This window comes from Eschrichtius robustus, chromosome 14 (genome assembly GCF_028021215.1).
Source record: "Eschrichtius robustus isolate mEscRob2 chromosome 14, mEscRob2.pri, whole genome shotgun sequence".
Classification (NCBI taxonomy): domain Eukaryota; kingdom Metazoa; phylum Chordata; class Mammalia; order Artiodactyla; family Eschrichtiidae; genus Eschrichtius; species Eschrichtius robustus.
Window position 1 is genome coordinate 86,571,053 of NC_090837.1, and position 72,089 is coordinate 86,643,141.

The window sequence follows — 72,089 nt, forward strand, 5'->3', positions numbered from 1 at the left end:
GGCTTCTCCTTGCAGTGGCTTCTCTTGTTGCAGAGCACGGGCTTTAGGTGCACTGGCTTCAGTAGTTGTGGCACCAGGGCTCCGTAGTTGTGGCTCTTGGGCTCTAGAGCACAGGCTCAGGCTCAGTAGTTGTGGCACACGGGCTCAGTTGCTCCACGGCCTGTGGGATCTTTCCGGACCAGGGCTCGAACCCGTGTCTCCTGCATTGGCATGCGGATTCTTAACCACTGCACCACCAGGGAAGTCCCGAGCCTCACTTTTAGCAGCAGAATTTTTTTTTCAAGAGCTGTGTGTAAAATATATTTCTGTAAAGTGAATTGTAGTATTTTGGACACTCAGGGAGTTTTCTATTTAAACCCTCTGATTCTCTGTATCCACTTCCATCATGACTTAGACCACATACCTGGCTTGTATAACGTGGGGTCTTCACACTCTTAACATGTTCCACAGTTCAGTGTTCTCCAGGGAGTGTGCGGGGTGATCTGCTGGGGTGCACAAGAGATCCCCAAAAGCTGCTCCTTTATTTTCTTTGCCTCTTTAATTGATAACATACTATCTTCATAGGTGCCATAGGTAATGTTCTGAAGTATGAAATGTGAAGCTTTGGTTTGTGCAAAAGAAAAACAAGTCTGATGTTTTCTTTGTAAACCTGTAAGCTTGAAATTCTTTCTGCTTGAAATTCTGCTTGAAATTCTGAGTTTTTCTAAAATGAAAATGTCTAGAAGGGCATTTGGTCATAACTCGATTCTGTCCCAGTTGACAGAAATCACTGACAGAGTCTAGGAAACGCTTTATCAGCAGAAGCTTTGAGTAAGCTCGCTCCTTCCCCAGCCCAGCTTCTGTCCCCATCACTGACTGAAGCTCCAGACAGAAAGCCGCTACCATGACTCGGGCCACCTGCCACCATTTCAGTCTCATGAGAAAGCACTTCTTTATGTGAAGTCAAACATGCTTTAAAAAAAAATAAACCTTTTGGATTAAAAACATGTTTCTCTGGGAATTCCCTGGCGGTGCAGTGGTTAGGACTCCACGCTTCCACTGCAGGGGGCACAAGTTCTATTCCCAGTCAGGGAATTAAGATCCCACAAGCCTTGAGGTGCAGCCAAAAAAAACCCCCCAAAAATCATGTTTTTCCAATTGCCCAGCTGAAACACTCTGCCATCAGCTTTTGTCATCAGAGCCATGTTAAAACTAAACAGGGATGGTACGCTCAGGAAAATTGCCAGGACTTCAGAATTTTTCTACGAGTCCCTGGTCTCTTTTCCACCCTCTTTCCTTTTTCTGTCACACTCCTTTCCCTCCAGGCCCCCACCAGGGAACAATCTGATAAAAGTAATTGATGTTCACCGATTCTGCCCAGGTGCCCACAGTAGCATCCCCCCTACCGACCGCCATCCAGGTGCGCGCCCCTGTGCTGAGTGAGTGACACAATTCCCGTCCCACCTCATTCCCCCAGCTACCTGCTAGAAAGGTCCTTCACTTCAGAGTGAGAAAGCAGAGCCTTCATTTTTCCTGAGTATTGCCACTTGCCATTGCTACATCATTTTCCATGAATTATACCATCTCATCCTCACTGCAGTGGGATGGGTGCAATTATTAGCCCCATTTTACAGGTGAAGAGACTGAGGCTTAGAACTGACTTTGTTTCCCCTTGTCCTCAAATTGTAGAAATGTAGACGGTTTTATTACAGAAATGTCAGGCATTCATCTATCCAGGCCAATCTGGAAGCTCAACTCTAAGAGCTGCCCTGGGTGGAAGAATCCTGTCCTGAAGCCTGCCCTGCCCTAACCAACCAGGGGAGCTACCTGGCCAGGCAGCTTCTTCCGTCTTCACCAGCGCACTGGTACCATGCTCCCTTCTCCCTGTGTCCTTCTGGCCCTGGCCTCTGGTCTGGTAAATCCCTACATTCTGGCATGTCAGACTTTACTTAAGTTAGTGTTTCATTTCTCCGTTTTCTCTAGAAACCTGCCTTATCTGATGTGCAAGCTCCAAATGATTCCTCTATGATATCCACTTCCAGTTCTGAACCGAGAAGCATGACAGTGGATGCTTTCTTTGCAGTAACAGACATATAACTGTGCCATGTTCAAGAGTAGTAAGCCGGATAAAATAGAGCAGGGCCACTGGAAGCTTCTGGAGAAATGGAGCTAAGAAAGGGACCAAACTGGGCAGGTCCCCTAGAACATCTCGGTTGAAAGGGTCTGTGTTTGGATTCACTAACTGAAATGCTTTTTCTGTTTTTTTAATTATTTATTTATTTATTTATTTATTTATTTATTTTTGGCTGTGTTGGGTCTTCGTTTCTGTGCTAGGGCTTTCTCCAGTTGCGGCAAGCGGGGGCCACTCTTCATCGCGGTGTGCGGGCCTCTCACTGTCGCGGCTTCTCTTGTTGCGGAGCACAGGCTCCAGACGTGCAGGCTCAGTAGTTGTGGCTCACGGGCTTAGTTGCTGCGCGGCATGTGGGATCCTCCCAGACCAGGGCTCGAACCCGTGTCCCCTCCGTCGGCAGGCAGATTCTCAACCACTGCGCCACCAGGGAAGCCCCTAACTGAAATGTTTTGAGGGGAGAAACTTAGACCTCGTCTCTGGCCTGACTGCTCAGCCAGCTAAAAAAACAGACATTCAAAGAAATGGACAAGGAACAACATTTGTTTTTCGGTTCCTCTGGTCTGTGACTGAGACCTTTTATTTGTTTGTTGTTCATTTATTTCTAAAAACAAGAGGCTTCAGAGAGAAACAATTTCCTGGTGTGAGACCCTCATAGTAAAGCCACTTTCTTGGTGTTCTCGGGAACACAGGTCACTAGTAATTGATTTCTATTCTATTCTGGATTAGAGCACTTTTCATTCGTGACTTTCTTTAAGGATATTTTTTTCAAGGGCAGCAGAACTATTAGGTGTTATTTTCACATTCAGTAGTTTCTCTCTTAAGAAAAACCACATCTTTCAGTTTGACTGTAACATTCAGAAATTTGATACCATCTTTACTTAATTTACAGCCAAATTCTCAAATATAGTCATGGATGATATTTTATAAAATGAAATCTATGGAAAATCCCTCATTTGTTCTTCTGGGTTGGGTTCTTTTCCCCTTGGTTTGACAGAAGGAGCCAAGCTTCTTTCTGTTTTGTTATATGTCATCATGAATTTTTAGTAGAGCAGAAAAGTAATTTTAGTATTCATAATGGCTTTCACTACAATTGGGTTGATTAACAGCACGAAAAATAAATATTTAAGTCCACCTTCCCTCCAGGATTCTGAATACAGATCCTCCAGTCTCTGCAGCTCAGCTCACAGAAATATTTTGTTTCTTCAGCTTGGGGTTTCTCAGGGTTAGACCCAACATGGCATTGCATTGGGAAATAAATCCACGGAGCTTTATAAAGACAATTTTGATTTACAATTTATTATCTCCCTCCGGCCTCCCAAAGCCTTGCACAGACTGTGGACATGCTTATTCCAGAAGAGTTTGTCAGCCGTTAAAATTAAATACCAGCCCGTATGCCCTGAAACAAATATACACATGACACAAAACACACAAGAAAGTGAGGCAACAGCTGGCCAATAAATCAGATGTATTGTCTTGCCATTTTAACTCCTTTATTTAGACGTTCCAAGGAATTTATATGGGGGGAAAGGAAAGGCAGGGGATGTAAAGGATACTTGCTATAAACAGACTCTAGTGTTTCTTTATACATTCAGGGGAAGTCTGTTAGAAAGCAGAAGTTAGTCGATGTAAACTCTGTGGGCCAAACATTACTTCTGTAGTTTATTGACTAAGAACTGTGGTAGGACATGGCTGGTTTTTTATGAGACTTCTAAGAACCATGCATGAATCAAATCGTATTCCCCAAAACACAAGCACTGCAACGGACCTGATTTTGAATGTATGTGACTGTATTCTTTATTCAATAAATAGACATTTTAGAAGTGGTTCTGCTTTATTTGCTTCATGAAACCAACGATGGTTCAGAAGCTCTATTGTTTTAGAGGGAAACAGGTCAATCCTGAAGGCAAACTAGACAAAAACGTAGGTAACTCAAAGTTTGTACGTCTCAACTCGGTCACCAAAGGCCTTCTCTTGCTACATCTTGGGCAAAGAGAGGAGACTGTAGGTGGTTGACAAAATCACCCCATGAACCGAAAATCTGCAGCCTTCTGCTGGATCCCCCCACTCCCTGGGAGGTTGCTTCCAAAACACTGAAGCAGGAACATGTTTTTATCAAATTACTGCCTTACTAGGATTGCTACCAATAATAAGAGCTACCACCTCATAACCATTGGGAGCTTGGTCTTGGGGGCTAGAGTCAGGCCCAAATTCTGAGCTGTTGGGAGGCAAGGGCCAGAGGACCAGGAGGGGCTTGAGCAGCCTGGTGGCTCTCCCAGCTGCTGTTGAGATGGGAGATGTCAGAGCTAGAATCTGTAGGAAAAAGAAGGGGTCATACCGTATGCTAACACATATATATATTGAATCTAAAAAAAAAAAAAGGTTCTGAAGAACCTAGGGGCAGGACAGGAATAAAGATGCAGACGTAGAGAATGAACTTGAGGACACAGGGAGGGGGAAGGGTAAGCTGGGACGAAGTGAGAGAGTGGCATGGACATATATACACTACCAAATGTAAAATAGATAGCTAGTGGGAAGCAGCCGCATAGAACAGGGAGATCACCTCAGCTCGGTGCTTTGTGACCACCTAGAGGGGTGGGATAGGGAGGGTGGGAGGGAGACGCAAGAGGGAGGAGCTATGGGGATATGTGTATATGTATAGCTGATTCACTTTGTTATACAGCAGAAACTAACACACCATTGTAAAGCAATTATACTCCAATAAACATGTTAAAAAAGAAAAAGAAGGGGTCAGACTGGGAGGGGCTGAAGGGCATCCGTTCATTCACATCAAAAAAACGCCAGTCTGGGGATGTACTTGGCAGGCTATCCAGACAGAGGGAGGCTGGTGTCAAGGAGATCCAGCTCAGGCTAACCGGAAACCGAGCCCAAGAAGGTTGGACGCGGAGACTTGGGATCGGGGAGGCAGGCAGGCAGAGCCCATCTGGTCTGTATCATGGAGGGACAAGTGCGCAGGGGATCAGCAAAAGGTGACAGGCCAGGGTGTCCAAGATCTGGATTTCCTAATAGTTACAAATGCGGGGACTGCAGTGCAGAGAGCAAACCACAGGGTTCCTGGACGTGGAGCTCGGGATCAGAGTGAGACCAGCACAGGGCAAGCTTTACATGCTGTGTGAGGTCCGGGGAGCTGCACATCCTCTAATAAGAGGGTCATCCTAGAGCTGCAGCTCTGCCAGTGGGGGAAAAGAAGCAGAGAGGCAGGACAAGAGAAGGAAAAAAACAACAAAGGCACATCTTGCCTTCCGAAGGTGTAGGCCTCCTACAGAGAGTTTTCCAGATTCTTTTTATTTACCCACAAACCACATTTCGTTAACCATAACTATGTATGTATGTTGCCTTTTGAGTTGTATATTTATTGCCATTTTGAAGGTTTGAAGGTATACTGCGAAGTATCTGATGTAACTCAAGAATAAAGTAGGGTTCAGTTTAAGCTATACCTTAAATTAGATAAGTTCCATAATTTTCTGCCTCACCGTAGCCAATTCTCCCAGTAGCAGAATTGCTTATGCAACTTAAAAGATCTGTAATCCTAGAGCTGTGTCAAGCAGACATATCAGTTTTGGAGTGATGAAGGTGTTCCGGAATTAGACAGCAGCGGTGGTTGCACAACTTTGTGAATATACAAAAAAAAAAAACACTGAATCGCACCCTTTGAAAGGGTGAGTTTCATGGTATGTGAATTATATCTCCATTTTTTAAAAAAGAAGACACGTCCAGGTGTAAAGGCACAGTAAGCTTAGGAGACAGATGTGGATTCTAAGGAATAATCTGTGAAAATCTGTTTAAGAGCTAGGACATCTGGTCACCTCTGGAATCAGTAGCTCCCCCATTTTTGCTAGGAGGTTTTACGCTCCTGGGTTAGACGGTGGATGGGTTGAATGAATCACTGCCACTCTCCTAAACGTGTAAACAGATTGTCCACACATTCAGGTCAGTGATGCTCACCAGGTACCAGGATTTGGAGCCCAGGGCACAGCCTGTAGCACCTGACAGAGCTTCTGAGCTGCTGCTTCGGGGGAGTCCTTTTACCAAATTCCCCTAAAAAGAAGCTGTGTGTGTAGTACAGACAAAGTCTGTGCTTATCTTACGGAGACTCTTGCAGCTTTCTTATGGGTCAGAAGCAATCGACCTTTATCTCCAACCACACGTTTCTCTTGTTTGCCTTTGTCATCAGCATCGCAGGAGCGCTCACATATCATCAGGCTCAGACAGATCCTGTTTGTGAGACGAAAGTTGCAGTGACCGAATTCAGCTTCACCGTTTTGCCTCTGTGCATCTTTCTTCTGTGTGCACACATTACCGTGCCAGGCGCAGAGAAACAGATTCCTATAAAAACAAAGAGAAAAAGAGACCCGAAAGGAGAGGTGGGGTGCTTTCTGTTACATCGTTCTTCCTAATGTTCAGTGGGCTCACTGCACTGTCCACCAGACCCCGTCATGTGGTGAATGCTCGGGGAACATCAATCCATGTTATCAGGGGTCCACGGAGAGTGTTAGACAGGTCTCGGAAGCAAGTCCAAATACAACCTTCCTGGCATACCTGGCTCCAGAAGCACATCTGACCTTCTCATCAGCCTCAGAGTAACTGTCCCTGGCCCCAGCCCTCCTGGAAGCCCTTTACCTGGCCTGGGGGAGGTCGGAGAGGTCCATACTGGGGGCCTCCTGCACACCCTACTCAGCTAGCCTGGGCTCTTCTGGGTGTGGTGCTCTCTCTGGAAAACTTCCTTCATAACTGAGGTATTGTGAGGATGCACAGCTTCTTCCAAGCTACACTATTTCTACACCTCCCATCCAAGCTCTTTAATAGGCAGGTGAAGCCCTCTGATTGCTCTGACCGTCCTTGGTGTCGTCTCCCAGGACTCTGCTGATGGTCTCCACTGCCAGCCCCACCCGACATGCCACTTCAGGCCTCAGTATCCCTGTTTGAACATCTCACACTCTGCCAAAGACGGCTTCCTTGCCCTGCCCCCCACTTCCACGGGCCAGTTCCTTTTTCCTCATCTGGCTAAGTTCTTTTTTATCCTGTGAGCCTGTGCTCGCTTGTCACACTCCTTGGGACACCTCCCCTGGCCTTCAGCTGAGGGAGGGACCCGCCTGGCTCCATCATAGCACTCACCCTGGTGTGCGGAAGTCCCTTGAGGGCAAGGTTGTAACTTTGGATCCCTGGGACCCAGCAGGAAGCGGACCCTTGGTATGCATAGTGTGAAGTCTGTGCAGCTGAGCCCAACACTTCCACTTCATCGTTCAGTCTGTAACTCCACTGCCTGCCTGTCAACAGGAATGTGTGGGGTTTTTTTCTGACATTGAGAAAGCTGACAAAGAAAAGAGCTTTTCTGTGGCAAACTGATAAGAATCTGAGTGATTGTAGGGGACTTGGCTTTTTGTTTTGTTCTGCTTAGATGAGCAGACTTGGAAATTAATATTGGTATTAGAATCATACAGAAAGGAGACAAGGTTCCAAGAGCTGAAGCAGCTTGTCCGGGATCCCTCAGCCAGCGGGCGGTCGGTCAGGGCTCCTGGCTGTAAGCCAGAAGGCTTCCTGTAACCCCTTGCTGTCCCACTTTTTCAGATTCTCTGCATGTTTAAAATTTTAAAAGGTAAGCGGTATTAAGCATCTTTTTAAAATCAGAGCTAGCTTGTAAGACCACAGCTGGCCTCCCCTGGTATAAGACACGTATTAAGAGGCCCTACTCTGTCCTACAGTTTTATGACCAAAGTGGACTGAGCAAACTGTCCACCATGTGATGACACAGAAGTGGGACCAATTTTGTACATGGGTTGTGTAAAGCGGCTTTCAACCTTCTGTGTACCATTTGTAAATTTCCCTTTCATCCGGCCTATTACCATGAGCATGACCGAAATTGTTTTAAATGCTTAAATGGATTTTGGTGCCAGAATCATTGGTTTTGTACATTGTTAGGGAGAAATGGGCTAGAATAGGAAAGTGACATCTTTGGGAGGGGGTTGGTATTATGCAGAGCAGTTTCAGACTGTTTATGGTGATTTCTTATACTTTTCAGAAATGTGAGTCAGTAATTCACTTTTTGTTTTCTCTAGAAAGAACTTGTGCCTAATCTCCACCTGATGCGCATTTTCTCTTTAGGTGACTTTTCAGATCACCTCTCCGTGTGCTAGCGAGAGGCATTACGAGCACCTGGGGCGATGCTGTCGCAAATGTGAACCAGGTTTGTGCTTCGAAACCTCCTGTCATTGTCCTCCAGAAGTGGGTGGGGTTCTTTGTTTAATCTAAGGAACCATTTCTATCCTGCCAGACAAAAAAAGAAATTGGGTAGGCGTTTTACGGCAGTGGCAGGTAGTGGTGTTTGTCACTCTGAAGACAAAAACTTTTCTCTCAGTAGATGAAATCACTTAAAAATCAAGAGCAATTTCAGAAACTGGTACTTAGATTAAGTACATGCCGGACCGTGAATTAAGTACCAGCTTTCCAAAACGCTGTTTCTTGAGAAGGCAAGATGGTTGTTTTTGTTTGTTTTTTTTTAAATTATTTATTTATTTATTTATTTATGGCTGTGTTGGGTCTTCGTTTCTGTGCCAGGGCTTTCTCTAGTTGCGGCAAGTGGGGGCCACTCTTCGTCGCGGTGCGCGGGCCTCTCACTGTCGCGGCCTCTCTTGTTGCGGAGCACAGGCTCCAGACGCGCAGCCTCAGTAGTTGTGGCTCACGGACCCAGTTGCTCCGCGGCATGTGGGATCTTCCCAGACCAGGGCTCGAACCCGTGTCCCCTGCATTGGCAGGCAGATTCTCAACCGCTGCGCCACCAGGGAAGCCCCCCAAGATGGTTTTTGAAACTCTGTTTTAGAAGTTTGTGATTCAAACTCTCAAAATATGAGGTACAACTCTTATTTAAAAGTATTATTTTGGGAAATTCCCTGGCGGTCCAGTGGTTAGGACTTGGCACTTTCACTGCCAAGGTCCCAGGCTCGATTCCTGGTGGGGGAACTAAGATACTGCAAGCCATGCGGTGTGGCCAAAAAAAAAAAGTATTATTTTCACAGAAATTAGCAGGGGATGGGGGTGGTAATCTATCCTAGAATCACTGCTAAAAGTTGCCGAAACCCTGTTATAACTCCTCCGCACAATACCTGCTGAGGGGTAGACGGTGGACTGGTCACCACTTCCCCAAAGTTGTTCTGCCAGAAGGTGACCAGGTGTTTCTATGGCCTCAGTGAAGCCCCACGTCCAGAGGGTCCTCACTCACTCACTGTTCTGGGGAGAGGAGGAGAGCTTTGCGGGAAAGGTGCTTACCTTATAACAAGATCCTTTAGATATTTCAGCTACAAGTATTTTTGGGGGTTCTTAGAATGAAGATCCAGTGATTTTCATGCATGCATGTGTGTGTGTGTGTGTGTGTGTGTGTGTGTGTGTATTACTCTCTGATCAAACTAAGTTAACCGTGAGCCCACAGTATACTTGGGACAAAAGAAGTTAACCATCCAGGTTGACAGTAGAGGGGTTTTGAAGATGGGAGGGGAAGGGTGAGAGGAAGTTCCTCTTGCTTAGCCCCCAGGGAACCCCTCAAGTTCTGCAGGCACTAGTTTGAAAACCATAGTTCTTTTCCTTAGTCAGCAGAGGTTTGGGGTGGAAGGGGTGATCCTTTACTTAGAAGATCTAAAAGACTGTCGTGCACACAGGCACAGCAAACCCAGGAGAGGTTATGTGAGCCAGCCGGGAGGCCTGAGGAGCCCTCGCTGTGAGATGTGGTCTTATCTCATGTATCAGTCTACCTTTGGGGGATGTCCTGGGATCATGGTCATGTAAGGGCTCCAGTAGATGGGTGCTTTTTTTTTTTTTTGGCCACACCCCGTGGCTTGCAGGATCTTAGTTCCCTGACCAGGGATTGAGCCTGGGCCCACAGCAGTGAAAGCACGGAGTCCTTACCACTGGACCACCAGGGAATTCCCAGATTGGTGCATTTTTGTTGATTTGTTGGCTTTTTTGGGAGGGAGTATTTTTGATTGGTGCATGTTTCCCCTTCTAATTTAAGGAAAGTACTTGTCTTCCAAATGCACTGCTACCTCTGAAAGCGTCTGTCTGCCCTGTGGCCCAGATGAATACCTGGACACCTGGAATGAAGAAGATAAATGCTTGCTGCATAAAGTTTGTGATACAGGTGAGTCAGTCATGTTGGGGGCTGTGTGGATAAATGATATTTTTAAATACAGCAATACTGTCTCTTTTAGGGGCCATGGGAAGAAGTTCTGACCACAGAACCCCAGAAAGATGTGCTTCGGATCCCAGAAGGATTGTGTTAAAATTCTTCATGTAGAACTTCTGTTCTGGAATAGTTTTGTTTTGTTTTGTTTTTATTGAAGTATAGGTGATTTACAGTGTTGTGTTAGTTTCAGCTATACAGCAAAGTGATTCAGATATATATATATATATATCTGAATATTTATATCTCCAATATTTCCTGTAAAGGGGTTATTAGATCTAGAAGGCTGATCAGAATCTGGGCTTTTCTGCTTGTTTTTGACAAAACTCCTTAAAAGGTGAGCATATGTGGTGATGTCAGTACTCACAAAGTAGCTGCTTCTCTCTCTTTTGGGTGATATTAGCAGCTGTTGATGATCATGGCCTAGATCCATTTTCATTAGGGGCTGCAGAAAGGTGATGTTCTAATTCCATCATCCCTTCTTCCTTTATTGGCTGGAATGCTTTCTTTTTTTTTAAATACATTTATTTATTTATTTATTTATTTTTGGCTGTGTTGGGTCTTAGTTTCTGTGCGAGGGCTTTCTCTAGTTGCGGCGAGCAGGGGCCACTCTTCATCGCGGTGCGCGGGCCTCTCACTGTCGTGGCCCCTCCCGTTGCGGAGCACAGGCTCCAGACGCACAGGCTCAGTAGTTGTGGCTCACAGGCTTAGTTGCTCTGCGGCATGTGGGATCTTCCCAGACCAGGGCTCGAACCCGTGTCCCCTGCATTGGCAGGCAGATTCTTAACCACTGCGCCACCAGGGAAGCCCCTGGAATGCTTTCTAAAGAGAAACTTCCCTCATCAACGGGTTGTTACCCTGAAGTACAGTATATACAGGAAAGGCAGAATGACTGCTTGTAACTTTATTTACCACTTTTCAAAATAATGACTCGATCACCAAGTCGTCTCCAAAGGATTTGTATGAATATTATGAACTCATGCATTTATGTATTTGAGGTGTTTTAATCTGTTGCGGTTACTAGTTTTACTGGTGCTTGGATTATCTCACCTCTCCCAGGTGGCCCCCAAGTCTTTCGATGTGGCCCCCAGTGTCTTTCTGAGCTCTCTTGCTCCCAGCCTCATCTTGGACGTTTCCTGCCCTGAAGCTGGAATCAGCCATTTCTCCAAGGATTTCTCATTGCTTTCAGCAGAACATCTTATTTAGCAACTTCAGTCTGGGTGCTGGGAAGGCTCATTGCTACTGGATTGATCCTTGTATATAGGTTTGTTTTTTTTTTTTTTTTTCAGTAGACAGAACTAGGAAATAAGCATTTTTCTAAACATCGTAATTTTTCTAAAGTGTTAGAGATAGCTGGCAGATTTTGTCCAGAGAAGGTAACGTGGAAACTCCATTGAGCAGAAGCATCTGATCAAGTCTTTTTTCTTTCCCACTGCTTAGTAATGAGCTTGACTCATTGCTGTCTCTTGGAAAGAAAGATTCACTCTGTCTACTGCCAAAATTGATTAAAGCCCCAAACCTAGTGCATTAAGATATTTAAAAATATGTCAAAATTGTTCATAACCACCCAGGCTTATATGCACTTACTTTTATATATATATATATATATATATATATATATAAATTTATTTATTTTATTTACTTATTTTTGGCTGTGTTGGGTCTTCGTTGCTTCACGCAAGCTTTCTCCAGTTGTGGCGAGCAGGGGCTACTCTTCGTTGGGGTTCGCGGGCTTCTCATTGTGGTGGCTTCTCTTGTTGCGGAGCATGGGCTCTAGGTGCACGGGCTTCAGTAGTTGTGGCTCGCGGGCCGTAGAGGACAGGTTCAGTAGTTGTGGCGCATGGACTTAGTTGCTCCCCGGCACGTGGGATCTTCCTGGACCAGGGCTCGAACCCGTGTCCCCTGCATTGGCAGGAGGATTCTTAACCTCTGCACCACCAGGGAAGTCCACATGCACTTACTTTTGAGTGGGATACTGGAATTCGAATTTTCCAAGGAAAATGACACTTGTCCGTATGTTCCAGACAGTATGTCCATGTTTATGCAAGTTGGTCTTGGTGCTTCAGATCTGACCTGGGCCTCGGAGAGTGGACACAGAAGGGAGTGGAGACTTCTCAGGTTCACCCAGCTCTGGTCTGAAAAGAATGGGTACAGGTTACCCGACTCACCCACTGAAGGGGCATCACTCAGAGAATGTACCAAATGAGAAGAGACAAAAATTGAGGAGGGAGCTGGGAGGCCTGAATTTCAGGCAGGGGACACAAACTCAAATACTAGAGGGGTGAGGCAGGGGTGTGACCGTGTGGGATGGGCTGGATAGGGATGTGGTAAACTGACAAGTATGTTTTTTGATCAAAACGGAAAATCGTTATTGAGCTCCAGCCAACTGTCACATTGCAGGAATGTAAGCCAGTGCTTCCAGAACTTTTGTTTTTTCAAGAGCAGATGTAAATTCAATTTCAATTGTGAAATGTCCCCAAATAGGGAGACAAATAGTGGCACCACACTGGGTCATTGTGAGGATTATATGACATTTACTGGGCTATAAGGACAGTGCCTGGCCCACAGTAAGTGCTCACTATGTGACTGTCATAAAAATCCCTTCTACCCTGTCCCAAGGCACAGACAGGTCTGTGCCAACGTCTCAGGAAAAAGAAGTCTGTTCTCTCCATCAAAATGCGGGCTGATGCAAAGCCTAAAGAGTAAACGTGGGCATGCAAAATTCAGACAGTAAAGATGATGATCCAAAACTCTTTCTCAAGAGCGTGCCCATAACTGTGTCCCAGCAACTTAACATGCGATCTTATTTAGTCTTCACAATAATCCAGTGTGGCCCTTATGTTCATGCCCATTTTACAGAGGAGAAAACTGAGGTTCAGAATGGTAAAGACACCTGAGGGTAAATCCTGGCTTCTTGCCTTCAGTGGGGCAGAGGAGCCAGATACAAATCAAGACAAGAGTGGCAACATGGTATCTTGCAAATTGCTTAATTTCCCTGGACCTCAGTATTCTCATCTGTAAATTGAGGATGATGTTATATATATTATTTTTTAAATTATTATTAAAATGTGTTCTCATGTGTTTAGAAAAAAAAAAAAAAAAAGAATGGGTACAGGAAGCATTCCCTCCCTGCTGGTTATAACTTGAGACAGTGAAGGAGGGAACAGGTTTCTGGTTTCTTTGTTTTCTCTTGGAACTCTGTCCTAGGCAGTTCAGGCTGCTATAACAGAATACCACAGACTCAGTGGCTTAAACAACAAATATATATACCGAACAGTTCTGGAGGCTGGAAGTCTGGGATAAGGGTACCAGCATGGCGGGGTTCTTGGTGTGTCCCCTATTCCTTGTTTCAAGACAGCCACTTTCTTGTGTCCTCACATAGTGGCGAACAGAGAGAGAGCGGAAGCAAGCTTTGTGCCATCTCTTATTATAAGGGCACTAATCCCATTCATGGGGGGCTCCACCCTCATGACCTAATCACCTCCCAAAGCCCCCACCTCCTAATATCATCACACTGTGGGGGGGGGCGGTTTTAGGATTTCAACATATGAATTTTGAGGGGACACAAACATCAGTCCATAACAAACTCTGATAAGTATTCAGAAATATAAAGTACAAGGGCTGTTTGGACAATCCAGGTGAGATGGGGATGTATAGGAGGAGTAGGAGGTCTGTTTTAAATAAATGTTATTGTGTTGTTTCATGTATGCATGTGTGTGTGCAGGTGATTCTTGTTATTCACGGTAGTTATGTTCTATAAAGTCACCACAAACACTGAGCTAGCAAATACTGAACCACCACTCCTGGGTGGGTGAACATAACCTCATTTTGTATGTGTTTCTATTTAAAGACACCTTATTTAAGAAAAATTATGATTCATTAACAATGAACTCACAATAAACAGCCTTGAACAAAGTTTATCTAATGTATGAATTTTCTCCAGAAGACACATCATCGCCTTCTTGGACTTAGAAACACTCGACAGCACTTCAGCCCTATGCTTGGGGGCCATTTTAAACAGTGAACTCACCAATAAAAAACACAAAAATGCCCAAAATAGGACACTAAATAGACCACAAAAAGGACTCTGATTACCAGTGTGAGAGCTAAAACTAGAAGGCAGTGTCACCCCGTTTGCCCTTGGCGGGGGACATGCATGTCCAGCCAGTGACTCAAAATTTTCGCTGTTCTGCATGTGTTGGAGAATAACTGCAAAAGCGCCAGGAGTTATTGATTTGGGGGTTACGATTAAATTTTAACCAGTAGGCGAAATTGCCAATATGAACCAGCGAATAATGAGGGTCGACTGTGTGTGAGCATTTACCTCTATTCCACAAAAACTGGAAAGGGCCAGGAGGTTTGAGATAAGGAGAGAGCACTTTGCTATGTGTTGTGAGAAAAGAGACAACGAACGTGTTATCCTTAGTTTGGGGGGAGAGATTAATTTCCAAGTATGTCGCCAGGCCCAACCTCCTTACTTTGCCCGTATCTAATCCCACAGTGACGCCTGTTTTCAGGACTGAATAATCCTGCGGCCCTGCAGGATCCCAAGATGAATCCCCAGTCTCCAGAAACCCAATTCTCTTAGGTCTGATTTAGCACTGGTGTTAAGAATGTTTATCACATTTGAATTTACTAAAACTCAAGAAGCTGTGAAGTCGACTATTTTGCATTCGTCAAAATAGTCAATGATCAGAAACTCCCCAGGCCTTAATCTTCCTACCAACATGAAAACTGACTTTTCAAAAACCACAAGACTCTTAATTATTGAGAGAGAGAGAAAAAAACAACAACAACAAAACCTTTTGGGATGTTTTAGTGCCAGCACAGGAAGTGTGAGGGGGAACTTGGGAGTTCCTGAATCCCGGCGTGCTGAGTGATTCATCCGTGCGCTGCGTCCGGGGGGTCTGGGTGGTTTGGGGCTGGTGGTGCTGGAGAGCGAGTGGCACGAGGTGGAAGGTGTGTATCCGCCCTTGCTCCAGCTGCCTCACCGCCCCGTCTTTCTCTCCCGCAGGCAAGGCCCTGGTGGCCGTGGAGCCCGGCAACCGGACGGCTCCGCGGCGCTGCGCCTGCACCGCCGGGTACCACTGGAGCGAGGACTGCCGCTGCTGCCGCCGCAACGCCGAGTGCGCACCCGGCTTCGGCGCCCGGCTCCCGGGTACGAGCCGGGGTCCCGCGTCTGGCGGCGCTCCCCAAAGCCGTGCAAGTACCCCCAGGCCAAAGCGGCCTCTCAGACGGCTTCCCTGAGTCATCACACTCTGCGGGACCAGGGGGCACTGGAGGGGGCTGAGGGTTCCCTGGGAACGGACCCCCGGTTGTGCGCCTCCAGGGGAATGTGAGAGCTCGGCCCACGCGCTCTGCTCAAGGCTTCTCCTTCTGAACCTTCCCATGCCCACTAAGGGGGGAACCGGATCATGCAGGGGTCCCCAAACTTTTTTTAAAACATGTGCACCCCCTTTGGAGAATTTTGAAAAGCCGTGCACCTCCTGCCAAAATTTTAAATACACAGCTAAACATTTTTATTACAAATTGAAAGAGTCGCTTAAGGACTTAGTTTCCAGGGAATTGGAACAGCAGTAAGTTACACTTTCTAAAATATTCAGCGGAATCAAAACATGGGATAGCAACTGAATAACCATCATCATCCATTTAAAAATGCACCGATCGTCTTTAACTATTGGAAATTTTATGTAGTTCTTTTCTCTCCTTTGATTTGTATCCATTTCACCTTCCCCACAGAGTTTTATCCTAATGTATTTTTAAGCTCGGGGGGTTTATACTAATCACCTTTTCATATTCTTTCACATGAAAAAAAATGCACCTATTTGACATTTTAATTTTTAAAAATTTCTTGTGACTCATGGTTCTAACCTTAAAAACATTTCTTCTGGACTGAGTTGTTACTACAGTTATTATTATACACAGTTGGTCCAAAAGATGAATATATTATATTTTGCTATACTATAATTATAAAAGTAAAACACAGGGTTGGGAGAATTAAAAATATTATTCATTTCATTTTGTATGGAGGAAAATGTCCATCACAGAGTCTGACACAGTCAGTCCTTCAAGTAAACCAGACAGGCTTTCTCGTGGGAAGAAGTCTGACGATTTTTTAATTACTAAAATAAATCTCCCTATGACAGCCTGCTCCCTTCTGAATTCTGGTTCTGAGATATAGGCAAGACCCAGAGCCTTTCCAAAAGTTTGTTAGCTGCATGAAAAAGGTGCTGGTCCCTTTCTTCTTTTTTTTTTTTTTTTTTCTGGTCAGTGTTCTCTCTGCTTTGCTCCTTTGGAAATGGTGCATTCTTCAGCAATAGGTGGAGGGTAGAGGGGGTGACGTGGATGACTGAAAATTTTACCCCTGCCTTGCAGTATATTTGAACTCGGAACAACTGAACCTGATCCCAAATACCCCATATCTGCTGTCACACCCTTGCCCTTAATAGATAGGGAAAGACAGAAGCTGTAATGAGGTGCTCTGAATGCAGGAGCTTTCCATCACCAATATTTTGACTTGTTGCTTTGTTTGGCATCTCAGAAGTTTGGCACTATGGTAGGATTTGGAGAAGGTATGAAGTGTGCCTTCTTTTGTAAAGTGGGAGTGTGATTGTGAAAGGAAAAAAGAGAAAGGAGAATGTGCAGGATGCCCCCAGCAGGTCAGTGTTACAAAGAGCAGACATGAAAGTCGTGTCCCTTCAAGCTCTTCGTGACTTGCAGCCCCTTTAGGAAGTCGCTTTGTTTTTAAGGGTTACTCTTCCAGAGGGTGTTTATCTTTTTAAAAGCTGTTTGAATTAATACGAGTGACTAGATGTTAAATGCACCTTTGTTGATATCATTTCAAGGCAAATCAAATTGCTAGAGTAAGGGGTGGGTACCCTACTTATTGAGGCAATTGCAGAAATGAAGAATGTACTTCCCACTTGACTTTGGACAAAGAAAATGTAATTCCTTATTTTAGGGTTTTATTCATGAAAATAAACCACAGAAGTGCTACTAATTTCAAGAGTAATTTGTGGTTTTGGCACAAGCCAGTTGCTTATTATGATATCACATGGTAGCCAATGTCCTTCTTTACAGGAATTACCAAAGGGTCATCATGTGTCAATTGCAGTAAAGGTAATAGACATAGGAAATCTGAGACATTTCCTATTTTGATAACGTAGTTAGTGCGGAATATGAGGGAGGTGAAGACAGCTTACTAACCAGGATCAATTCCTGCTTTCAGTGCTATGGCTTAAGGCGGGGGTCCAAAATCCATCCCACCACTTGTGTTTGTGTAAATAGGATGTTATTGGAACACAGCCCCATCCATTTTTTTTTACTCATTATCTGTGACTTCTTTCACACTACAAGTAATTTGCAGAGACCAGAAGGCCTGCAAAGCCTAAGATATTTATTGTATGGCTCTTTATAGAAAACTGTTACTACCAGCCCTTGGTTTAAGAGAAAGAGACCTATAGTGTAGGTTGGTTCGTTTTTTTCTTTTTTCTTTTTTTTGAAAACTTTGTCAACACTCTGATACTTAGACTGGTGAGAGTATTGATCAGAAAGGGTCAAGACAAGAAGTTTCCTTTAAAAGCGGTAAATGGGCTGCCATTCTCTGTACCCAAAGCCTGGTGTAAGCCCCAAAGGGGAGACAGGGGAGAACAGACAGGTGCTTGACTAAAACAAAACAGATAGCAGGCTCCCTGGCCAGGAAACAAAGGATCCGTGACCAGGACGGTGGCTCTGACCGGCAGAGGGTCCGGACCAGAGAGCTGGATCTAATTCAGATCTAATTCAGATCTGGCGTTGGCGCCCTGACACTGAGCCAGTTCCCCTCTGGACACAGTGCTGTCACCTGCTGTGGGGTCTCGGGCCCTCTGAAGTCTGTGAGGACTTCAGCCACCAGCCGCAGGTGGTGAGGGTGGGAATGGGGAGGCAGGAGACAGGCGGGGCGCTTTTGATCTCTGGTCCTCTGGACCGTCCTCCTGGCCGATCTCTAAGTGTCCTCGTTTGTCTTCTGTTCTTTTGTCCGTTGGTCTTTTTGACAGTGCAGCTCAACAAGGACACGGTGTGCGAACCCTGCCTCACAGGCTACTTCTCCGACGCCCCTTCCTCCACAGAGAAGTGCAAACCCTGGACCAAGTAAGTGACAACGAAGGAACCCAGAGGGTTTGTTGATTTTAAACCCAACTCAGCCTCTGCTGTCTCATCTGTTTTGAAAACAGACTGATTCAGTTTGATGAGGCTTCCTCTGGAAGCCAGGTTCACAACAGAAAAAGTCTGTCAATTGGGCATGAGGGAAATAAACCAGTGCAGCCAATCTTCACCCTGATGTGTGACAGGAGTTGTGTATTGCTTGTTAGATTCAGTTTGACTGAAGCTTTGACTTATAGTTGCAGCTGCTTTTTCCCTTTTTCTAACCTTATTTAGTTGCAAATTACTTAGGATGCTTATTATCACTCACCAGTCCCACTTTTCCCAGCTTCCCAGCATCACTGGTTTACTTGTACAAAGATGTGTGTGTGTGTGGTGTATGTGCAAATAGAAGCTTCCTGTTTAAATAAATGTTTACACACTTGGGGGTTTTTCTTCCGCATAATATATCCTGAAGGAAGCTCATTCCATATTAGTTCACTTAGATCTTTGTGGCTTTTTACAGCTACGTAGTATGTCATCATAGAGATGTACCATAATTTATTTAATAAGCTCTCTATTGATAGTCATTTAAGTGGTTTGCAGTCTTTTGCAGTAGTAAATAAGCTTGCAATGAATCATCTTTTCTATATACTATCTCACACTTATGTGAGTATATCCAGAGTGAAATTCCTGAGTCCTTTCATGGCATGCTTGTTGTTGAATACTCATAATCAATGTCATGATTCTTTTAGTTCCCAATAAATTAATTCTCGTAAAATATTTATTGTCTGATCCACTTATCCAAGTTTTATTTTGAAAAGATTTTCTGTGTTTTCAACTTCGAAAGGGTATTCATCCAAAGTTTATCACTTAGCTATAGTAATTGAATTCGGAATCTTCTCTACTGAAGACGCCAATCTTTTCTCTTTTGGACCATGCTCTCAGAGTAGTTCTTAGAGAACACTGGCAGTAGTTACACTTGCGTTTGTCCACCTTAATGACGTGTGGATAGACACTGGGGATTCAAACATCCACAAAGACCTGGTTCCTCTCCTGAATGAGCTTGCAATCTAAAGGGATAGAACCTTTTGTAGCTTTTTTTTTTTTTTGTAATAAGAATATAAAAGTAAAGCACTTACCTACCTTTCCCCTCACAGCTGTACCATTCTTGGAGAGACAGAAGCACTTCACGGGACCGATAAATCAGATGTGGTTTGTACTTCTCTTCCACCTACAAAACCACCAAATGGTATGTTGAATAGAGCAGGTTGGTTGGGTAGACGTGCCCCAGTCTAGTCAGCTCTTCTAGATTTCTCCCAAATTACATGCTATATCCAGAGGCGTCCATTTCTCCCTTTTCATCTCGTCCTACCCATGGTCAGCTCAGTATTTTAATTCCAGATATGTTGTTTATTTGATAATTTTCTACTGTGGAATGGATAACTAGTAATTTATTCGTATATGCCAAAAAAAGAAAGAAAACTGAGGTGTAAACATAAATTAAAATGCCCAAATGTGATAGGATGGTGGTGGTCACCGTGGTCACAGTAGGGTACCTATGGGAGATTTTGGTCACCAGCCAGAGTTAGCAACTTGTTAGAAGATAATTATCATTATTTCTGGAACATCCTGTGGATCAAATCAATCTCAAGTACAGTTTCAGTGATTGACAGAAAGTTGACAGTTAATGGCGGAAGCTGCTTACCCAGGTGAGCGAGATGTTGTGAAGGTGGGTCCAGGTATCACAGCACAGGAGGAGGCATAAGTGGCAAGAAAACCTTTCTAATGAGGCAAGAGAACCTAGTCCACAGAGCGATGGGGTTGCTGAACATTGACTAAGAAAATCAAGGCCTTAGCTTTGACATTTTGGCAAACAGGAGAACATCAGAGGGTTCTGGATAAGGAATTGCACAGTCAGAGCAACATTTTAAAAAGACCATTAAGAGAACATTAAAAATAACTGAGGGAATAAAAAATTGTCTTAAAAAAAGACAGAAGGAGAGGACTTCCCTGGTGGCGCAGTGGTTGAGAATCCTCCTGCTAATGCAGGGGACATGGGTTCAAGCCCTGGTCCGGGAAGATCCGACATGCCACGGAGCAACTAAGCCCGTGCACCACAACTACTGAGCCTGCACTCTACAGCCCGTGAGCCACAGCTACTGAACCCGTGTGCCACAACTACTGAAGCCTGTGCACCTAGAGCCCAAGCTCTGCAACAAGAGAAGCCACGGCAATGAGAAACCCACGCACTGCAACGAAAAGTAGCCCCCGCTCGCCGCAACTAGAGAAAGCCCGCGTGCAGCAGCAAAGACCCAATGCAGCCAAAAAAAAAGGCAGAAGGAGAGGAAAAGCAAGAGTCCGGAAACCAGGTCATGTAAACCAAGAGCTTATAATGTAAAGGTACTAGCAAGTACCTTAAGTGATCAAGGGGGGATTGAAAAAAATGGTTGAGTCCACATTGTGTTGTAGATGAAGTACCTGAAACACTTCGCAGGATGGCTGTGGTTCTGTTCTCATGACCAGCAAAACCCTGGTGCCATGTTGTTATTTGGAAAGAGATTTGATAAGGGGCTTCCTTTTGCCTCCAGAGCCCAGCCACCTGGAGAGAGTAAAGTGTTCTGTAGATAAGCAAAGATGATGGATGGTGTGGTCATCCCTATTAGAGTTGTTCTAAAGTAGAAGCATTTAAATATGGTCCTGGCTTCCCTGGTGGCGCAGTGGTTAAGAATCCGCCTGCCAACGCAGGGGACACGGGTTCGAGCCCTGGTCCAGGAAGATCCCACATGCCGCGGAGCAACTAAGCCCATGTGCCACAACTACTGAGCCTGCGCTCTAGAGCCCACGAGCCACAACTACTGAGCCCGCGTGCCACAACTACTGAAACCCGTGTGCCTAGAGCCTGTGCTCCGCAACAAAGAGAAGTCACCACAATGAGAAGCCCACACGCTGCAACAAAGAGTAGCCCCCGCTCACCGCAACTAGAGAAAGCCCGTACACAGCAACGAAGACCCAACGCAGCCAAAAAATAAAATAAAATAAATTTATAAATAAATAAATAAATACATACATACATACATACATACATACGGTCCTGGGCTGGCCCCTCAGAGCTCTGGCAGCCGGCAGGGCTGGGCTGCATTGTCAATGTCACCCTTCGGAGCGGGAGCGCTCCCTGGCAAACCTACAGTCAGGGTCGGGGACCTTCCTATTGCTCGTATTCCACACCAACATCCTTGATTCTGGGGTTTGACTGAAAGGGTTATGTTTTTAAATGGAGAAAGTAAAAGTAAACAATCTTTAATGCCGTTTTTCTCATTTTCTTCCAACGCAGAACCCCAGATTTACTTGCCCAGTTTAATTATTCTGCTTCTCTTCATATCTGTGGCATTAGTTGCTGCTGTCATCTTTGGTGTTTACTATAGGAAAAAAGGGAAAGCACTAACAGGTATTGTGTCTATGGTGGGTTTTGAAAATGAATCTTAAAGCCAATAGATACATTTCTAGGTGTATGCTTTGAAGAGGTGTATATTGCCCTCTGACTGCCTCTGGTGATCTGTTTAAACTAAGGTGACACACGCTTTATACCTAATTCATTGTTCTCTGGCAAAACAAACAAACAAACGAACAAACGAACAAAAATCCATTGTGCCTGTTTATGTATATGCAAACAAAAATATTCTAGGTGCAGGAAACCAATGACTGTTGTATAGATTATATAGTGTCAGATATACAGAGGTTGCATTTATCCTAGAATACAAACATTTTTAATTACTTAAATTTAATTAATTACTTAATTAAAACAGAGACAAAATGTTCAGGTAAATGGCAGATGGAAAGTTTTGACTGGGGTGTTACCCTGATAGGTGAATTTAAAATGCTGAAAATAAGTGGTCTTATATTCAGTAAAATGCAGGTGCTCATTCTTAGAATGAATAATCAAGTGTCATCTTGTTTATTGGGAATAGTTTTTCCACAAAAAAAAATTGTTTGATAGTGTCTTTTAACATCACATTCTGTTTGACTTTTATACTACAAAGCTAAAAAGTATAATTTTTAAGTAAGTGTTCAAGGCTTCACTAGGTTTCCTAAACTTAGTGCACATCGTTGTCTTTTGAAGCACCTGTGGTCTCACCATCCTTTCCCATCTTCAGTTGCTCACTTGTTTTGTCCGCCTTTGCTTTGCTGTGATTCCATCAGTTCTCTCACAGTCACGTCCATAGACTTCATGAAATCCTGCATCTCTTAACTATTTCCATTAACATTCCATCGCCTAATGTAACACTGGGCAACCAAAAGATTAAAGAGGGAAGATGGTGACTGACGATGCCAGTGTTAAGCAGAGAGTATTTGAAGAGGAAAAGTTGGAATTAACTTTTTAAAAAGTCTGTCATTATTGAATATTGTTATTTAATGCAACTTCACCTCCCCAACATTGGAACTGGGGATTTGAATAATGCATGTTCAGAGATGCTGATGGATTGCTCACTCATATAGCCATGTTTTCATGAGATAAACAGACTCCCAGTGTTTTATTCTTTAGTTTTTTTTCTCTGTGATAATCTCTTTTGGCCACATCTTACCAATGCCAAAGGCAATGGGCCTGCCCATCACTGAGTCGGGATGGGGGACTGTCAGCTTTCTCTTCATCCCTTCGTTCAACACGTATTTTTTGGCCACCAGGGACTGGACAGACACTGGGATCTCAATACTGAGCAACACAAACAGAGCCAGTGCCCTCATGGAAGAAGCTTCTCTGTGAGCAAGGCAGGGATTGGTCCATAGAATGAGGCTGAGTGTGGAAAGGGAGGTGCAAGAGCTCCAGGGGCGACAGAGTTGTCTGTCCAGCCTCGGGGTCGGCCAGGGCCTCCCAGGGCGGAGGCAGGGGACCTGAGATCTGAAAGACAAGTTGGAATGAACTAGCCCAAGGGGAGCTAAGGAGAATCAAAAGCATTCCATGCAAAGAGAATTGCATGATTGGAGGGAGCAGAGCAAGTTGGGGAGATTGGAAGGTTAGCGCAGCTGGAGCAGAAAGTCAGAACCAGTGTGACATGAAACTGCTACGAAGTGTGCTTCCATCCTGAGCAGAGGGAGGCAAAACAACCCTGTGGTTTTAGTATTTGGCTATTTTAGTAATTAAAACAAATTTGGGGGTACAGAAAGAGTGGATGCAGACCCACCAGTAAGGAGGGCTTTTGCAGTCAACCAGGAGAGAGATTATCATAGTAGTTATGAGTAATTACCACCTCTGTGTACAAATGTTATTTTTAGTATCATCTGTAACTGTCTAGTCCTGATCCCTAAAAAGAAAGAGCTGCAACTTTCCTTTTATTTGGAGTATCTTTATTTTTATATAATTTTAAAGTGATAGAAAATAAGCACGAATAATAATGACGATGATAGTCGTAACTGACATATTAAATATTTATCATGTACCAGCACTGCTCTACACATTTTACGTGTCCTAAGTCTCCACAACAGCACTGAGAGGGCGGCATTATTATTTCCCCCATTGTATGATGCAGAAACTGAGGCTCAGAGAGGTTAAATAGACCAGGCAACGTCACATAAGAGGTATCATTACCTATTATGATGACGTCATTATCTTCCAGTGGAGAATGGACAACCTCTTAGCTTTAGTCTTTATAGTGAATTCAACATCAAATATTCAGTGGAGGTGGGATAAAATTTTATCTTTGTATTATATACATTCATAGATTTTTTTTAATTCATAGATTTGACCTTTTAAGCTTCATCAGTTCTATTTTAAAAAGTTAAGGAAGATATACTTTGTACACGCCACAGAACATATTCTTTCTTCTGAGAAGCAGCAGGGTGTAGGGGAAAAGGATTCGGGGCCCACTGGAATTCAGTGGGGCCTGACACAGCCTTCTGGCATGCACTTTACTTTTATCATACATATATTTGTGCTAAGTCCCCTAGACCCACGTCACCTTTGTTCCCCTACACTACCTAACAGGGTCCCTAAGAGTCAAAGAAAAATTGCTAAGGGCATGAGAATGTCTAGTCAGAACAGCAGCTCTGACAGCCCTCAGATGTGCCTGAAGGTATTCGATGGAACATTAGGGCATCATATTTGTCTTTACATAGATCAAAAAGTTCTATTTTTGATAGGAGGAGGAAGATGCCTTCATAGTCTTTAAATTGGTTGATTTTCTTTTAAATGTTTCACTCTCAGATTTGCAGACGATTGTGTTTAAAGACAATATTGATCTGACATAGTGGTCAATAATACTGAATTAGAAATAGGAAATAATAATATGAAGCGCTTATCCTTACTTTGTTTTTCTAGCTAATTTGTGGCATTGGGTCAATGAAGCTTGCGGCCGCCTAAGTGGAAATAAGGTAAATTTAAAAGTCTTAAGTGCCTCCTTTAAGTACTGTTAACAATTTGGGGGAATTCCCTGATGGTCCAGTGGTTAGGACTCGGCGCTTTCACCATCAGGGCCCGGGTTCCATCCCTGGTCGGGGAACTAAGATCCCACAAAGCCAAGTGCACGAGACCAAAAAAAAAAAAAAAAAAAAAAAAATTGGCTGATATAACTATTATTAGTCAAATAGTGAATGGGTACTTCCTTGAGAGGATGGAACCTCACATCCCAGGATTGATCCCCACAGAGTAACCCAAAGCCCAAGTCAGTGCTCATCCTAAATGCTGTTTTCTTTGTATTGCATTCCATTTCTGTCATCTCTGTGCCCATGTACTTTTTATATTATTATTTTAGTGCCAATCTCTATTGCCTAGGACAGAATCCTAGGAGGGAAGAGCGGTCACATTCCTGTACTCTGTAGTTATTTTGGTGGCTTTTAATTACGGTATAACTTCAAAATTGTCGGAAAGCAGTGAGATAGTACAAAAACTTCCACCTGCCCTATACTCAGATCCACCGATTGTTTATATTTTCACATTGCTTTATTATTTGCAATCTGTACGTTTGTATATGCATATGTATATTTTTTTCTCTTGAACCATTTTTTTAAAATTTATTTATTTAATTAATTTATTTTTTGGCTGCATTGGGTCTTTGTTGCTGCATGCGGCTTTCTCTAGTTGTGGCTAGCAGGGGCTACTCTTTGTTGCGGTGCGCGGCCTTCTCATTGCGGTGGCTTCTCTTGTTGCGGAGCACGGCCTTCTCATTGCGGTGGCTTCTCTTGTTGCGGAGCACGGGCTCTAGGCGTGCGGGCTTCAGTAGTTGTGGCTCGCGGGCTCTAGAGCACAGTCTCAGTAGTTGTGGCACATGGACTTAGTTGCTCCGTGGCATGTGGGATCTTCCCGGACCAGGGCTCAAACCTGTGTCCGCTGCATTGACAGGCGGATTCTTAACCACTGTGCCACCAGGGAAGTCCCTAAAGATATATAAACTTTAAACCTTGAGTTCATACTGATTTCTCCAATTCTGGCCCCAACACTACAGGATTTATTGTAGTCTTTCTGTAGCTGTATTTGAATCTTCCCTTCTCCAACAGTAAGAAACCCAGCTCCTATTATTCTCAGTATATTTACTCATTTACTCAGTTCCAGAATACACAGAAAGTAGTTTCAGAATCACTAAGCCATATCACAGCAAAAAGCAAAGCTACTACCAGAGTTCAATATTTCTTTACAGGGTTTTTTAAAAATTTAGATTGAGGGTATAGACAAAATCCTGTGTTCTAAAGTTATTTGGGTCAGCTCTCCCCCTTGCTTCAGTGTAAACATGCTATCCCATTGGAAATGCAGTTAGACTCATCTGATTCTGGTGGTACTCTACCTGAGGGTTCTCCCCACCCCCTAAACTTAAATAACCCAAATAAAGCGACATAGTGAGTATTCCATCTGTACTTGTTACGGTGGAAATAATTACTATAAACACCATTTTCAGCCACGTTTAGCAGACCCATGTTCTAACATCGCTGGTATTAATGCTCTGCCTTCTGAATTTAAATCAGCAGGAGTCCTCAGGCAGCAATCTTAGCTGCGCTCGTGTGGAAGCCCCGAGTCAGCGTGAAATCTGTGAGGGTGTCTTACTGCTGACTCTGGAACAGAAGATGTTTTCTGAAGATATGTGCTGTCCTGACAGTGGAGGTGCGTGTGCAGGTGGCGGTCCCTGTGCGCCGGGAGAAGACGCCGGGATGCTCACCCTGGTCAGCGAGATTGAGGGGGACCCCTTCAGGCAGATTCCCACGGAAGACGAATACGTGGACAGGCCCCCCCGGACCCCAGACTCTGTATTGTTCCTCACTCAGCCTGGAAGCACATCCACACCGCCTTTCCCTGAACCCCTGGAGGTGGGAGAGAATGACAGTCTAAGCCAGTGCTTCACTGGGACAGAGAGCTTCGTGGACTCCGAAAGCTGCCACTTCGCCGAGCCTCCGTGCAGGACTGACTGGATTCCTATGTCCTCAGAAAAGTACTTGCAAAGAGAAGTGGAGGGTGGCAATTGCCCCCACTGGGCAGCCAGCTCCAACTCTGCAGATGGCTGTGCAGGCTGCAGGAACCCCGCTGGGGAGGACCGGGAACCCCTGATGGGTTGCCCCCAAAGTGGACCCTTGCCCCAGAGCGCCTATGGCATGGGCCTTCCGCCCGAAGCGGCTGATGGGGCAGAGGCGGGAGGCCAGCCCATGGATGGGGCTGATGCACGGCTTCCCAGCTCGATGAGGGGAGGTCCTGGCTCTGGAGGCCCTTCCAGTGACCAGCCACCTGCATCAGGTAAGTGACTCTGCTGGTTTCTCCCTTCTGAGCAAAAAGGCCTGGTCTCTGTGCAGTATCTGGGGACAAGTGTCACATGCCGTTCAGGAAAGAAGGACGCTAACATGGGAAAAGTTCAGCTCGAGCATTTTCTCCTGATAAGCCTCTTTACAGGCTGGGTTTTGAGTCAGTCCACATGTTGGGTTTGTGGATTGTACCCCTGGGGCTCTCTCTCTTGGTTTATATGTGCCCCATGCCCTTTTCCATTCAGGCTTCTCACAATGGGATTAGACCTCAAATCCCAGCATTGACCCCTGAAAACAATGCCAACATTGACCGCAGGACTGGCTGAAGTCAAGGCATTGCCTCAGATTTCTGGGTTTGGCTGCAAAAGCGACCTAGGCCTCAAATTTCTTTAAAGCGACCTAGGCCTCAAATTTCCCCCCAAAAAAGCTCTTATAAGTTTCAGGACAACAAACAAAATTGTTTAGTTAATCGTTGATTAATTAATATTTATTGCGTGTAGCTTGTTGATTCCGGGCCAAATTAATGGGGCAGTGGCTGTCCTTTGATGCTTTTTATGAGAAGCCCCTTTTATAAACACTGCATAGGATATATTTATGGAACCAGGAGGATGGTTTTACAATTTAAAATCATTATAGAGATTTATTGCTGCACCACTGCTTGAGTGTGAATAGGCCACCAGTTGTAATATTATAACTTTTTTCTGAGAAGGTAAAACATCCTCTGTTTTATTATGTAGTTACAGGGAACTTTTCTGCTGATGGTGAGGGCTTCCTCTGGTTCCGGGGATTGTTTGCTGTATTATGGGAAGGGGTAGTCAGGGATCTCTGAGAAATTTCTGAAAGCTATAGACCCTCTCTCCAGAAAAATGAATATATGCATATGTACTATTTAAGGGGCTTCACAGAACCCTCCCACTCTCCCAAACCACAAAGCCCGTTCATGGACCACCTTTATCCTGGGATGCTTTTTCTTTTTCTTTCCTGCCTCTTTATTTAGACTGCCACCGGGTCTAGCAGCTGGTCTTTGAATTATTTTATAACTATGAGGTAGCTCAATCGGGCCCTAAATGGAGACTGTTTTGCCCCATGCTGATGATGGCTCCTGGCTTATTGGGTAGAACAATGAATTTGAATCTGTTCTCCAAGGTTTGTGGTTTTGCTGCAACTACACAGATTCACTGATGGGTAAATTCTCTATCAGTTCTCAGTCAAACTGAAAGGAGGAGATAGGCCTGGGGATATTTTTCAAAGAACTGATATGTTTTTCTTCCAGAAGACCTCAACTTTTTTTTTCAAAGATTTTAAGTAATTTCCGTGTCTAAAAGTTTGGCTCTATGGTTCGTTTGCATTGGTCTCTTTCTTTTCTACAGGTTAATTTTCTTCCCACTGGTTGCACACACAGAGAGAACACGAGTATTTGGGGGTGTGGGGAGGAAGGAGGCGGAACCTCAGTGCGGCAGCTGCCACGTCTTGTGACACTGCAGGGGACAGACCTGTTTTTCAGTTGCTAACATCAGGAAGGTGATGTTTGCTGCTGTGTGAAAAGCAGCAGCAGTTCTTGGAAGAACAGCACTGGCCAAAGTGAAAGAGATCAATTTTTTCGTAGTGTCATGAAACCAAAAATGCGGATCCGAGCTCTCCTATAAGGAGTTAAAGCAGTGCCCATCTCTGCTTTTTTTATCTTTTTTTTCTCCAGCACTAAACATCTAGGCGTGGAAAGAAGGAAAAAAAAAAAAGTGTGTCATCAACTAAGTGGTATTAATTTGCAAAAAGTTTACACTGCTTTTTCTATCTTAATCTGGTGCTCAGCCATATAAAACATCCATAGAGAGTTGCCAGCAAGTGGGCCAAATTCACGTTCGCCTGAGGAGAAGTAGCAGCCAGATTGATTTTTGAGGCTGTGCAGGTCTCTCCATAATTACTTCTACATAAACAGGCCTTCTGATTCCTGGTCAAAATAGCACTTTCTCATTATTGCTTTTTTTTAATTGTCATAGTTTATCTTCTATAAAATGTGTGAAAGAGGATGGAGCTTGGGTGAACGTTATAGGTGGGGTTAATCCTACACGATCTCCTGAAAGCCACTGTGCTCTCAGGACTTGAGGGAGGTGACCTTTTTATTGGCTTTTGGATTTTTATATGTGAGTATTTAAGAAGAAAAAAACTTACAACCAAATCAAGTGGTTTCTGCAGAAATGACAGGGTTGGGCGCCACCTAAGTAGGGAAAAGTATCTCCTTTACACCCAGCTTCCTTGTGAAGAGGATGATTGTTCTTCAAACAGCTCCACAAGCCTATCTTTCAAAAATAATACCCGACGGTAAGTCTGTCTTAGCAGTGTCACAGCTCTTAAAGCACAAGGAGAGTGATCAGCAAAAACCAATGAAAGGGGAAAACATACTTGTGGTTTTGTTTTGCGTAACCATGTCTTGATTTACGTCTTAAATTATCCTGATGACATGACGGTGGTTACCTTGGTTACAAGCCCTTTCACCTGGAGTTTGGAGAATTCTGTGTCTAGAAAATGATGTCATGTGAAAGAACAACTTCTTATGATTAATGTGTCACTAGTTGGCCTGTGACTTGCTTCTGGCTCCTGAGATCACTTAATTGGTTCAGACACTTCTGAACTGGAGAGAGGTGTTTGTTCCCAGGGCCCACAACAATTCTTCATGAGCACCAGCTACATGATTCTCTATCACATCTTTACTGAGGTTCCACTGAGACACGGAGACTTGGAAAAGCTTGGAAAACAAGTAGGGATTGGTGCTAGGGAATGGACAACACAAAGAGAATAAATAATTTGAGAAAGCAAGGCCCTGCATGGCCAGCCCCCCTAACCTGCAGCCTGTTGGTGCTCTTCACCTGCTCACCCACCTAAGTTGGGCCAACGCCAGCCTCAGCCATTTTTAGTGGGAATCTCTCACTTTCCTGCTTCTGCACTGTAACAGGCCTCCCCTAGTGTGGCCACTCTGTCCCCACACGGTCCCCTTTTCCAGAGCACCCAGCTCCTCCTGACCTTCAAGTCCCAGCTCAAATGCTGCTTCCTAAACCAGGGATGCATGTTAGCTGCCTGGGTGGCCACTCTCCCCTTCCGTGCCCTCGGCAGCCCCTCGTAATTCGTCTTGGCATCTTTCTCACCGAGCCCAGCACACTCGTACCTTTATCAACAGCCGTCTCTAGGCAGCCACGAACAGTTAGTTGGTAGGAATTGCCGTGACCTTCACCACTCCCGATCTTCCTCGTCTCTCCCATGGCAGCTTACTCACAGTATAAGTGAATAAATGTTCATAAGCTCATTCATTCATTCATTCATTCCTCCATCCATCCAGTCATGAATAACTAAAGGAATAAGAGCCCATAGCTTCCTGTTTGTTCCCTAACTCACTCTCAGCCTCCTACCTCTTCGGTCTGTTCAGGGGAGCAGGGGGCCAGGCAGGGGATGGAAGGATGGCCGCTAGCTGTCCTGGGCAGACTTAGGTGTCCTGGGCAGAGGAGGCAGAGATGGCAGAAACAAGGATGCGCTGGTCCATCCAAGTGGCATAGACACGCCTAGGCTAATGCCTGGGAGCCAAGGGCACTGGAGGATGAGGGTACACGCCTGACTCCATTGTCCCCCATCCTTGGTCTCCCATCCCTGGGCCCCACCCCGTCCTGAAATGACTATTCTTGACCATCCACTTCCATCCTGAAAGACAGATGAACATTCTCTTACCCCAGTTTTCTTCCCCTTCCTCCCCTCTCCCTGAGCAAAGGACAGTCCTCTGTTTCTAACTTTCTTCTCTCTCCTGTTGCAATGCCATCCACTAACTTGTGTTTGACTTTTAGCTAAGTATCGTAAGGGCAGGTATTAGCTCACTGATTCTATAAGTCAAAAATATTTTTTAATTCAGTTATTTGGTAATAAAATTCAGCATTCATTGATGCTAAAGGTCAAGGCATTATTTCAAAATATAAGAAAAATTTGTTCACTGTATCTTTTAGTTTAGCCCTACTTCCCTTCCTTCTATTCTAATGGGGCTCATTTTGGAAGGGTTTCGTTTGTGAGCCATTCTAAGTAATTTTCAAGCATGATTCAGAATGGAACTATTAAATACTGTTTCCCTTCCCATATCATCATAGACCCAGTTTCTTCCAAATGCCTGAAACAGATCTTGCATTTCCATAAAAAGGAAAATCACATGAGAAGCATATGGGTTAAATATAAAATAAGTTTTTAAAAAATTCCAAAAGAACCCAGTATAGCCTGGGTAATTTGAGTGGATTTGTGTATATTTTTAGTTCTTTTCCTTGGAAGAAAATCTACATGACAATTGGGTGGTATTATTTGCTATAGTTCTTGTGATTTAATATTCATACGTTATGCATTTTAAACAACATAATAAGCCTTTGAGAAGACAAGTATGCATTACCTTGCTTAAAAAGTGTAAATTGTGTCAAGGATTGAGTTCTTAAAAGGAATTTTGTTCTCTCTGCCGGAGAAATAGGGATTCCACGGGGCCTGCTATGCAAAGCAGGGGCTTAGCAAACTATAAACATCTTTCTGGTCATGATGAGACACTTCATTTATTCATTGTTTCTGTTGACTTAAAATGCTATTTTTAACTCTCTCAAGTGACCTGAAAATTTTTCTAGCTAAGTCACATTAAATATTAATGTTAAGCCAACCAACCCATTTTAAATGTTAGAAACTCTTCAGGTGTTCTAATTTAATAAAAACCCTCATGTCATGCTAGTTCTCAAATCATCCTTTTGGGTAGCCTTCACATAGAAGTCTATCAATCCCCTTGTGTTCAGAGGCACATTAAGCCTGTTCTGACATCCTGAAGGTTGCATTTTTATCAGTGACATTATAGGTATTAGCTACCAGGTGCTGGCTAAGTGCTTCGTGTAGGTATTACCTTCCCACTTCCTCACAGGAATCCTGTGGGCAAGGTCCTCGCCCAGGACCACAGAGCAAGTCAGCGATGAAACCGTGACTCAACTATCTGATTCTGAAGCCTATGCCTTCAACCATGGCACTGTCTCCCCATAAATCAGTGCCAATGTTACTGATTTCATTTGTTTACCGTGCGCTGGAGAATCCTCACTGTGCTGTAGAATAAGGGCAAACTCGGGCTGGGATCATTGGCTACTCAGGCTGAGCACAGGGCAGTGGCCAGGCCAGGCCCAGAAGGTTCCATGGGAAGGGGCGCTAGTGTCTGTGCAGGAGGTGATGGCTACTTTGGCCTCTGAGTCCCCTTTCTTCTGCCAATTGTCTCAGGAAGTTACTGTTTTCACTATCACCGATTCTTTTGGGAGGAAAGCTCTTTCTTCCACGTGCCTCCAACCCCATCTTTTTTTGAAAGTAAAATAAAATTAAAATAAATGCCAGAGGCAGCTTGCTGGGGAAAGCTGGCGGAAAGACAGCTTCGGAGAGTAGGGAAGAGGGAAGTGACGGGCCTGGCTTTGCTCGTATTCCCATAGGTCTGTGGACTAATGGGACCTATGAAAGCCTTAAGCCTTCTTAAGGCATCTTGGACAAGCCTCATGCACCCCATCCCTCCCTTTCCACATTCCCCCCTTAACCAGCCACCAGCAAGGGAGAAGGTCTCCCCTGACATCAGAACGTCCTGGGGTTTCCTTGGCTGTCAGTGGAGAGGGCTACCCCTTCCGGGCATGTACCAGCTGCAGAAACCCCGGCAACCATGCTGATGAGGGGGCCCGCAGCACCCACCTTGCTGACATGGGGTCCTTTTGACTCACCATCCCTGGGCCTTGCCCTCTCAGGTCCATTCACACAACCGTGTAAAACCCTCTGAAAGGCAGAAAGCTGATTTCAAGGAACGATTGCTTGTAAACAAGGACAGTTCAGGACTGAGGCGTAATACAGGATAAGGATAATACCAACTCATTCAAAACCTTGACCTACTCTAGTGCTACATTCAACTAGCTGCTGACTTGCATGATGAGAAATGAGATGGTGGGGGATTTGTGTAGAATTACATAGATGAGTGTTCAAAATGGAAACAGTCAGAATGATGGATTATTTCAGCAAAGAAAATAAAAGTTGGTTAGATTGCTAGAGGTAAGTGCCCTTTCAGTCTTCAAGGTATTTTGATGTCCTTCAACAAGACAGGGATGGAAAGATAACATGACCGCTCAGTACATTTCCCGAATCTCATTTCCTGGGGAGTTCCATGAGCACAAACATTACATTCTGGGAGTAAAGATGCCAGCATTGCACCTGTGAGAAATTCTGTGCTATTTCCCAAGCATTTTCAAATCCACTGTCTCGTTTGACCCTATGCCATCCTGCTGGCTATTCACGCATTCATTTATTCATTCATTTAACATTTATCATATGCCTGCTCTGGGCGGCTGCATGCTGCCAGGCTAGCTGGGCTTGAAAATTGATGCTCGTTTCATAAAGAGCAGACCGAGTTGTTAGGTAGTTTGTCCCAATTCCACAGCTAGTGGATGCCGAGCCAGGGCAGGACCAGAGCTTTCAGGGTCCTGCACTCTCCTCTGTCCCAACCCCATTTCTGTCCCTCCTGTACTCGGGCCGCCACTGAAACCACCACCCTTTTAGTCACCAGTCATATTCTTTTTTTTTTTTTTAACATCTTTATTGGAGTATAATTGCTTTACAGTGGTGTGTTAGTTTCTGCTTTATAACAAAGTGAATCAGTTATACATATACATATGTTCCCATATCTCTTCCCTCTTGCGTCTCCCTCCCTCCCACCCTCCCTATCCCACCCCTCTAGGTGGTCACAAAGCACGGAGCTGATCTCCCTGTGCTATGCACCTACTTCCCACTAGCTATCTGTTTTACGTTTGGTAGTGTATGTATGTCCATGCCACTCTCTCACTTCGTCCCAGCTTACCCTTCCCCCTCCCCGTATCCTCAAGTCCATTCTCTAGTAGGTCTGTGTCTTTATTCCCATCTTGCCCCTAGGTTCTTCATGACCTTTTTTTCCTTAGATACGACCCAGCAATCCCACTACTGGGCATATACCCTGAGAAAACCATAATTCAAAAACAGTCATGTACCAAAATGTTCATTGCAGCTCTATTTACAATAGCCAGGACATGGAAGCAACCTAAGTGTCCATCAACAAATGAATGGATAAAGAAGATGTGGCACATATATACAATGGAATATTACTCAGCCATAAAAAGAAACGAAATGGAGTTATTTGTAGTGAAGTGGATGGACCTAGAGTCTGTCATACAGAGTGAAGTTAAGTCAGAAAGAGAAAAACAAATACCATTTGCTAACACATATATATGGAAACAGTCATGCTCTTAAGAGAGTGAAACACCACTCTAAGCTGCTAAAAGCTCTTTGCTGTTGAAGTTGAGACAGGTGAGACTAGGATGCCATGGATGTTAGTAGATTACTTGCAGGTGAGTCTGTATTGTGATGAGGCTGGAGAAAGAAGGCTGTTAGACAGTTTTCATCCCTGAAGCCATGTCAGTCAGTAGAGGGGGAAAAAGAAGCAAGCCTGGAATGCTCACATGAGGAGGAACTGGGAGCTGGTGTTTGTAATGCAGCCAGCCTGGCACAGAGGGAGCATGCAGTAAATTCTGGATTTGAGGTGTTCCATCACTATTAGTATTGTAATAGTGATCCAGCTTAATCTTAATCTAGCTTCACTTAACCATAGATTAGCCCACATCCTCCTAACCTCTGTAGAGTGGCCTGACGGAAGCCGACAGCACACTGATTACTCACAGCTAATGGGTCACTCTAGGACACCCCGGACCTTCTGCTGCCGCCCAGAGAATGGCCGCGCTTACTAAAATCCACAGGTCTGCCCAGTCCTATGAGCGTGAGTTGATCCTGTTGTAATTTAAAACGTTAACTGTTGCATTAACTGGTTAAAAAAAAAAAATTGAAGTTGATAAGCATGAGAATTATTTCAATGAAAACTATTAAGTGCTTCAGGAAGATTCAAAGAATGAGCTGCTAAAATCTTTTTGCTGTTGAAGTTGAGAGGGTGAGGTGATAAAAGGCTGAGGCAATAAAACTCTAGAAGGATTCTGCACTTAGACTGCTTGGCAGCTGGCTTGGTTCTCATTTCACTTTAAAGAAACCAAAATGAGATCGGAGGCAAAGCCTGACAGGTATAATTGACACAGTCAGCAGACCTTTTCTCAAAGGGACAAGCCTCAGTTCTCTATCAGAAAGTGGGTGTTGAAAGTTTTATAGCGGGTGGCAAGTGGCTTGAACACCAGGGAAACATATCATAGAGTCCACATTTTAGGAGCACCGGTGGGTAGCCTCTGCAACTCAAGAGTTTTACCGAACGTTGAGTTCTTTATCAATAGAGAAAATTAGATCGGCAAATGTGTCTGCAATATTGAAACATGTCCAACTTATAAAATGTTACCTCCAAAAAGAGTAACATTAAATTAGAGCATCAGTGAGGGGGGAGGGGGAAACAGAGCAGCACTCCTTATAGCTGTCTGCCACCTGCTACAAAGTTTCCAGAGCCCAGTGAAAAGTGCATATATGAAGCCCCTTGTGCAAAAATTAGTAAGAATTTCAAGATGATGACAACAGAACATCAAACAAGCACGGGGCCCTTCTGAGCACAGGGCCCTGTGCGACTGCACAAGTCACATGCCCCTGAAGATGGCTCTGCTGTCACTTACTGTTACTGGCAAATAAGTAGAGCTTTTTAAAGTTTAGCCTGTACCAGTTTACTACTCTCAAAAAAGTCAGGGTGAATGGAACAGACTTGGACTTGATCGAAGGTAGTTTTTGTCATTAATTGTACTTTCGATGAAGAAACACATGAAGAATAAAATTGTTTGAGAATCTCATACTCTTTCTAGGTAGCTTTTCTTTACATCCTAATCGTTCAGGAGTTTAAAGGCCTTTTTTTGGTCCTCCCCTCCATACTGTGCCCCCTGCAAGAATAATATTCTTGATCCAGTCTATGGATCGAAGAATTACAAAATGTTTAAATATATTTCTTAGGAAAAAGGGTTTGAGTTCCATTTGGAAAAAAATATAGAAAATAAGGATATCGATCCTATAGAATATATCAAAAATATATTGTTGACCATGAGGCAAAGGCATGGAATGACATTTTTTTGTTTTTTGGTTCTTTGGCTGCACGGCATGTGGGACCTTAGTTCCTTGACCAGGGATCAAACCCGTGCCGCTTAACGTTGGAAGCGTGGAGTCTTAACCACTGGACCGCCAGGGAAGTCCCCTGGAATGAAATTCTTAAGAAGAAAAGTTTTGGACCGCCAGGGAAGTCCCCTGGAATGAAATTCTTAAGAAGAAAAGTTTAACACAAAATCTTGATGTGTAAGATAATGGTTAAAAAAAAAAAATGGGTTTTTATCTGAGTTCAGACAAACTGAAGATTCTGATGAGGAAGGTAAACAACAATGGAGTCATGATGATGATTTGTTGGAAAATAAAATTTTAAATGATGGAGAAATTATATATACCATGACATAAACAGATAAATCCATATGAAGAGGACAAAAAAGATATTAAATTCAAGACCATAGATCAATCACGCAGTGGCTAGCACTGCCCTGTGTGTAGGTTTACATGATCTTGAAGAACAACAGAATCATGATGTTCTTCAATGTTGTAATAATAAAAAGCTAAAGGAATTATACCAAGAAAAAAATCATACTTTAAAGCAACTTAAATTTGCTGCTCTTATTAAATAATCTTGGTATTTTATTTTTTATTTTTAAACAGTACATTTTAAATTGGAATATGGTTTATGGTATACACATATTATTTTTGATTTCTCACTTTGACTTTTTCTGTTAACTAGTGATCCCTCAACTAGGAAGACTTCTCCTGTGTTATTATGCTCATTCATGCTGCTGCTGCTACAGTAGAGACCTTATATCAGCTCTGTTAGTAGTTGTTGAGTTGCTTGAAAAAGTCATTTACAAGTTCACCTCTTCAACATCTTTTTAAACTTAAAACATATAACTTGCATTCACACATTGATTTTTTAGTATAGGGACATATGTGTTGGCTGAATATAGTTTCCTGAGCCTTTTTCACGTTAACCACACCATCTTAATTTCCAGGCATAACAAGTCTGAATGCAAACTCCTTCTGCATTTTTAAAGTCTCTTTTTCATTTTTTCTTTTAACAGCTGCCTTGTCCACGCCACCACACACCAGTTCAGCAGCTTGCTGATGCCTTTTGTTTTGCGTTTAGTGGCTCACATTTATTTGGGTCCTTGCAAAGCATTCACTTTAGTTTTCTTAGAAACATTTGCCTTTTTTTCACACTTACTTACATTTCACAACTTTACATAAAGATACAGACAGACCTTGGAGATACTGCAGGTTCAGTTCCAGGCCACCGCAATAAAGCAAACACCACAATAAAGTGAGTCACACGAATTTTTTTGGTTTCCCAGTGCATGTAAAGTTATGTTTACACTATACTGTAGTCTAAAAAAATAATGTACATACTCAGTTTAAAAATAATTATTGCCAAAAATGCTAACCATCATCTGACAATGCAGGGTTGCCACAGACCTTCAACTTGTAAAAAACGCAGTATTTTCAAAGCACAGTAAACCCAAGAGCAAGAAAACGAGGTACACTTGTATTTCATTAGATTTCCTAATAGGTTCAACTAGTTAAAAGCAGACTTAAGAACTAACTTGGTAGCTGGTGAGAGCAGAAAGACATAGGCATAATAGAGAGTAGACCTGTAGCGTAGAGTACGCTTGATGTTATGAGCACCTATGTTTTTTTTTAATTTTTATTTTATATTGGAGGATAGTTGATTCACAGTGTTGTGTTAGTTTCAGGTGTACAGCAAAGCGATTCAGTTATGCATATACATATATCTATTCTTTTTCAAATTCTTTCCCAATTTAGGTTATTGCGAACATTGAGTAGAGTTACGTATGCTATACAGTAGGTCTCTGTTGGTTATCTATTTTAAATATAGTAGTGTATATATGTCAATCCCAAACCCCCAATTTATCCTCCCCCTCCACCTTTCCCCTTTGGTAACCATAAGTTTGTTTTCTAAGTCTATGAGTCTGTTTCTGTTTTGTAAACAAGTTCATTTGTATCATTTTTTTTAGATTCCACATTTAAGTGATATCATATGATATTTGTCTTTGTCTGAATTCACTTCACTTAGTATGATAATCTCTAGGTCCATCCATGTTGCTGCAAATGGCATTATTTCATTCTTTTTAATGGCTGAGTAATATTCCGTTGTATATACGTACCACAATGGATTCTCTTTATCCATTCATTTGTTGATGGACATTTAGGTTGTTTCCATGTCTTGGCTCTTGTAAACAGCACTGCAATGAACACTGGGGTGCATGTATCCTTTCCAACCATAGTTTTCTCTGGATATATGCCCAGGAGTGGGATTGCTGGATCATGTCTGTGTATTTTAGAGGTAATGGAGAACATGGGTCAATCTGCCTAGTTGGTGAATGGAATACTAGCTGTACTTGCCCAAGTCGCTTGGGGGAATTAATAGGCAAATAAATCCCTGCCACCACCCATCTAGGAACATCCCCAATACAACTGCCAACAGGAGAAAGAGCGTGAGTCACAAATCCTTCCTTGTGACTTTCAATTTGTTGCTCATATTTGAAATCTCTGTTTTCATTGAAATCCCTGTAATGGGCCACTGTGCCTGTCTCAGGATCTCTGAAGGTACCCTGTGGGTGGAGGGAAGGCTCCTGGTATTTCCTGAATGCTGTTAGTATTTCAGTCAGACCATCCAAAATATGCCTTCCACATTTGGGAGAAATCTCTTCATGGAGAGTAATGACAGAAACGATTTTATTTGTGTAATTATTATTAAGCTTTGTCACAACACAGAAGAAAAAAAAAAAAGATGAGGTTAATAGTGAGGCACTGTTTTTATGTTCACCTTCCCTGGTCAGGCTGAAAGATTCTGCTTGTGATGCTGAGTGTTGGGGCATTTCTGCATCTGCTTGGTTTGTGGCATTTATTTTCACCTGGGTCATTTGTAGAGCATCAGTCTTTAACATAGGAGAATAAGAGGTAGTAGGTTTCCTAACAGTTGTTGAACTTTCTATTTGTTTTTCAAATGGCCCACTAATTAAAGACTGGCTAAATCCAGTCACCCACAAAAAGTGATGATAGAACCCCCTGAGGACAAAACACCTCCCAGGGATCAGAAGGAAAGAGTGATTTGTAAGATTGTTTTTGTTTGGTTGGTTGGCTTTTCTCCATTTTAGTCTTGTGAATCTCTTTTTTTTCTAGGAGTTTAAAAAAATGTTAAGGAAATTAATTTCTGCTAAATCCTGAGCCCGGGTGGCCCCATGGCCCTCCAGGGCTGAGCTTAGGGACCTCTCCAGGGAGGGTGAAAAGATGCGAAAGAGTCTGGTCAGAGAGGAGGCTGGGCTGCGGTGGGCTCCAGGGTCCTAACGGGCAGCGACCTTCGCTGCAGCCTTTGCTTCCCTTCCTGATGCATTTGACCATTGCTGAGCCATTGGCTGTGTTTGCTGCGTATCCATCACGTGCGCACACCCTTTTGCAACATTTGAATCCCGTCTGTGATTCTGCGATGCGGGCGGGCTCTCCTGCCAGTGTCCCCCGAGGTCAATGTGGCCAACGACAGAACTTGAGGATGGCCCACTGTCGTGCTTCTCTTCCCTCGTCTTCTTTCTCTCTCCCTCCCTTCTTCCTTCCTCCACCTCAGTCAGGCCCGGTGAGACGGCAAAGGAAGGAACCACGGGAAGCGCCCCATGCATTTTAGGAGACGGGTGGGTGAGGAGGGGCCGCCCGTGAGAGGGCTGGGGCGCCAGCGCCCCTCCATTCATTGGAAACTTTCCTCTCACAAGACCAAGTTCTCGCCCAGAACTGATGATGACTCACCCTCTGCGTGTTCTCTCTTCCTCTCCCCTTGTAGGAAATGTGACTGGAAACAGTAACTCCACGTTTATTTCCAGCGGGCAGGTGATGAATTTCAAGGGCGACATCATCGTGGTCTACGTCAGTCAGAACTCGCAGGAGGGGCCGGCGGGGCCGGGCGGCGGCGCGGGGGAGCCGGTGGGCCGCCCGGTGCAGGAGGAGAGCCCGCCGTGCTGCGACTCGTTCGCCGGCCTCGGGCCGCGCTTCCCGGACACGTGCGCCGGCCTCGAGGTAGGCCCGGGGCTGCAGGAGCGAGGCGCCCCCGGGCCCGACAAGGCCTCGCGGCCGGTGCAGGAGCAGGGGGAGGCCGAGTCCGGCGCGCCCGAGACGCGGCGCTGAGCAGCCGAGAACCCGCTGCGGTTCGCAGCGCCCCTCGGAGCTGCGATGCAGCCGGGCGGGCGCAGAGCTGCGGCCCTTCCATCCCGCCCTCTGCGCCGCGCACGTTGGGAGCCGCGTCCCCACCTGACGATGCCGCCGCGCACCCGCGCCTGGGCGGGGCTGAGGGCGGGGCCTGGGATGGGGCGGGGCCGTGGCCCCAGAGGTGTGCCTTGCCGCCCCTCCGTTCGGTACACCTGCGTCAAATGATCGGACGTTCTTTATCCATCTTGTTCTAAATAGAATCGGGGACTTTAAAAACAAGCAAGCAAAAGTACATTTGTTATTACTACTCACTTCCATCCACAGTCACGTGTCAACTAATTGCACAGGTACACGTTGCTCTCCTCGGTTACTCCACTTTTTATCTCCTTCTATAGTTTTTCTTCTTCTACTTCCACCTCCCATTATTAGTTCATCAGTAGTTTGTCTCTTTATGGCATCTGTTTTTATGGCTGTCCTGTTCTATTTGGGTCTGTATCCCTCCCCCCACCCCGTCCTCCATATTTGATATTTGTATTTCACTGTCTCTCATAACGTTTCTCTTGATACTGTCCGCCCTTTTTTCTTTTTACTATTTAACGATTTTCTTGAAAAGTCTCCTAAGGGTGATGGTCTTCTTTATACGTTTTCTTTTGGTCCCTTCTCACGAGTAGATGCCTGTGTTTGGGTGACGGCGGGGGTGGGGAGAGGTGAGGAATCTGCACTAAGCACTTTTGGAAGAAGGCTGGAAATGTGAAGCCTGGGGGAGGCTCAGAGAGCAAGAGGAGGGACTTTTAGCGTTCGAAAACTTTTCTGAGTTCTCCAGTTTTCTAAACGAAGGAAAAGGGGAAACCCCATTTTCCCCCTGAATGTTTTTTAAGTTTGTGTCAATTTCTAGGCAGCACTAAGTTGCAATTCGTGTCTGCCTCCTTTACTCCATCTCAAAATGGTTCATTCCCCCCGGGTGAATGCAGTACCCTTCCCAGCAGAGGCAATCAGGTACTTGGGAAACTAAATCTCTAAAAATCCAAGTTGCTGCACTTGGCGTTCTTATTCTTGATGTCTCCCTGGAAACGATGTGGAAAATGAGTAGGACATGGGATGGCCTGCACACATGGTGAAAGGAAGGTGCCAGGAAAGTTCAAGAAAGGAAGAATAAAGTTGTGCATTTGTTTTCTTTCTAAACAAGAATAGCATAAATGTGTTTAGGCAGTAGGCACCATTTTCTTCCTAAAAAATCGTGTATCTGTAATTTAGCCTTGTAGAAGTGGAAAACATTATTTTCCATGCGTTTACATTAAAAACCAAATCCTTATATTGTGAATTTAAGAAAACTTATCATAGAGGTGCTTTTCTCTTAGCGTCAGTGCTCTTGTGAGGAAACATACAATGTGAGTCAGATTGAAAGGAATTACCTAGGATGTTTCATCTGCTGTGGCCAGTGAGCATTTGTTCTCCTCAAATACTAAAGTTAAAATATCTAAGCACATTAAAATTAATTTTGCAGATCTGGTTGGTTTTAAGAGTGCTGATAGTGGTCACTGCCCAGACTTTAATGGCCACAAATACCCAGCTGAAGGGAATGATCGTTGATCACTGGTTTCTCCCTGTTGGTTGCAGGTCTCTTGGAAATGCTAGAATAGTAACCATCAATTTTGACTTTTAATGGAGAAGCGGAGGTGGTTTTATAATTTATGGGGCTTCTTAGCGGACATGAAAAACTGCAGGAAATAACTGTGTTGCCAGGATGATCCATTGGTGGGAATTTACTGTCTGTGCTGCCCTTTTAGTTCACATCCATCCAAAGAGAGATGTTATAAAAATGGAAGAAACCATTAAACCTTTTGACATGTTAAACAAAGTATAGTTCACAAAGGAGAAGGCTGAGCTAAAGACCCAAGTTTCTACTGTGACTGTCATCATCTCACTGATACTTTCCTTTTTTTTCCTATAAAAAGGCACTAATTTTTGACATTTTCCCAAACTAGAGATAACATAAGGATGCTACAGTGAATGTTAAAGTATCTTGAGCTCCTTAAATAAAAGGTGCTAAATAAATACATAAGAATCTACTTTCAGAAAAAGGTAGTATTCTTTCCCACGCTGATCCCTACTGATTCTATATTGATCCAAAGACAATTAAATGATAGGAGGTATATAGCAAATATAGGTCTGTGTCTGTGTATTATAGAGATGTATATGACAAATGTAAACAGAATGAAATGAAGACAATAATGAAAAACTGGGGAATGTGATAAAGAGATTATTAAACTTATGTTTGATGATAAAAATTTTTTTTCATGGCTTGTTTAAACAAAGCTTTTTGTGAAATAATGATCTGACGTCTTTCTGATCTCTATGATGTGCTGTGGTATCAAATGTTAGTTATATGGTGTCATTGGTGGAAACCTCAACAAGAGTTGGGACAGAAAGTGCCTTGTTTTAATAATATATCTACCATTGATCTCATAAGTAAAATTCTTTAAAATGTAGGTTGGCTAGGCAGTGAAAGATTTGAAACGGAAATGGAGTCTCGTGTTTTCTACCCAGACCTAATTCAGCTATCAGAAGTAGGAAGAATTAATTTCTTCTCTCTACCTGCAAGCACAAAGAGTAGTTTGAATGTGAGGTATTGGAACCTTCCTATGGCAAGGGAAAAGAGGGCTCTTGCTGCATAACAAGCTACCCCAAAACTTAGTGGTTTAAAACAACCACCATTGATCTAGCTCCCAGCCCTGCGGGTTGGCTCAGCTTGGTTGGTTCATTAGGCCTGGACGAGCCCAGCTGGGCTTGCTGACCTGCGTGCAGCCTGCAGGCTGACTGGCTGGGGGAAGGCTGGCCGGACTGAGCCCTGTCCACGCGGTCCCTCATCCTCCCAGCAGGCTGCCTGGCCTTCTTCTCATGGTGGTGCCTGGGTTCCGAGAGCAAACAAAACCATATCAGGCTTTTTGAGACCTAGGCTTGAACTGGTGTGCTGTCACTTCTGCCACATTCTGTTGGCCAAAGTAAGACACAGGGTAGCCAGATTGAAGGGGTGAGGACACAGAGTTGCAGGGTGACACTGAGAGAGTGGTAGATACCAGGAGGGGAGAATGGGGCCCTTTTGCCCTCTCTACCACGGGAACATTGTTCATAATCAAATGGTGCTGGGGAGAGTGCAGCTGGGAGCAGGAGAGGAACGTTTCCCAGCCCCCAATAAGTGCTTCCTTCTTTGGTGACCAGATTCCTTTGATGCAGAGTACAGTCAATTCCTACAAATGAGAGACTCCCACGTTCATATTTAAGTATTGAGATTCCTTCCAAAGCCAAATATCCATGATGAGGGAACTGGGTCTATGGTACTACTGCATTCCATTGGCACAGATCATGGAAAAGTGACGATTTGTAAAGTCAAGAGAACTGGTGAGATCCTTTGGGTAGAAGAACCTGCTACATAAACAGATAAACGATGTCCTGTTCACCCTTTAGGCTGATTCAACAAACAAACTCTTTATGGTTAGGTACTCGGCAAAAGGGTGAGCTTGAGCAGAAGTACTGTCTTCGGTGGAAGAGGCATAATTTTGAAATGTTTGCTCTTTGACAGTCTCTGGTGGCACATGACTCTCCTTGGCCATCTGCTTTGGGGAGCTCTGGGGTGCTCTGGGCATGAGTTGCATAACCTCTTTTTGCAAGAAAGGATAAATCATTCAAAGGCCTAAACATTCGGTTGGTGAGTTATCATTTTTATTTAATGTGCTTTTGATGCTTGGGCCCCGAGCATCCCTGAGAAAGGAGATGAAGATAGCTGCAGAGTTCCAAGGAGTCTGGGATGTCCTAGATTTCCGGGGAAGATTGTGGATATTGCTGTGCTCCAGGGCACAAGGAGGGGTTATCTGTGGAATTCCTGACTCCCCAGGGCTATGCTGGTGAACAGACTACTTTGCAACTACTAAAGCCTTTCCAAAAATAGGTGGGTAGGACTTCCCTGGTAGCACAGTGGTTAAGAATCTGCCTGCCAATGCAGGGGACACGGGTTCGAGTCCTGGTCCGGGAAGATCCCACATGCCGCAGTGCAACTAAGCCTGTGCGCCACAACTACTGAGCCTGCGCTCTACAGCTCGCAAGCCACAACTACTGAACCCACGTACCACAACTACTGAGCCCGCATGCCACAACTACTGAAACCTGTGCACCTAGAGCCCATGCTCCGCAACAAGAGAAGCCACTGCAATGAGAAGCCCGTGCACCGCAACGAAGAGTAGCCCCCACTCGCCACAACTAGACAAAGCCCATGTACAGAAACAAAGACCCAATGCAGCCAAAAATAAATAAATAAATAAATAAATTTATTTAAAAAAAAAAATACGTGGGTACCTGAAATTGGGCAGGGGTGGGGTCAGCAGTGGGCACAAGCATGTAAGGTGGTATCACTGAAGCCAAGCTCAGAAGTGCAGGGGAGCCACAGATTCTGGAAACCCTGGACCAATGCTCCCATGGCAGCCCCTGCTAAGGAGCTGAATTAATATAATGAAATGGGTTATTCCTTCCTTCATAACTTTATTCTATTTAATTTAAAAGAATTCCTTAACCCTTTCAGCCTACATTATGGCTTGGTATCACTGTTTATAGTGAAAATTTCTCTAGAAAACTTTTTGTATAGAAATAGTTATATTTATAACTTAGACTCTTCAAATATTATAGCGTAATACCCTTGAGATCCATCCAAGTTATTGGGTACATCAGCAGTTAGTTCATTTTTATTGCTGAGTAGTATTCTGTTGTATGGGTGCTTATTCACCCACACTTGGATTCTTTCCGGCTTAGGGCAATTACAAATAAAGCTGCTATAATAATTTGTGTGGACATGTGTTTTCATTTCTCTTGGGTAAATACCCAGGTGTGGAATTGTGGGATCATATGGTAAATATGTATTTAACTCTATAAGAAACTGTGAAATTGTTTTCCAAAGTGGCTGTACCATTTTACATTCCCTTCATTTCATCAGCAGTGAAGGAGAGTTCCAGTTGCTCCGTATCCTCACCAGCACTCGGTAGCGTCAGTTGTTGGTTTATTTCAATTTTAGCCATTCTAATAGATGTCATTGTGACTTTAATTTAATTTACATTTTCAGCCCATGACTGAGCATCTTTTCATATGTTTGTTTGGCCATCTTTATCTCTTATTTGGTGAAGTGTGTGTTTGAATCTTTTGCCTATTTTTTAATTGGGTTGTTTATTTTCTTACTGTGTTTTGAAAGTTCTTTATATATTCTGGATATGAGAATATATAGGTTTTTAGGGCCTTTTATTTCAATGACAAAGAAACCATGGAAAAATACATATTTAAAGCTTTTAGAGCATTCTGAAAGTCTATTTAATACCGTTAGTAAAAAAGTAAAGATGTCGCAATTTTTCATTTTATTAAAAAATTAAGGTTCAGGATATGTATAGCAGTAACATTTTTTCAGAGTAAATGTTTCTACAATAAAACCTCTTTTCACAGTGGGACTCGCAGTGTCAGGGCCCAGAGCCGTCGCTTGCTCTGTGGGCTGCTGTGTCCTATAAGGCTTTATGGAATGCATCAGTCACGCTTCTAGGGAGCACATTCACTCATGGAAACTGTGAGTTTTGTGTTTTACATGCTGGTATAAATGTCTTTATTTGGTTGGAAACGTGGAATGTTTTTCTGTTGATATTTTCTGATTTCATTATTTTGTATATTAATAATAATATTATAATAATGAGGTGCTGGGAGAGGGAAACCATGAAAACAAACTCCAAATGCCACCGTCACCTATGTCTGGAAATAGAGGGAGCTGGTAGCCATGGGATAGATTTTGTTATCATGGGAAAGGTGATCTGGTCTTATGAAGTTAAGGCCAGTTGGTATCTGTTGGCTGGAGTGTAATGGGATCCGTTGTGCCCTGACAAAAATGCTCCGCAGTTGCCCTTGGTCTGCAGAACTAGTGGAGGGGAGGGCAGTAAGGCCGGGCTGCGTGGAGGCCCAGCAGCCTCCTGAGACGTTCCACACTCAGGAGCTTCGTGAGGGATTAGCAGCATCCATGTGAGGTCCCCTGGGAGAAAGGACACCAAGCGTTCTGAGGAGCACTGGGCTGGTGCTGAACTGTTGGGGCTGACCGGTGGACACTCCTGCAGGCCCAGCCACGTCCCACTCAGCTCTGGGGACAGTGGCTGAGCATGAACGAGGTAAGTCCAGCATTATCCCTGGAGGCTCTCCTCCCCTCAACAGCACACAAGTATCTATATGTGTGGGACAGTGCTCGACAGTGACCAGAGGCCGTGACAGACCACAGCTGAGCTCACTAGCTTTTCTCATCTTCTCTGGGGTATTTGGAAGGAGAACATTTCCCCTTGGGACCAAGTAAGACCTTGGGGTTCTTGGATGCCTGGAGGGGGAGGCTTTAGATGTGAGCTGTTTGACATATGGGGGCTCCAGCAATTAATAGGAAAAAGAAAAGAGGTGCAGCTGTATTTATACTTGCAGCTGGTGAAGCAGGCATGCCAGAGATGGACAGATAATAGAAAAGAGGAATCAGGACTTTATGAATTTGACCACAACTACCCCAAAGAGATCAGAACCTTTCACATGGACTCCACGGCCCCCAGCCCTCCAGGTTCATCCCACACCACCCTCCGCTATTCCAGCTGCACTGGTATCCCAGTGCACATGCTGCACAATGGTGCAGTCAGAGAAAAGAGCACGTGTGAAGGGGTAGGATGTGTGTTCCCCTGGTCCTGACTTCTTCCCTCTGAGATAGACTGGGATGGTATTAGTAGCTCTTTTTTTAACCAATCAGAAAACAAGGACAATCTAGATGGGGAGAGGCCATGCCATGGAGCAGGGGTCACCGATGAGAATGTGTCAGAACCAGGGAAGCTTGTCTCTCTGTGTGTCTGCCCCCCATCCTCCTGCACTCTTCCTTTCCAACTTCCCTGACCTCTTCTCTGTCCCCTAATTCTGTGTCGCTTTCTCCCTCTTTTCCTGTTGCTCAAGCCATTCTCTGTCTCTGTGACTCTTCTCCCAGGCACTTGGTCCACTTCCCCTTTTCCATCCTTCCATGTGGCTCCCACATTCCGTATTGTTCCTTCAACGCCTCTTCTGTTCCTCCCTGCCTCCTGGGCCCTCAGAGCCTCCCCTGCCCAGATTCCTCATGTCCTGTGTCCGATCCCCGCTCTGGTCCCCTCTGCCAGGTCCTCCATTTCCCTCCTCCACCCCGGGACCTCGGGCTGCAGAGGGTGCTGTGCTGAGGTCTTCTTGCTGAAGCTAAACCTTCTACCCATCACTCTCTTAGAATGTGACTTTTTCTTGGAAATTACCCTGTTTATTCCTCTTGCACCGGTGAGCATATTGCTTTCATGTCAAGGCAAAGTCCAGATCCCATCTTCCTTAGGAAAGGACCCCTCAGACACAAAGGTGGGGTTTGGACTCGAATCTCACCATTTCAACCTCTGGCTGCATGTATGGATCCATAGCATTGTGTTTTATTTATTTTTTAATTAATTAGTTTATTTTTGGCTGTGTTGGGTCTTCGTTGCTGCACGCGGGCTTTCTCTAGTTGCGGTGCGCGGGGGCTGCTCTTCGTTGCGGTGGGCGGGCATCTCATTGTGGTGGCTTCTCTTGTTGCGGAGCACGGGCTCTAGGCACACAGGCTCAGTAGTTGTGGCTCGCGGGCTCTAGAGCGCAGGCTCGGTAGTTGTGGCTCACGGGCTTAGCTGCTCCGCGGCATGTGGAATGTTCCTGGACCAGGGCTTGAACCCGTGTCCCCTGCATTGGCAGGCGGATTCTTAACCACTGCCCCACCAGGGAAGCCCAGCATTGTGTTTTAAATGGTTGTTTAAACCCTTAAAGCCTGCTCAGTGGTAGTTGAAACCAACAACTATTTCTGACTGCCTCAAAGTCAAGCTTGCACAAAGGAACCCACTGTGGTGAAATCAGGTCAATTCAGGGAGGGATTTCAAAAACGAACCTTAGATGTTGGAAGCGCAGGAAGGAGGCAGCTCCAGAGACAGCCCCTCTGTTCTTGCCCCCTCACGTTCCCCCTCAGACTCAGTTTCTCTCTGTCTCCCTCGTAGCTTTGCTATGCATGGTGCAGGTAATAGCTGCTCTCTTCCCAAATCTTCAGCGCCCAAATCCTTTCATTTCCAGTGTCCACTACCCACGGGCCAGATGTATTTGTGTGTATGTGTATATGTGTATAGATAAGCCTTATAGATATAAACTACACCCAGTTTATACATAAGACAGTTCCAAATTCCATGAGATACACTCTCGGTATCTCAACACAACTTTCCAACCAGGATACCATTCATAGATCACATGGATCAGTCCAATCAGTGGCCAAGGAGGGCCACTAACATAAAACAAGGCACTTGTTTTATGGGACAGTCAGGCCTGTGGGCAGAAATGTGTCCAGAGGAAGATGGAGAATGCTGGACCCCTAAGCCATGTGTAGCCCCGACTGCTGAGGTCTGATAACATGAGCAAACACAGTGAGGACAAGATCATTATAGGACTTCCATTCTCTTCCAATTTCTGTTCTATCACTAATGACTCAAGGAAAGATACATCTTTCTAGTTGGAAGACACAATTTAAGGTTCTGCTCTGAAGATGTTGGTGGGAAAGTGGGACTATTTAGAAAAGAGTTCTTCGTGTGCCTTCCTTTTTAAAATAAACATTTTTATTAAGCCAGAGCTGGCTATGCTTCTGAAGGTAAAGTAAGGATAGAGCAGTAATTCCTGACAATATATTACTCAGCCATAAAAGAAGAAGGCAATTCTGCCATTTGCGACAACATGGATGGACCTCGAGGGCAGTATGCTAAGTGAAATAAGTCAGACAGAGAAAGACAAATACTGTGTGATGTCACTTGCATGTGAAATCTAAAAAAGCCAAACTCACAGATACAGAGACCAGAAGTAGTTGCCAGGGGGCTGGAGGTGGGGAAATGGGAGATGCTGGTCAAAGTTACAAAATCCCAGTTATAAGAGGAATAACTTCTGGAGATCTAATGTGCAGCATGGTGACTCTAGTTAGCAATACTCTATTAAATACTTGAAAGTTGCTGGGAGAGTAGATCTTAAATGTTCTCATCCCAAAAAATTATGTGAGGTGATGGAGGTGTTAACTAAGTTTATTGTGGTAATCATTTCACAATATACGTGTGTATCAAATCATCACGTTGTATATGTTAAACTTAACGCAGTGTTATATGTCAGTCAATAAATCCGGGGAAAAAATAATTCCCAGTGATGAAAGAAACAAACCTTAGGCGCCATGAGAGTTCACATGTCAGGACTGAGGGCAGTGTGACAGCAGAGCCAGGGGCCCTAAGCTCTGACCAGAATCCTTGCCCAGTGCTGAGCTGTCATTCGTCACTAAGCCCCGGCCTCTCACACTGACAGCGGACTCTGCTCTTGACCTTCAATTCCTGCTGTAAGTAAATCCACTTGTGGTGGCCTCCGGGGGAGGAGCAGCAGTGATCACTGACAGTCCTCTTACAGGAAGACAAGAATGTGGGTTTGACTCAAGGTAAAGAGAGAGCCTCACCTCACGTGGGTTATAGGTAACGTCTGGGCAAATAACTACCATTTGTTGAAGCCACCTGCAAAGTTATATACATATATATATATAATCCCATTTAATCATCACAGCAAATCCAAAGTGACGATTGTTATCTTTACAGTAGAGAGAATAGGGTCAGTGAAATTAATGAACTTCCACAAGCTCACAAAACTAGTGTGTGGGATTTGCACCCAAGCCCCAAGGTTTGCGTTCCTGCCCACTATTATAATGACTTTGTGGATTGTGGTCATGTTTATATCCACTCTGTTTTGCTTCCTCTGAAGTGTTCTGTTTTTGGCTATAGCAAAGTTATGTACACTAGAGTAGAACTGATGTAGGTGGAATAAATCAATGATGCGAATATTTTTTTAAAAACCCCAAACCCTCTTATTATAATCAGACTTAGTTTCCCAAATTCATTAGTGAGCCCTAAAACTTTGCATTAGACACTTTATATCCTAAGCATACAGTCTGTTGGCCCTATGTCCCCAAAGGGATTCCTTTCTGTGAATAGGATGATGCTGGTTTTCCTTTTTTCGCACCTAGAGCAAGTGTAGACTCACAGGCAACGTCAGAAGGATGAGCAGCCCCACTGACGGCAGCTCGTGGGCACTTGTCTGTGATCGTATCCACTGGGTGAATGCTGCAGGGCCCTATACATCTGTGTCAATGACTGTACGTTCATTACAGCATTTATGATAAATAATGAAACAGCCCCCATGGCATGGTTGAGAGATCTTTAAAGTCGAGCAAATACAAACTCAGCCGTTATCTGACACTTCATATCTGAGCATCCATGGATGGTGTGGGTGGTGAGCAGATGTCCACGGGATCGAGGACCTCTTCCAGGAGGGGCAGATGGTGACCTCTGTTCTCCGAGAGCACTTCAGTCAGTCAGGGCCCTGTCAACCTGTGCATCTGTCTCCTGCTCAGACGGAACAAAGCAGCTATAGCAGAACATCTGGGCTAGTTATTTGAAGAACAAAGGACCTGCCCACCTTCCCCACACTTGTTTGCATCAAGAGTGTTAATGAAAGCTTATTCAACATCAGCATGATACTTAGGAAGTCACAAAATGACTGGTTTTAAAATCAGTTTTATTGAGTCAGTATAATTTAGTACCTGCAGTAAAATTCACCTTTTCTAGGACTGCAGTTCTATGAATTCTAACAAATGCATGTCGTCATGTAACCACCACCATAATCAAGACAGCATTTCAACATCTTTGCAAAAGTCCCCCCTTGCTCCTTTGTAGAAAACTGCCCACCTCCCACCAGCCCCTGCCACCTGCAGATCCGTTCTGTGTCCCTAGAGCTTTGCCTTTTCCACCATGGATGGAACCATACAGTGTGCAGCTGTCTGAGTCTGGCCTCTTTCACTTAGCACAGTGTTCGTTTTTGCATGTATCAGTAGTTTGTTCCTTTTTATTGCTGAGTAGTATTCTTTTGCCTGGATATAGTTTGTTTATCCATTCACCAGTTGAGTGACATTTGGGTTATTTTCAGTTTGGGGTAATTGTGAATAAGGCTGCTATAAATCTTCACATCCAGGATTTTGTGTGGATATAGTTTTCATTTCTGAGTAAATACCTAAGAGTGGGATTGTTGGGCTCTCTGGTAAGTGTGTGTTTGCAATATGGCAACATATGAGAGTCAGATACCCACCCTCCCTCCTCGTCAGCACTTGGTACTGTCCACAACCTGGCTCTAAACACAGTTTCAAATATTTACTAATGATGAGCGGACTTTGTATTGTTTTGTTTCCTAAGAGCAAGGCTTCTGAGGGCTTTAGATCTATCCGAAGAAGTTAATAATGAGGTAAATTATTCTGGGTAATTGCCCTCTTAAATTATGGCTTTTTCCCTCTTATTATGTAATTAAAACTTTTACAACCAACATCCTTGATACCCATGCAGTAAGTAGTCTAGCAATTGATCCTGTGTTCAAGGGGTATTTTTAAACATTCAAATGAGGTTATACTTTCATTAAAAGGAAGCTTTCAACTTCCTTAATGCTGTTTCGAAAAGAATGTGAAGATTCCTGTGCTCTGGGGAAAACTGAAACAATAATAAGAACAATGGTAACCTTGGACTGTTCTCATTTCTCTTGTAGGAAATGGCTTTTTTTTTTAAAGCTAGCTGTCTATATGATGCATATGGATTATCTGCTTCCAGAATTCTGCACAACCAATTTAGAATACATACTGAGTTGTCCCCAATTTGCCTCTAATTCCCCTCATTGCCCAACTGATTTTTTCCTAGTCAATCCAGGCATGCTACAAACAAATTTTAAATAATCAGCATTAGTGCAAAGGGAACATAATTAGAGAACCAACACTTTGTAATCAAAATAATTATGTAAACCAATATCAAGACAGAGACTCACAGCTTGAAGTAGTCACCATCTTTGGAGCGTGGATTGGGCAGTTCTTGGTTACCCAGGGAAATTGAGAGTAATGTGACGTTGTGTCGGCCACAGGGTGACAGGGAAGCACGTGGAGAGCCACATGGGCAGGACTCTCCCTTCCCCCTTGGCAGCAATTCACAAGCCAAGCGAACATTATTTGTAAAATCAGCACTTTACAAATAAAACATGGAGGCTTCTGTGACGATTTTAACTAATTGTCACTGGTAGAATTGTCGAGTGTTTGAGTTACTAGGTAGGCAAGGGGCTCCTGTTTTAGTCTCGCTAGAACGGCCTCCAGATGGGCCCATTATCTTCAGGCCTGAAGGGCTGACCCGCGAATTGTCAGTCAGGTTCTGACTCTGAACTACTGAAGCCCCACAGAAGCTGAAAGGGAGAAGATGGAAGTTTCACAAGTGGCTAGAGTGCTTACCATATCCCTCAGAATTCCAGCAAAATTGTTTCCTCAGTGATTGACCCCAAATAAGAGAGGGAGATGTGAGGAGAGGTTGGAACTAACGTTGACTAAGCAACTACTATGTGCTAATTTGTGCTAGAGTCTGTTTCATGAATTTTCAAATTTAGTTCTATCAACCACTCATGAGGGAAGTGTTATCTCCCATAACTACGTAGAGCTGGAGAAGTTGAGTCTCAGCGAGATTAGTTAACTTGCTCATGTTGCTAATTAAGTGACAAAACTCAGTCCCACCAAATCCAACTCTAGAACTTGTTTGTTTCCCACCACCCCACAACTGCCTCCCCGAAGACCTGACAGCATCCCTTCAAAAACCTGCCTTCACTTGGTGTCCCAGGAATACGCAGGATACCCAGTTAACTTTTCAGATAAACAACAAATACATTTTCAGTATTTGGATGTCCCAAATATTGCATGAAGCATGAAGATTCTAAAAGTTATTCCTTGTTTATCCGAAATGCAAATGTAACTAGGCATCCTCCATTTCTATTTGCTAAATATAGCAACCCTGGCCCTCACTGATGCTTTCGGGCCATAATGGAGATGCCAGTAGTCTGCAGGTCACTCTTCACTGCAAAAACATTTTTTCCCATTGTATATTTTGGGTGGTGGAGTGAGAAGGATGGGCTGTAAAGGAGAGTTCCATGTGAGCACCATCACATGTGTGAAAATAACAAGCATGTCCCTCTTTAAGGATCATAGAACTATGATCGGGCTGGAAAACGCCGGGCTGGATTTCCATGATCCCCACGTGCCTAGTTTAGAGCTTTGCAAAGTTTGTTTCTGTGGAGTCCTAGCCCATGAGCGATTTTGTGGAAAAATAACTTTGGGAAATGCTGCATACGGGACCCCCTGGGAGAGTCCTGGAGCACATTAGATCATTGAAGGTCCTGAGAAATTCTATAGGAAAGACTGCTGTTAACTTTCTGAAGCTGAGAGCTTCTCAGTCTCTCCGAAGACCACAGTTGGAGCCCCTGCCTGTGGGATGACTGGTAACCCAGACCTTCCTCAGGTTCCCCTCTGAGAGTGTTTCTGAGAATCTGCAAGGAATATGTGTACGTATACCTTTTTATTTTGGGGGTCTCAGAATGGAGTTGAGCCAGCAGTACTCAGTTGCTAACACCGAGCTTACACAGTCTATAAACCCTTAGAGGTGTCGGCTCTCTGGGCCGGGCTGTCTCCACCTACACGTCACCTCTTTCCACCTTGTCACCTGCTTGCTCAGGCTGCTGGGCTCTGCCATATTGATTTGTCCTGTGTGTAGACACTAGCCTGCTCCTTTATTCCCCTTTTCCAGCACAGAAAAGACAGTCAGCCTGGGAAACCAAACAACTCCCAGTAGTTCAATCGCCTGCGCAGTGTTCCCCATCATTGGAGGGCTGGTAGATATTTAACAACTGGATGGAGGCGGCTGCTTTCTCATCTTTGCACTTCCCATGGTGTACATCCCACCATGGCCAATTTCAAGCTGCCAGCTGTGATGTCATTGAATGGAAGTTGGGAAGAGATGTATGGTAACACACCCTATGTAACCTGATACAGTATTTCCACCAACTGACACGTTAGACTTCGAGAATATAGATAATAGAAAAAGTAGTAAAATAATTATGAAGTGATGAGCTCGAGTATTTATTAACTTTGTTTTTAATATAATTTATTTAGTTACACATTTACATAATTTAATTTTTAATGAAGGTCATGTTTATCAATTAGCTTGCAAAATTCCTGAGAAGCTTACAATCATCTACTGCAAGTCCACACAGACGGCTCCGGTACACACACTACTGCCTCTTCAAGGTGACATCCTCCTTAGCCTTCAGCCTGGCTCCATATTGCATGACCTGTAACTCCCACCACCCACCCCTGCCACTTCTCCCACCTCCACCCCAAGCAAAGGAATGCGCTTGAAACCATCTTTGCCCTACCCAGAATCCAGGCTCAACTGCTTCCCCCAGAAACAATCTGCAGATTAGTGAGGACAGATTTTTATATTACCTAGAGGTCCTTTTATCTTGAGCTACCCTATTTCAGAACAGGATATTTGCTCTACTTTCCACAAACAATCAGTGTATTTTTCCCAAAGCAAAAGAATCATCTGCCTCCAAAGATGACTTCTAGCCTCTAGCAGGGAGTCAGCACAATGGAGAACCATTGAGGCTTTAGAGTTTGGGGGTCACTTTTCCCCCCAGGATATCAAGGACTTCAGGATCCAGTCTTAGATGGGGCCCCAAGTCTCTCACTCAGGGATCCCTGTCCTCAGTAACTATGGAAGAAAGGCTTTTCCCATGTAGGAGGCCCATGGGGGTGTTGTAAGTTGAATTGGGTTCCCCCCAAACATGTTGAAGTCCTAACACCTGGCACCTATAAATGTGACCTTATTTGAGGAGTGGGAGGTTCCTGCCTCCTGTCTAACCACTGTGGACTGCATTGCCCCAAAGAATGTAGAAGCCCACCCAGGACTAAACAGATCCTTCTACATAATTAACCCCTGGGTGGTTCTGTCCTGATCTTAACTTTTCCTTGATTTGTAACCCATGCAAATGGGAATTCACCTCTACTCCAAAGGTTTGTCATTAGCCGTGGACAGCCCTCCTCCTCCCCGCCCCCCCCCCCCCCCACTGCCTCCCAAATAAATCACTTCCCAGAAGGGGCCTCAGAGTTCTGGAAGTCTCAGAATTTAAAATAGATTACCTTGGAAATTCTTAATTCAGTTGACTTTTTTTTCATAGCAGATGTTATATAAATATTTGATTATTAAAGATATTCTCAATTTGCATAAATGTTTATACCATGTTAAAGGAGATGAGAAGAGACATGATATAATTACTGCAAACTAATTTTACTAATTATTCAGAGTGTGACATAATCAGTGGTTTCAAAAGAGCAGAGAGAGGGAATTTCCTGGCAGTCCAGTGGTTAAGACTCCACGCTTTCCTTCGATGCCTGGTGGGGGAACTAAGATCCCACAGCAGTGTGGCCAAAAACACAAGAAGAGCAGAGAGAGGCCCAGAGTGCCGAGCGCTGAGGATTCGGGGTGCACAGGGGACCAAGCACTGGGTGTGTGAGGTGGGGGCAGCAGCCAGGGTCCTTCACCAGCGAACTCAGGAGCCAGTGGTGTGGCTGAGCCTTTCCTGGTACCGGCTCCCAGGCCTGCAGTGGTCCCCTGTCCCCAGTCGGGGTGGCCAGGCCCACTACCCCTGGAGTTCTAGGAGGAGATGGAACTCCTGAGCTGACCTAATAAGCTCAGAGGAGGTTGTTGACCAGAAGCCATCACCTCTTTCCATATATTGCATTTGATTATTATGTCTCAAGTCCTTTTTATTCTATTTATCCTATTATAGACTTCTTTTTTTAAATAATGCCATTGATTTGTTTGAAAATGAGTCGTTTAGCCTGTAGAATGTTGTACCTCCTGGGCTTATCTGATTCCTTCCTCGGGCTGTCATTTAACTAGTTCCTCCTACTGTTTCTACTGTAAAAATAATATTTACAACTAGCATCACGATTAGATTCAGGTTTAATTATTTTAGGCGATTCCTGGGTGGTGGCATGTCCTATTTACTGCATCTTGTCGTGAGATATGTTGTGTCTGACAGTCTCACGTTCTTCTGATGCCTGTGTTCTAGATGGAGCTGCAGATTCAGCTGGTCTGACGATCACTCCATTAGAAAGACTCTTATTTTTTTTTAATGGGAATGTTTTATTGTCTTTTCATTCTAGTCAGCAACAAATATTCTAAAGGAGGTCAATACCTCAGAGAAAGAGGAATCTGTATAAGGCAATTCTAAGTAGTCTGTGGTCATTTTTTTCTTTTGTATTTACTATTTTTTTATTGAAGTATATTTGATGTACAATATCATATAAGTTACAGGTGTACAATATAGTGATTCACAATTCTTAAAGGTTATGCTCCATTTATAGTTATTATAAAATATTGGCTATATTCCTCGTGTTGTACAATATATCCTTGTAGCTTATTTTATACCAGATAGTTTGTACCTCTTACTTCCCCACCCATGTATTGCCTCTTCCCCCTTCCCTCTTCCCACTGGTAACCACTGGTTTGTTCTCTATATCTGTGAGTCTGCTTCCTTTTTGTTATATTTGTTGTATTTATTAGATTCCACATATAAGTGATATCATACAGTATTTGTCTTTCTCTGACTCACTTCACTTAGCATAATGCCCTCCAAGTCCATCCATGTTGTTGCAAATGGCAAGATTTCATTCTTTTTTATGGCTGAGTAGTATTCCACTGTATGTATGTGTGTATATATATATATATATATAAATAATGTGTGTGTGTGTGTGTGTGTATATATATATATATATATATATATATGCCACATCTTCTTTATCCATGTCTGTCCATGGACACTTAAGTTGCTTCCATATCTTGGCAATTGTAAATAATGCTGCTATGAACATTAGGGTGCATGTATCTTTTCGAATTAGTGGTTTTGTTTTTTAGAAAGCCTTTATCTTTACTATGTTCTTTCCTAGAAGTGTCATCTCCTCCTGCCCTCAAAGGCTCACCTGATGGTTGCAGCATCCACCAGTGAGCGCCGCTTAGTTCTATTATTTCAAAGTGGCAAAATGGCAATTATTAAATTCTATTATCCCCTCTAAAGTTATCGGCTAGAAGTCTTTTGTTAAAACAAAAAACCTCTCCTCATCGACTCTTGGGCAGGAATCCATTTTAGTGCTATTCTTAAGTGTGTGATATTGCTTGATTAATGTTTACGAAGGTACCTCTAAAGAAAAGCATGATTTAAGCATCCACAGCAGCAGAGTTGGGGGAGAGCCTGGCCTCTGTGACTGTGTGCTTGATGCCTTTCTCTTCTTCCTTGGTCTTTCCAAGGTTAAGCCCTTGGTTAGTGCTTTAAATTGCATTTCCTGCTACATCACTTTGGACCTTGCTATAGCAGTTGTACTATTTGATCTTTGTCTTTAAACTCTATGTCTTGATAGTTTCTCTCCTCTGCCTAAAAATATATAGTCGTTTTCCCTATTCTGGAAAAAAAAAATCCTTGTCTTGTGCTCTAGTGCTGAATTCGTCAGCCTGGCATGAGGCTTCCTTCTGACCTGAGCCTCCCCATCTCTCCAGCTTGGCTTCCCTTCGTCTCTTCTTACACCTCATGCCTTGGCCCAAACGAATCCTATTATCCCCCCAAAATGGCCTGTGCATTCTTTCCATCACTCTTTTATTCATACCTTCTTCTGCCAGTAACATTCTTCCCAATGTTTGTCAACCCTACCTGTGCTCAAAGACTTGGTTCAAATGCCATGTCTTCATGAAACCATTCCTGGTGATCCTGCCAGAAGAAAAAGATCCTGACCCTGATCGCCCCAGGAAGTGTGTACCTCTTCAGGATATAATCTACTAAACTTTTGAAGAGGATCAACTAAGTGAAAAACGGATTCAAAGAGACAATAACAGACATACACAAAATGTAATGAAATAGAAAATACAGATTAAGGAATAAAGAGGATGTAAGCATACCAGCTATTCTGGTGAACAGAGTTGCTGGGCTATGGATCCATTTCTCAGCTTCCCAATAGCATGAGAAAATGAGGGAAATGCTTAAATTCTGTGATTTTCATTACTGAAAGAAACCCCTTCAGTTCTGTGGTGTTCTGGGAAAATTTTCTTGGCCCCAATTTCTGCAACAGACTTTCCAGTTGGCTTTATATAGGTGGTGTAGTGAAGAATATTTTATAGCAACTACAGAAGCAAATTTCATATGACCATTTCCTATAGCAACATCAGATAAAAGCTAAGGCAATTAAAGATAATCTTCTAATGGGCTAATCTAATATACTTCAAATATCGAGGCTTCTGGTGTTCTAATCTGATCAAAGGATAAAACTCAGAATACTTAAAGGAATAAATGGAATGCACAAGCTATATAGACAATCAGCTCTGTTTATCACATTACCAATCCAGTGATAAGAGCTGAGTGAATGCTAGTTTAAACTGAACCTATTGGTGAGAATCTAGAGTGCTTGTCTCCTGTATTGCTGCATGAGGGTAGATGCATATAATTTGGAAACCAAGTAAGTAGATGGTAGGGTTGATTACCCTCTAAGGGAGTTGAGAAGTTAATCTCTCTTTTCACTCAGATGGAAGGTCATTCTGCCTGTAATTAGCTGTCCAGAAAGCCAGCAGTCCCCTAAAAAGGCAGTTTTTATTGGCTCCTAAAATTGAACACAAGGATCTCTAGAAAAAAAACATTTTAGGGCCTAGAAATTTTTCAGAATTAAAAAAAAAATTCCTACAATAATATAAGACCTCAGTGGTGTTCTCCTACAACAACTGGTTCTCTGCAGTTTGGCTCCTGTCTGCCTCCATGGGAATGGCCCCATGCAAGCTTTCTTTAAGGAATTATTTCGTACCATCCAATTATTCAACACTGGATTCTGGAGAATATCTGACAAAGATGATGATTTGCTTGCTTTAACTTATAAAAAAATTTTATTCTGAAAGATTTCAAAATACACAAAAGTAGAGATGATGTAACAAACCCCCAGCTTCAACAATTATATATATATATATTTAAATTTGCTTGTTTTTAATTATAACAGTACTAAGCACACATAATAAAAAAAATCAAAGAATGCCAAAAGACATTAAATTCAAAGTCCCTTCTACCTTCTACCCCAAGATAACCACTTTTACAGTTTCTTGAGTACCCTTTCAGAAATGTTCTGTGTATGTATGTGTGTGCATTTGTCCTTTTAAAAGTTTGATCATAGTGGGGGTTTTTTTAGAGTTTTTATTTTTTCCTCTTTTTTGGCCATGCCCTCAAGGCTTGCGGGATCTTAGTTCCCTACCGAGGATTGAACCCTGGCCCTTGGCTGGGAAAGCACAGAGTCCTAATCACTGGACCACCAGGAAATTTCCATGATCATAGTGTTTTTATATGTTTTTTTTTCTTTTATGCGTACTGTTTTTCACCTTTTTAAACTAATAATATACCTTGGAGAGAAAGCCATATCGTCGTGTATAAATGCACTTCATACTTTTATTAATAACACTCTTATGTACTCCTAACTGTGTACCTGCAATTGCTCATCTTCCTTTACATATTCTTTGCTCTTAATTCTCACAACAGCTCTACAAGGCAGGTACTATTATCCCATTTTATAGATGGGGAAACTGGGTAGGGAGGTAAAGTAACTCACCTGAAGTTACACAGCTGGTGAGTGTCAGAATCTGTGTCCTTAGCCACCACACTAGCCTGCCTCTGTGTAACACAATGTTGTACATCTGTGTGGTATTCCATTGTGTGGACCTACTATGCTTTATTCCTGTGGGTGGATGTTTAGGTTGTTTCCAATTTTTCTTGCTATCATAAGCAATACTGCTGTGACTTCCATTTAAACACAGATATTTGAACTTGTATTTATTGCGTCTCCCCACTGAAACCCACCAATGTGACAATAAAAGTGTACACACACATACACACACACACAGACAAAGATAACAGGGAAAACAGATGAAAGCTCTAACATTTGGAAGCTGAAAAGCATATGACTGGATGCAGATGGTAGTTGACTGAGAGCAGATCAGAAAAAGTTGAAACCTTCACTGGTAGCGGGTGAAACCAAGAAGCAGGTCTGTTGGTGTTTTAGAATCCCAGAAAAGCTCGGGCACCTGGAGCCTCTGAAAGAAAGGGTGCAGGTGGGGCTGGGTTTAAAATGTTTGAGATGATAACACTTTAAAATGTTAATAAAGCAGAATATAATCAGCCCTCCAAATCTATGGGTTCTGTATCCATGGAGTCAGTCAACCTCAAATGGAAACTATTCAGGGGAAAATATTCCAGAAAGTTCCCAAAAGCAAAACTTGAATTTGCTGGGAATTCCCTGGCGGTCCAGTGGTTAGGACTCCGTGCTCTCACTGCCGAGGGCCTGGATTCGATCCCTGGGCGGGGAACTAAGATATCATAAGCTGCGTTGCGTGACCAAAAAAAAAAGAAAAAAGTCACCACAGAATTTGCTATGCACCAGCAACTATTTACATAGCATTTACATTGTATTAGGTATCATAAGTAATCTAGAGATGATTTAAACTATACAGGAAAATATGCGTTGGTTACATGCAAATACTATGCCATTTTATATAAGGACTTGAGAATCCAAGGATTTTGGTATCTTGGGGTCCTGGAACCCATCCCCCAGGGATTCTGAGGGATGACTGTATTGTCATGTCTTTAAGGAAGGATTTCATAAAGAAGACACAAAAGGCACTAATCATAAAAAGAAAAAAAAAACTGGTAAATTCAACTACACTGAAAGAACTCTTCATCAAAAGACATCATAGGGGCTTCCCTAGTGGCGCAGTAGTTAAGAATCCGCCTGCCAGTGCAGGGGACACGGGTTTGAGCCCTGGTCCGGGAAGATCCCACATGCCACAGAGCAACTAGCCCGTGCACCACAACTACTGAGCCTGTGCTCTAGAGCCCGCAAGCCACAACTACCGAGCCCACATGCCACAACTACTGAAGCCCGCGTGCCTAGAACCTGTGCTCTGCAACAAGAGAAGCCACCGCAATGAGAAGCCTACGCACCACAACGAAGAGTAGCCCCCATTCACCACAACTAGAGGAAGCCCGTGCGCAGAAACAAAGACCCAACGCAGCCAAGAATAAATAAATAAATAAATAGTTTTTTAAAAAAATTTTTTAAAAATGGCATCGTAAAGAACACAAATGAAAACCAGAATGGGAAAAAATATTTGAAATACATGTAACTTACACAGGACTAGTATTCAAAATATGTAAAGGATTCCTGGCAATAAGAAAACAAACACTTAAAAAATAAACATAAGACTTAAACAGGTACTTCACAAAAGAGAAAATCCAAATAGTTGATAAACATGTGAAAAGCTACCCAATGTCATTTTTCATCAAGAAAATGCAGAGTAAAGCTACAATGAGAGATCATTACATACCCAACAGATTGGCAAATTTCTAACAATAACAATGATTGATGAGGAAACAAAGACACAGGCACTTTTTACACTGCTGGTGGGAATGAGAGTCAGGAACAGCCACTAAGGAGAACAGTCTGGTGTTATGACAAAGCTCAAGGTACACATCCCCCATGACCCAGAATTCACTACCAGCTGTACACCCTAGAGAAACCTTTGCAGACATGCAACAGGACACACGACCAAAGGAGTCCGAGCGTCATTCCTCAAAATAGCCCCAAAGTGGAAACAACCCAAATGACCGTTAACAATAGGATAGATAAGTTCTGGCATAGTCCTTCAGTGGGATTCTATGTGACAGTGAAAATGAATATACGATTCATACAATAATATGGATGTACTATATAAAAAATAGATAACAAATAGAGACCTACTGTATAGTACAGGGAACTCTACTCAGTATCCTATAATGGCCTATATAGGAAAAGAATCTAAAAAAGAGTGCATATACGTATATGTATAACTGATTCACTTTGCTGTACCCCTGAGACTAACACAACATTGTAAATCAACTATTCACCAAAGAAACTTTTTAAAAATAATAATAATATGGATGAACTGCAGAAAAAGGTTGAAAAAAAGCAAGACACACAAAAATGCAATATGATGCCACTTATTTTTGAAACATCTGGTAAGAGCTGAAAAATATTCTGATAACTTTATTTTATCTAGTTGAGCAAAACACAGAATCTAGAAGTCCCTCAGGGAAATACGTGGAGCCCAAGCTCCAAGCTGTGTCCCGTGGACCTTTCCCAGCATTTCTGTGAATCCCCGATCTCAAGAGGTCTCCTGGCCCTCTGTGTCTGGGCTGGTTCATGCTAATCTGGCCGCCTGCCAGAGCTCTTCTCATCTCTCTGCTGTACCACCCTAGGCAAGAGCCCAGTGGGCTTTTATTGCCCAGCCCTCTCCCCAAAGGCGCACGTGTGCGTGTGTGCGCACACCGGCACAGCTGACCTGCTGACATGTGGTTGGGTGGGCAGGAGGGTGGATGGGGCCCTGGGCTTAGACTTGGGGTCCTGGCACCATCACCTAAAGGCGTTGTGATCCTGAGCAAGTCACTTAACCCTTTTGCACTTGCACTGTCACCCCCAAAACAAGCATATTAACAGAACCCACTTCATACTGGCTCTTGTGAGAAATAAATGAGGTAAACCACATAGGGTGCCAGGCACAGCGTATGTGCCAAATAAATATTCAATATTATCAGCACCTGCAGAAGTACAAATAATGTAAAGGAATGTTATCCGGGCCTCCAATGCTGGGGATTTCTCACGGGGCGGACTTCTCTGCAGCCTCCGTTATCTTTCTTGTCACTCCCACCCCCAGCCAAGTCTTTCCCAAGGCTGTGCTTTTCCAGTTCTGGACTTGCTTCGCCCCTAGGCTCCGTCTCAGTTCTGTTATTTCTGAGAGCAGTGTAGTCCCCTCCTCAGCCCCTGGCCTGCCTCGGCACAGCCCACGGTACCCGTGTGCCCCTCTAAGCGCAAGGCCATCCACTCCGGGTGATGGCCAACAGGTGAGGCTGAGACACTTCAGTCTCCCTGGCTCGCCGCCCCCCACTGCCCATCCCTCTACGTGGACTGAGCAGGAGGTAATTTATTTTTCTACGGAAATGAATGATGCCACTGCCCTTCAAATGGAGAGGCCGCTACAGTCACCTGAGGTCTTAAATAACAAAATTTTCATTCTCGCTTGTAAGTAAGCCAGTCCAGGTCCCTGTTTGATTTGCATCCACTGTCCTCTCAGCTAAACAATTCCTGGCGGGGTGGTGAGACTTTGCTCCTTCTGCTACTGTATTTGCAGCTCTCGTCCTTCTGTCGCTGGGTGGCGGCAGTCTATGGAGTCCAAGACTGGTCAGGCCTGAACCTGAACCTGAAGGCACACCGTGTCCCTCTTCCTCAGGAGGGCAATTAAACTGGGGGAGCGACAGAGGGTTCTTATTACAGGAGCCTGGGAGCTCTGGTCTGGCCCACTTGGTACTGAGATTAAAGTGGCCAAACCACAAGGCATGTCTCTGTGTGTTGCTTTTTGGATTTTTTCCCCTGTAAACTAGAAAAGAAAAGGACCTCAAGCCTTGGCGATAAGAAAATTCATTTTGTAAAATGCAGGCCTCTGGGAGCAGGTAATCATAACGTAGGAAAGCTGACACGTCAGGACATTTGCTTTAGAAGCCAACCATGCCCATCTCCAAGCAGGTGTGAATTGGTTCCACATTCAGGAGCAAAACATGTCCTATTACTATATTTTTTTCTAAATCAAATTAAACGTGACCCTGAGCCTCCACTTGACAAGGGTAGTGAGAAGTTCACTACCAGCCAGGTTATGGGGTGCCTCTCTGCCTACCTGGGGAACTGTGAGTCTGTCCAGAAAATGTGGGGAGAGCCTTTGGTTTTTAGTCCGTCCTTGATGGTGCTCTGGATCCTCACAGGCTTACTGTCCCAGCTCCCGTGGTCCTCAAACGTGGGCTGCCGCGTTCTTCCTGAGCGGAGCTTGCACACAGAGGTCTTTAGTCTCATGGTTTAGGGACTGGCCTTCTGGTTATCCCATTGGAATATCCCACTGAGTGCTGTATAGGAAGGGGGTGGGAGGAGAAGTGCACCGCACTCGGGCTTGGAAAATCTAACCCCTCTCTCAGGGGTCACACCGGTGGTCCCTCACTTCCTCAGCCCCCTCAGCCCCTTAGTCGGCTGAGTAATGGTCTCCTAAGACGTCCACATTCTAATTCCAACCTGGGAGTTCCTCCATGGGTGTCCATTTCTGCCTCCCATGGCCAGGGGGCGGGATAAGCCCTTTTACTCCCCAGGGCGACTCCTTAGAGATATCTGGAGCTAACCCTTGTTCCAGTCCTCAGCACTGAGTTCAGAAACATCCCTGGACCAGGCTGTGCTAGCCTGAATCTGAGGATGCTGAGTGAACTGTGTACTGTAGCCTGTATAACTCTGAGATGGATCAGGTGCGCCCAGCGCAGGTAAGATAGTTTCTGGCATACACGCAAATTAGGCTACATCATGCCTGCTTTAACCATATATAAATGGTTAGGTTTCCAGAAGGTGTTGTGTGACGCTCATTCTCTCAGACCAAATGTGCACACCTTTCCCTGATGAGGACTTAATAATCTAAATCTGGGCTGTGGCCATTTACATCTAAATGATTTAAAATTAAATCAAATTTAAAATTCATTTGCTTGGTGGCACTAGCCACGTTTCAAGTGCTCAACAACCATATGTGGCTGGTGGCTACCATATTCGACAGCACAGGTTCGGTACATTTCCATCATCTCAAAGTTCTGCAGGACAGCTCCGATCTAGATGCTTGTACCTCTGTCTTTGATAGTATTTCTGATTTTCCACAGGTCCCCTAGCTGATCTGACCTCCTTGATCCTTTAGAGATGAAATCCTGTTGATGTCATACAAACCATCTCTGAATCTGCTCTTGTCAGAAGTTTGTGAGCCTGTGTTAACATTTGTCATCACAACGTAGACCATCATGCTTCATTTCTTAAGTGCTGGCTTTTCTGACATTTTTGCCGATTTTATATTTTATGCATAATATTTCCTTTCTCAGTCACAGTGATGAATGAAAAATTGTCAAAATTTGGAGAAAAATGTACAAAAACTAAAGAGAGCCATTAGAGAGATGCATTAGCTCGAGGTGTGGGTACTGACTGGCGACTTCTGCTGGCCGTTAGGCAGACATGGATATGAGTTTGGTTATTAATGAGGGTATCATTTATGATAAAGGAGTTGTGACAGCAAGCGTTACAAGTAGTCATTATATGCCAGTGTTGACTAGACACACTGTAATCGCTACAGCCAACATACTTGATTTCAATGTCTTCATAGCTGGATATTCAAATAAATTGGTAGTTAATGAAGCCATGCCCATTGAAGATTTCAGTCTAGAGTGAAAAATCCATAGTCCTAGTAGAAGGGGATCACCGTGCGGATTTTTTTCCCTTTTCTACCTATGCTGGAGGACTCCTATCAAAGCATCTCAGACTATAGAAATTGCCTTCTCCAAGTGATTTTCAGGGGGGCAAAACCTGTTCTCCTAAAACACTACTTTTAACTATTCAATTAAATCCCCCTTGAAACGTATTTTTGTTAGTCAAATAGCGGCATCATTACTGCCCAGGCAATTCCCCGAGGATCCCCATTAAGGATATTTCTGGGAGTCTTTTTCCTGAAGAGGTAACTCTGTAAAAGTTATGCTCAGACACTAGAATTTCCCTGAAAGATTACAGGAAAATACTCCTGGCAGGGGTTTGACATTACAGCACATGCTAGCCGGGCTAATAGTTACTACCCATCATCTTATGCAGGAAGGTGCTAGCATACTGTATGAATTTAAATTGAAATTCAGAAATATGGCTGGTGTGGTAATGAAAAGATTTTGGCAGAAGCAATGTGGAGCCCTTGACAATTACAGTTGAGAAAATATAGTGAGATGGCTGGAACATCAATTACAAAATAACCTTCCAACTTGACATTTTTGGAATTTCATATTTTCCAGGGTTCCAAACGGGAAGACAGGCTGCTTTAGTAGTCAGACTTATCTTTCAGTATATTCAGTATATTGAGAAGCCAAAGTTAAGGCAAAAACGTAGTACATACTGGACAGAGAGAAGCAGGCAGACATGGGTGCTGGTTGACTGCTGTAGTAAAGGCAAATTCTTGGGGCCAAAGTTTCCAATCTTTTGTGAGGTATGAGATAGTAGGAGGTTAAAGACATTGGATCAATCGTTTATTCATGCATTCATTAAATTATTTATATATTCAATTGATTATCTGTTTGTGGAAGAATGGAATTTTCTCTCCCCCTTACAGCCTGCCTTCCTTCTGCTTCTATCCCAGTGTGGAGAAGGTTTTGGAAAGACAGCCGAGCTAGGCAGACATGTTAAATACGATAATATATATTTAGTGGTCAATCTTAGCAAGAAGGGTTTGTTTTGTTCACGTCTTGCTCTGAGAAACCCAGAAAGTCTTAGGACTTATGCTAAGCAGGGCAGCAGGGTGGGATGGAGCTCTGCCTTCCTGGATGGAGCAGGATGAATGGCCCCCATGACCCTGTGGGCTGCTGCTGGGATGATGCCGGGATCCTGGGGAAGGGGGGGCAAAGGAAGGAGAAAAGGGAGCAGAGAGAGCAGGGACCCTCTCAGGAGCCCAGTGAGGAAGGCTCCCTATGAAGGGACACAGATGGAAAAGGAAAGAAATGTCTGACCCCATCTTTTGGGCCAGAAGGTTCTGTAACCAACACTTGGAAAATTACCGGGAATCATGAAAGAGGAAAGCTAGTATGAATTTTTTCAGGAACTCTTCAAACATAGAAAAGGAGTAGGAATAATATAATGAAGGTCTATGTAGCTATCAAACAAGTTCAATAACCAACAACATGTGGCCAATCTTGTTTCTTTTACACTTCAACCCACTTTCCCCCATCCTCAATGCACTATTTTAAAGAATATTCCAGACAAATATTTCATCTGAAAAATACACCAGTTTGCATCTCTAAAGATAAGACTATTTTTTTTAAATTTATTTATTTATTTTTGGCTGCATTGGGTCTTCGTTGCTGCACGCGGGCTTTCTCTAGTTGCAGCGAGCAGGGGCTACTCTTCATTGCGGTGCGCGTGCTTCTCATGGCGGTGGCTTCTCTTGTTGTGGAGCATGGGCTCTAGGCGCGCGGGCTTCAGTAGTTGTGGCGCACGGGCTTAGTTGCTCCATGGCATATGGGATCTTCCCGTGCCAAGGCTCGAACCCGTGTCCCCTGCATTGGCAGGCGGATTCCTAACCACTGTGCCACCAGGGAAGTCCAAGATAAGACTGTTTTAAACATACCATAATATTATCCCATATAAAAATAATAATTCCTTAATATCATCAAATGTCTCCAATTCTCTTATGAGCTTTTAACAGTTTGTACAATCCAGGACCCAAACAAGACTCATACATTGCAATGGGTTAGTATGTCTTTTATGGAGGTTTTAGTCTCTCTCTTCCTCTTCCCTCTCAAAAAAAAAAGAGGGAAAATCGTCGTGCCATCTATTTATTTAAATACACTGCGTCATTTGTCCTATAGATTCTCCTACATTCTGAATTTTTCTGACTATATCCTTGGTGTCATTTAACATGTTTCTCTGTTCTCTGTATTTTTTGTAAAGATACAAAATACCTTTATAAAATTTTTGAAATATTGGCTGGAATTCTTCTATAAAGAGTAACTTGCCCTTAGCAAATATTTGGTTACCTTAAGGTCACTTATACAGAAAAGATAAGATACACACTTGATTCTTTCCCCTTATTTACCAGTTTTCAGAATAATGAGTGGTGCCCTAGCAATCTTCTAAAGCGACCAATAGAAGCTTTTTATGAACTCATGGATTTTAACATAATGTATGTGTTTCATTTTAGTAGTTATTATTCTTTTTGATGCTCAAGTTTTCCTATCTTTGGCCAGTGGGAACCACTTCAAACTAGTTTCTGTGTCCTTCAGGCAAAACTCGGTAGTCTCTGAGAGCTTCCTTGATTTCTTGTATAAGAAGATTTTCCAGCTTGGCTTATGCACCCCTGACTCTGAACTGGAATCCACTATTCCCCAAGGAGCTTGCTTCTTTTTATTGGGAAACAGTATTTAGAGACCCACATTTAGCACTAGGAATACTCATACTTACTGGGTTGGTCATTGTTTTTAGACCTTTTTAATGGAATATCTAGGAAACATTTTTTTTTAAATTTATTTTTGGCTGCATTAGGTCTTTGTTGCTGCACGCGGGCTTTCTTTAGTTGCGTCGAGTGGGAGCTACTATTTGTTGTGGTGCGCAGGCTTCTCATTGTGGTGGCTTCTCTTGTTGCGGAGCATGGGCTCTAGGGCGCGTGGGCTTCAGTAGTTGTGGCGCGGCTCCAGAACGCAGGCTCAGTAGTTGTGGCGCATGGGCTTAGTTGCTCTGTGGCATGTGGGATCTTCCCGGATCAGGGCTTGAACCCGTGTCCCCTGCATTGGCAGGCGGATTCTTAACCACTGCGTCACCAGGGAAGCCCCTAGGAAACAATTTTTAAAAAGATACTGTACATTCTGAGTTCATACTGATATTTGCCATTCAGAATTAGGATTACAGAATTTTTGCTTTGATTTTTCACATTCTTTTCTCTTATACTGAAAATCTTGCTTCCTAATACCATTAACATAATTCCTTATTTGTTTTATCCTACAAATATGTTCAAAATATTAGTTCAAAATAACAATACCACATCATTACCAACAATATGGTTACTGAAAATAAGTTTTCTTTGCGGGTTTTTTTTTCTGGTTTTTGTTGATATTTAAGAGATCATATATATATATGTGTATATATATGTATACATATGTGTGTGTATATATATATACACATAATATAATAATTAGTGTTTTAAAGTCATTTGCAATAATGACTTTCCGTGCGATTAAATTATCAGGTCAACGTACAGTTAGGTTCAGTTGTTTCCCTTTGCTTTTGAGTTTTTTTAAGCTTTTTCCCCATTTTGATTTAATTTTGCTTTTAAATTGTTAAATATATACACAGTTAAAGGTCATAGCCATAAAACAAGGTATCTTTAGAAAAGTCTAGTTATCATTCCCGTTCCCTCTCTTGCTTCCCTTTCTCTATAATAATATATTTTGGGGGGTTTTGATTTGCCTTCAATTTTTTTATATAAGAAAACATGTATCTGAATATATATGAATGTATATTTTTTCATTCTTTTGCCTCTTAGAGAAAATGTAACCTATTACATACATTTTCTGCACCTCAGCTGCACCTAAAAATAACTCCCAGTCCTTTTCAGTACATAGAAAAATGCTTCATTCTTTTATAGCTACACAGTATTCTAATGTGTGATGTGCTTTAGTTTACTCAACTGTTTCCCTATTGATGGACAGTTGGGCTATTTCCAGTCTTTTGCTTTTACAAATCGTGTTATAGTGAAAAGTCTTGTGCATATGCATTTCTTATTTTTGAGAGCAGACCTTTGGAATAGATTCCTACAAGTAGGATTGCTAAGTCAAAAGGTAAATGCATGTAGTTTTGCCAGCTATTGCCAAATTCTCATCTATAGGAACTGCATCACTTAGCATTTCCACCAGCAATGAGTATGTTCTCCCCTTTTGGATTTTTGCCAAAGGGAGTGTCAAAGTAGTCTAACAGTGAAGCTGAGTTTTTATTTCTTTTTCTATGATCTGTATACTAAGAATTTAATTCCAAAGAAGCAGGACTCCTTTTGGACAGTAACACCTTTGAGGTTGTCAGAGCAGAAAAATCACTCCCTGGCTACATTATATGGTATTGAATAAAGAAGTTTTTCCTATAGCTGGGCTTGAATTGCCAAGCTCTCATTCAGAGTAGCTCAGCCACGGGGAGTTTATACAAAAGAAATGGCCAAAATTCACGGAATAAGAAGCCTCAAAGGGCTCTTTTGAGCAACATGTGCCATTGGCTATCTTTGGAGGCATTTATACCCATCAAATAATCCATGGGCACTTTTTGAGAAGATTGAACCTGCTCTGGAGTTAGAAGTTCTTGGCACAATAAAGAAAACAATGGTTGAAACTGAAGGATTAACCGGGTAAAGAACATGGTCCTTTCAGTCAAAACTTTATGAAATTCTTACTCTTAAAAGCTCCATCTCATCCTGTGTATGCAAAAGACCCCAGAAGGAATATTCACAGCATATTATATATATTACCTCTTTGGATTTCAATACTGTACAAATGCTTGCAAAAATATAGATTTGCCTTTCCCTTTCTTTTTGTTTATTTTTGATCAATTTGGCACTCAGTGCTATACCGTGGATCTTTTAAGTGGGGGACTAACTTTACAGAAAGGGTCAGTATCACATGTTCACAAAGAAGCACTCACTGAGGATTTGTTTCTCTTGCACTTAATTTTACCAAGTTGCCAGTTAGCATGCTACCAATTTACAGAGCAGTCAACATTTAGTGATGATCTTCTATGGCGTAGCACTGTGCTAGAAGCTGGGCATACGAAGATGACTAATGCCTGGTTCCTTCCCTAGAGGAACTTACCATGTGGTCTGACAGACTGACAGGTAAACACGTAAGTTAGAAGAACCTCTGACATGGGACCGTTCAGAATGTATGGTAATTGTTTACATATATTTCTGCTAATAGAGTTTACTCTTTCTTAGACACAGCTTTATTGGGTTAAAATTCACATACCATATAATGCACCCATTTGAAGTGTACAGTTCAGGTGTTTTGTGTGTTTCTGCACATTCACAGAGTTGTGCAATCATCACCACGTTGATTTTAGAACGTTTTCATCATCACAAAATGAGGAGAAACTCCTCATTTTCCTCCAACCTACTCCCCAGCCCTAGGCAACCACTAATTTTCTGTCTCTACAGATTTGCCTTTTATGGATCTTTTAGACAAGGATATGAAAATGAAGTCACACAATATGTAGTCTTTTGTGGCTGTCTTCTTTCACGTAGCGTATTTTCAAGGTTCATCAGTGTTGTAGTATGTATCAGTACTTCATTATTTTTTGGGGAGGCAAATAATATTCCATTGATGGATATGCCACATTTTTGGTAGTTGTTTACTGTTCTTTTATTGAGGTGACATTTGTATACAATGAAATGTGCAAATCTTAAATGTGGCTATACCACATTTTTTTATTCACTTATCAGCTGATGAACATTTAGGTTGTTTCCACATTTTAGCTACATATAAAGTTGTTAAGAATGTTTATGTGCAAGTTTCTAAGTGGACACTTAGTGAAATTACTGGGTTTAACCTTTTGAGAAACAAGCTCACTTAAGGAAGGAGTGCATCTTCATATTCCCAGTATCAAGCGCAGTAGTAGAAATGTATAGTAGGTTCTCAACTCTGTGCTCAAAATTGGCATCCCATTGATTTTCCTGTGTTTTGGAATTGGGAGGGACCTTTGCTGTCAGAAGGCTTATGCTCTGAGTCAGGTGATCATCCAGCCCATGGTTGTGATGTGATATTATACAGTTCACAGTTCTCCATCTTGTTTACATGGTACCATGAGAGCCTTTGCCAAAATCCACATACCTGAGCTCTGTGACTGCCCTGATTTGCTAATCTACTAGTAATCCTATGAAACGGGAAACTGTGGTTAGTTTGGCCATGCGTAGAGCTGAAAACGGACGACTTAATGATAGATTCTAATCTTTAGCCTGGAATGAACACTTCCTTGTCTATCCTTCCCAGATTCCACCTTTCCCCTTTTTCTTAAATGATGACATCGTA

The 72,089-nt window shown here is 43.4% G+C and overlaps 1 protein-coding gene across 1 annotated transcript; it reads left to right on the plus strand.

The window, feature by feature from the left end:
• Positions 1 to 7,022: 7,022 nt before the first annotated feature.
• Positions 7,023 to 40,370, plus strand: TNFRSF11A (TNF receptor superfamily member 11a). The gene is made up of 10 exons (XM_068562470.1): positions 7,023 to 7,040; positions 8,231 to 8,312; positions 10,131 to 10,256; positions 15,313 to 15,456; positions 18,335 to 18,428; positions 19,580 to 19,671; positions 21,754 to 21,867; positions 24,733 to 24,785; positions 26,370 to 27,129; positions 40,030 to 40,370. The coding sequence occupies exons 1-10, from the start codon at positions 7,023 to 7,025 to the stop codon at positions 40,368 to 40,370; spliced, it is 1,824 nt and encodes a 607-aa protein (XP_068418571.1).
• Positions 40,371 to 72,089: the final 31,719 nt, after the last annotated feature.

Coding starts and splice junctions, on each gene's coding strand:
- TNFRSF11A (XM_068562470.1), top strand. Junction 21,868..24,732: donor AAAAGGGAAAGCACTAACAG/GTATTGTGTCTA, acceptor TTGTTTTTCTAG/CTAATTTGTGGCATTGGGTC. Junction 27,130..40,029: donor TGACCAGCCACCTGCATCAG/GTAAGTGACTCT, acceptor CTCCCCTTGTAG/GAAATGTGACTGGAAACAGT.